Genomic DNA, 72,089 nt, shown 5'->3' with positions numbered 1-72,089 from the left:
CCATAAGCAATGTCTAAGCCCTCTGCCAGCTGTTTGATAGTAAATTTTCTTTCACTTTATTGATGATTTATCAGTTTCGACGTCGACAATCTGCCACTATGTTCGTCATCCTCGATGGACTCACGATCTCTTCTGAAGCGTTCATGACACTCGTAAATGGCTATTTTCTTCAGGATCTCATTACCGAAAAGTTTCCCTTAAGTTTACCTACGGTTTTCGCCCTATTGAATCCATTTTTAACGCAAAATTTAATACAAACTCGTTGTTGAAAGTTCAAATCTATTTTTAAAACTGTAAAAAATCGAAAACACGTGGATAGGTAGATTTATTCAAGAGAGCATAACTTTTACTAATGTGAATCTGTGGCAATAAAATTTGGAAGGATGTGATGTAGCAACCTAACAAAAGAAAACAACAGACCTCAAATCAGTTGGCTTAGAGTGTCTCCTGGCGATTGTTCCGAGAACCTTTTGATCAAGGTGGTGTACCAGAAAGCTTTGGTGGATACTTACTTCAGTAATATATATAGATCACGCCGAGGCTAATTTGGTATCGAAAAACATTTTATGCAGATTTTTGAACTTAAACTCTTCTATTATCTGAACTGATATTTGAAAAAAAAAATGTTTAACACTACTTTAAGTGGACCCGGTGGTCTAGAATTAAAAAAAATATTGTATATTAATTAGATTTTTTGTTATTTCGATATTTCGAAAGTATAGAATCTTAAGAATATGCTGTGAAACTATCATGTGGAAATTTCCAATATTATAGCTTCTACAGCCCATTAACTAGGTAGAGAGCGGTCCGCGCACTTTAAACTCATTTATCTGGGCTGGATAGCGAAGGAAAACTATTTGAGAAACTGATAAAGCATAGGCTTAGCGAAGGCGTAGAGAACAGTAGCGGCCTCTCTGACAGGCAGCATGGTTTTAGAAGTGGCAGATCTACCTTAGGAGCCATCCAAGATATAATAGCTAGCTTAGAACATGCCCAGGCAGGTAATCGATACTCCAAACGCTTAGTATTACTAGCTACACTGGATATTAGAAATGATTTTAACAGTTTAAGTTGGGACGACGTAATTGAAGCCTTAAAGGTAAAATTCAAGATCCCGAATAATCTATTGAAGATTATTCGTAGCTATCTAAGCAATCGCGTGCTCTTATATCGCGAGAAGGGTGTAAGACTAAACAAATAACAGCGGGTGCGGCCCAAGGATCAATACTCGGACTTGAACTCTGGAATATAAGCTACGATGAAATCCTTCGAATAGAGATGCCTGAGGATGTGCATTTAGAGAGATACGCAGATGACATTGCAGCTGTAATAATCGCCCGGAACACTGACGAAGCCAAAAGGAAGTAAAATCAGGTTCAGACGTTCCGAGTTCAGACATGGCTAGAAGATCATGGATTAAAGCTGGCCACAGAGAAAATAGAGCTAATCCTTCTAACGAACAGACATATCCCATTAGAAGTAGACATACAAGTACTCGATGCCACTTTATCGGCAAAAAGAGTCAAGTACCTAGGAGTGCAATTAGACACAAGGCTAACTTACTGGGCGCGTATAAATCATGCTGCCAGAAGAGCTGCCAAAGTAAGTGTCATGTTAAGTAAGCTCATGGCAAACCTTGGAGGTCCAATGCAGAACAAGCGAAAACTTTTAATGGACACGATGAACTCAATTATCTTATAGGGATGGGAAATATGGGCAGATTCGTTAAGGGTGCAATACCGGCGGAAAACTTTGCAATCTGTGCAACGCACCTGCGCTCTCAGAGTGGCTTCGTCAGACAGAACAGTAGCTGAAGCAGCGGTGTTAGTTATCAGCGGAACCATTTCTATCGATATTCTAGCACAAGAGCGCAAACGGCGATGGGAGGCAAAACACACAGGAATCCAAGTACCACGCTTTTCCGATATTAGAGTTCAAACGCTCACACTTTGGCAGGCCAGATGGAACTCTGAACGGTATGGTAGATGGACAGCGAGACTAATACCCGATCTAAAAAAGTGGGTAGAAAGAAAGCATGGTGAGGTTAACTATTACCCCACACAGTTTTTGTCCGGACATGGGTCCTTTCGCAAGTATCTGTGGCGAATGGGAAAAGTGAGCCAACCAAACTGCATATATGGAGATACTGAGTATGAGGATGCGGAGCACACCTTCTTTAAATGCGAGAGGTGGAACGTAGATAGAACAGGTCTGCAACGAGCTATTGGTGTATTTACACCTGAAGAAATTATCGGGAAAATGATGATAGACGAAGAAAAATGGAGTTTTGTGGAGGATATTATCCGAAAAAAGAAGCGCGAAATGGAAAGTTATGCCGAAGAGCACTGACAACTATTCGAATCGTTTGAAATTTTGATATGTTGTTCACAATATCAATTCCTATAGCCCTGATTAGAATCATATTATTATCACAATTATTTCGTTTTTTTTTTATTAGAAAACTGAAACAAAAACCGGTTTTTTAGAGTGTCAAATTCAAAACAGCGCCATTTTGTCATTTTTTTTCTAGTACGAGGTATAGCTATAGACATACTGAATAATAATTTTTTTGGTTTTTGTGTTTCAGATAAATAGAAGAGCCAAAAAGGACAACACCGTCTAGGTTCAATTTTTCGAGTGCGTCAACTTCAGCGCCATTTTTTAAATTATTAAAATTAATTTTTTTTTTTAATTTTTGCATGTAAAATAAGTTAAATAAAAAGCCTAAAAAGTTAAAATATCGTTTTTATTTTTTTTTTACTGTAAAAAAAATTCCTTAAAATACCCTAAACTTTCGAACTCTAGCCCATCGGGATCACTTCAGTTTAAGAAACAACATGATTTTAGAAGCTGCTTTCAAATCAGTCCAGTTCATGTAAATTTTAATAAATATTTTGGGGATGTTCTTAAAGTTAATATATTTTATAATTCTGCTGACAAAACCGCAATAATTTTTTTATTTTGTTTTTTGAGTCACCCTAATGCACATATACAAGTGTGTGTACTCGCATGTTTGCTACAATCACTTGGAATTCATATGAGAAGTCCGACAAGATACTCAAAAGCGCGCATTGTAAGTTCAACACGATGGCATTGTGGTATTTTAGTAATTGTTGCAAATTGTTGTAGCAATAATGACCGACATGAACTTGCCAACAATTATGGGCCGGCGGCCTTTTACCTTCCTGTCACATATTTTGAGCCTCCTGGTCTCATTCACTAGCTGCTCCATCTACCGCCTGCGTACCACTCAGTGGAGTCCTCCTTCATTCAGTTGAGTCCTCATTCTCCCAGCTGAATCCCTCTTCACGTATTTACACGAGTGCGTCTTCAACATTAATAGCTGGTATGCGAAATGTACATTCAGCAGTTAAATGTCTCGGTAGTGGGACCTTTTGCTCAAGGGGCCTAAATGCTGGTTTGCGGTAGCAATTGTTTTGATATTTGTTTGTTGGTGACAAGACACGAAGATGTTAACAACTAAGTGGTGGCATACTCCCAAAATCACTTAGGGACAGCCACAGAAATAGCTGTGTGCATATACGAGGTATAGCTATTAAATAGTGAGACTGACGCTTTGAAAAATTTTAATTTCACTACGTGCGTTTTTTCAGACTGAACTTATGACATTAATTAAGGCCTTCATTATACTGGTATAGCGCAATGCGGTACCTGGAAATGATATCTACATTTTCACTGGCAGCCAAGGGGCAATAAAATACCTCACAAAGCAGCCAGCGAACTCCTAGGTAGCCATGAAATGTGGCAAATATCTTAAAGAGTTTGCTAAGTCACTTCGCGTTAATGTGCAATCGGTTTCTGACCATTGAGACTTCGAAAGGAATTGAAAGGCCGATGAACTAGTCAGAAAGGGCACCAAACTTCTTAGGTATACCCTTGAGCACATGTAAGGTACAAATTTTTGAGAAATTTGTAAGAAAAGTGAGCTTTTCGATCTACGGAACGATGATTCGTGGCTTAATGAATCCACCTACAGAATTGACCGGCAGCTGTGGCCGACTCTCAACACAAAACACAGAATCTCTGTTTATCCAAGGAAAGCATTGCTCTAGAAAACTTATTTCTGTTATAACGAAGCATTGTCTTATAGGGAGAGACGTCCAGAAGCTAGGCACACAGTTAAATGTATTCTGCTGAAGCTATTTCCATGATGAAGAGAAAACGACGCCATTGTTCTCCTCTATCCAGACGAATACTCACCACTCTAGGGAGAGAATTCTTTAATGAGTTTGAAAGCCTCAACACTGTGGAAATCAGAGATCTTCAAAAGTTTGTGAACAGTTCACCTTGCTTTTAGGGAAGATTAGGACAAGCTTCACAAATGGACTATGCCGAGTGAGTGTGTCCCTTAGTAGGCAACCGCAACAACCTAACCTAACCCACATATTTACTTACTTTTATATTCAATATAACTTACTTTTATATTCTTTGTAGCTACGATGCTCTTTTTAGATCTTCCATATGATAGTATTCTTTTGCTAGCTGCTGCCAGACGCGTGCTTCCTTTTCAGTTTTACGATATATCTCCTTTAAAGAAACATTTCAGCTTAGAACATGAATACTAGTCGGATGGCGCACGATCCGCCTAATAAGGTGGATGATGTAACACTCGGAAGCCGTACGTGACTAGAAACCTCTCGTCAGACAACCATTCATGAGCCAGCGCTATGCCTGCTACAGAATCCATGACTTGTCCTTCAACGATTCGTGCATTTGTTTCCTCACTCGTTCACGTAGTTCGTCAAGAAGCTGAAAATAAACTAAAAATCTTATTTTCAGGAACCAAGTGTAGGTGTAAAATTTCAATATTTCACTAATGTTTTCGATGTTGTCATTCATTTTTAACGTGAAAGCGAGACCCCAAACTGATCACCTCCTAATACGATGCTGCTTTGAGTTCTCCATAACTTTTGGTAAAATTGCTATAACTCACTCAATTTTGCGCCGATTAGCCTGAAATTTCGGGAGGTCGTTGCAAAAGCGTCAGGCTATCTAGACATACAAAAATGATAAAAAATTGCTTTTGGAAACGCCTAGCCCATTTAAAAGCAAAATCACATAAGTTACGGTAACGCATTTTCCAAGCTCCATTTGAAATTTACAGTTACAGTTAAAATGTTTCATGTGCTCCAAAAAAGCAACTCTACTGAGAAAGAAAGCTATACTGATTTATTTAAAAAAATGGGAGAGGCAGATCGCGATCGCGCCCATTTGGCGCATGAATATCAACTCCTTCTATAGCAACAACAGACTCCCTATTTCTTAGCCACATTCCATATTCTTTCTACCATAGGGAAAGAGGTTTAAAAGGCATTTTTCGGGGACTAGAAATAAGAATTTTCGCAATCTTCTTTCCCTTTAACTAGCCTTAAGCGATACTGGCTTTTGAGGCATGCAGTCAAGCCTTCCCACGAGTCGGTATGTGAGCCTCTTAGGTATTCAAATCAGTGTCAGAGATTCCCTCAGAAAGTGCTTAATAAACCTGATCTCCTTTTCATTTCTCAGCTCTTACAAACCTGGCTAATATTTATAATATAAATTTCACGTGCACCCTTTGCTAGGTGTTTGACCGAGCTCTTCCTCCAATTAGAGGTGCGCGTCTTGAGGTTGTTCCACAAATGGAGGGGCCTACCGTTTTATGCCGCCACGAAAGTGCAGCCGGCTTTTTATGAGTAACTTTTTCATGACAGAAATACACTCGGCGGTTTGCCATTGTCTGCCGTTAAGCCACCGCTTTTAGAAAATACCTTTACTAGCATTTAATGTTTCATGACTATAGTGGGTTTCGAATCCTACCGAATTGTAGTCACACATTCGATTCTGCTAAAGTGGCTGCATACAAATGTACTATATTCAAGTGCCCCTTTTTTTTAAATTCCTTGTTCACTCCGCTCAGGAGCATAGGGCCTCGTCAAGACTATTCCATCTTACACGGTTCTAGGCTCTTGCTTATGCGCCGTCCCATTTGTTGTCGGCATCTGCTAGTTCGTGCAACATAGACCTTCGCCAAGTGATATTTGCCCGACCGCGACCTCTACTCTCTTGCGGGTTCCAGTCTAGTGCCATTTTCGAGATGCTATCTGGTGATTTTCTAAGCGTGTGACCTATCCATAACCACTTTTCCCGTTTCATTTGCCATAGGATGGGTTCTTCATTCGTTGATCTCCACAGTGCGTCGTTGGTGATGGTGTTCGGCCAGATTATTCTACAGATGATGCGGAGGCATTTGTTGATGAAAGATTGTAGCCTCTGTGTGATGGTGTTAGAGACCAGAAATGTTTCTCTTCGGCACAAAAATATTGACTTCAAACGTAATGTGAATACTCGCAGTTTAGTGCGCCTGGAGATTTGAGAGCTCGCACATAGTGTACACATTCGCCCGAACGCCACCTTTGTTTTATTTAGCCTGCCTGTTGACATTTTCATCTGCTGCGCCGTCTGTTGTGATAGTGCAACCGTGGTAGCAGAAGCTTTCGACACATTCCAAATTCAAGTGCCCCATTAATTTTCTATGAAAGCTCTTGAAAGAGGTAACTAAAGTCCGCGCCTTCATACAATCTTCTTGCTTGTTCTGATCTATGTGAGATCAGTCAAGTTGAGAGATCAGTTGCGTTGATCAGTCAAGTTAATCTAACCCAAGAGCGTCAGTAAATTTTCTATTCTTCTTTCAGGTGTGTGTGTTAGTTCACAGGCAGTCCTTATATATTCTATGCTTTTCCGCGACTTTTGAGTAGAGGAACCCAATTTGTTTTCTTTTTGGTAGATATTTTAAACATCAAGAACGGGTACTACGAAGAAATCAAACGATAAAAAATACTCTTTAGTGTATCATTTTTTCACTATATTACAGTACAATCAGTAAGAGGGTGGCGCTAGTACCCTCAAAGCTGCGCGGCTGCGGATCAGCTCTTTCATGTCCAAGTATTTACATACAAATGTAGGTGTTGTTCAAGAAAAGACTCAAGGGATGTACAAGAGTATACATCCATACATATGTAAATGTGTGTGTGGCTAACACTGTTTCCTTGTGTTCAACAACATATATTTGGTCATTTCTTGCCAGCTCTTCCGGCTGCTCGACAACTCACGCCCATCTTTGAAAAGACGCACTCGCAGGCACACATCCGCATATTCCCTAGTCAAAAATATCATTTTAATTAGATTCTTCTTATCAGCAGTGGAGCATCTGAATGAAACAAAATATATGATTAGAAGCAGAAAAGACTCAGCTGCTTCAAGAGAAAATATTGTTTTCACAAAAAAAAAAAAAAAACAAATTGTAATAATGAAAACCGAAATCGTACATTTTATAATAAGAATTTTATTTTCATTTTTTGAAAAGCAAGAGGAATATTTGTTGAACCACATCTACGCTTTTGTTTTCTAGTTTTTGCTTTTATTAAATTTGATATTTAACAAAAATTTCTCTAACCCGATCTGCTTTTGTTTTTACATACCAACAAAAACATGCACACTTATTATCTATACGCATATGTGGGCTTCCAACACTACTAAATTAAAGGTTAGGTTGCCAGCACAACAAAGCACAAACAAAAGCAATGCTCGTGACAGTCGAATGTATGCAAAATTGGAAAAATTTCTTTGAAACTCAACACAATTTTGCAATTACATTCAAAAGAAATATTCTTAAATCTGTCAGTGCGTATGTATGTATGTATGTGTGTGGTAGGGATGTCGATATTAGGAGCAAATGCAGATTACGACATTGCGGGATATTTTTTTAGTGAAATCTCGAGATCCCTAAATTTTGGTATTCATCCCGTGCTAAAAATTTTGAATAAAATACTTTATATTTCCCAAGAAAAACTTTTTTTGTAATTAAAAAAATGTAAAAAATTTAAAAAGAATTAAAAAAAATTCTGGGGGAAAAAAATGTTTTTTTTTAGACTGAACACAATTATAAACATTCCAAAGAAATATCCTTAAATCTATCAGGGCGTACGGATGTGTGTACTAGGGATGCCAATATTAGTGACAATTGCAGATTACGCCGTTTCGGGATATTTTATATGAAACCTCGAGATTAATTTCGGGATTAATCTAGTACTAAACGTATTAAATAAAATACTTTATTTCCCAGAATTTTTTTTTTTATTAAAAAAAATTAAATAAATAAAATAAATTAAATAAATAAAATAAATTAAATAAATAAAAACATTAAAAAAAATTATATAAAAAAATATTTATTTTTTATTCTTTTTAATTTAATTTTTTGTTTAATTTTTGCTCTTTCATTCAGAAAAAATATTCTTAAATCTATCAGCGCGTATGTATATATGTACTAGGGCTGCCAATATTAGAAGAAACTGCTGATTATGATATTTCGAGATATTCCTAATGTTATTTCGCGATCCCGAAATTTCGGTATTTTGAATAAAAAACTTTATTTTTCCCGAGAATTTTTTTTTAATTAAACAAATGTAAACAAATTTAAAAAGAACTAAAAACGAATTTAAATTGTTTGCCTTGAAACTTGCAATGCAGACAAAGAAAGAGGGAGAGACCCGAGAGAGAATGAGAGAGAGAGAGAGAGAGAGAAAAAGAATATATACCTAAACAAATTCACAACATTTGCAGATAATACAAATAGACAAAATTTACAAAAAACGGAGAAGGGTCGACCTGTGTAGGTAAACGCCGGACACAAACCGTGGCAACAACGCGCACTACTCCAAGCGTTTATCACCCGCACAAACGCAGCGGCAACGGCACAAACTACCGCAAGGCAATACCAATAAATCCGACGCCGGAGCACAAGCACTAGCCAGGAAACGGAAATAAGCGCCAAAAAGTAGGTACCAAAAACAAAAACGCCAAAAAAAATTTGGACCAAAAAACCCCTCAAACAGTAGGTACCAAGTACAAGTTTGTCCCAGCAACCAAACGCCAAAAAGTTTTCTTCTTCTTAATTGGCGCTATAACCGCTTACGCGATTTTGGTCGAGTTTAACAAAGCGCGCCAGTCGTTTCTTTCACGTGATCACCGGCGCCAGTTGGACACACCAAGTGAAGCCAAGTCCTTCTCCACCTGATCTTTCCAACGCACATGAGGCCTTCCTCTTCTCTGCTACCACCCGCTGGTACCGCATCGAATACTTTCAGAGCCGGAGCGTTTGTATCCATTCGGACAACATGATCCAGCCAACGTAGCCGTTGGATCTTTATTCGCTGCGCTATGTCTATGTCGCCGTAAAGCTCAAAAGTAGGCAGTGTTATTTCTCACTTGAAATTAGCAACCACAAGGAAAACCTGAGGAAAAATAGCCTAAAGTGTATCTAATATATATATAAAGTATAGCCTTCTCTCTCTCCTTTTCCTCTTCGTTGCATTTTTTTCTCTCTCGCGGAACGAAAATGCCCAAAACGTTGCATGGCCTTGAAATTTTTACTCTCCATTCTCGCTCGTCCTTCGGCGCCTAAGAAGTTTCATTTGAAAAATTAATAAAAAAAAATGTCGCGTTATTTTTAATGCAATTTCGGGATCTCGAAATTTCGGAACGCGTGCCGTGGCAAAAATTTCGAACAAAAAAAGTCTTTAAACATATTTTATTCTAAAAATTAAAACAGAAAAATTTTAAATAATGAAAAAACTACCAAAGTTTTCAACTTTGAATAAATCTGAAAATTACTAAATGTTTCTAAAAACTTCTCGAGTGTACTCCAGCCCACAAATAAACCAGTTTATGGAAAAATTAACGGCAGTAACTAAAATACTTGGATCACTTGACACACTTTTTCCAGCATTTAATATTTCATGCCACAATGGGAGAACCAATGGAAATCACGCACAACCCCAACCGGCTACGTCAAACAGGCAGCATAAAGCATTTTTCAGTTTTCTATTTCAAAATTCTGCTAATACGCCAAGAGAGGAAGAGCTTTCTGCAGCGGACTATGGCACAGGATGAAAAGTGGATGCATTGAGATAGTCTCAAGGGGAAAAAGTACTCATATAACTTCGGTTAACCGGTGCCATACACACCTCCATCAACTTCCTAGCGAAATATCCATACATCCCAGCACATCCCGGCTACGGTAAGCAGAGAAACATTTAAAACCATTATTAATATTCGTAGGTAATAGAATTATAAAGCTAAAATATTCGAAATTGCTGTTGAACAAAGCAACAAATTCAAAATGAAGTTATTACGTGCACACAATAAAGAGCGCATTTATGCCTGAAAGTTTGTATGTACTATATCGAAATTCACAATCAATTCCATAGATGCTCGTTTGGAGCAACAACAATTCATCGATTGCACTAAGAATATCATTGAGTAGTTGGCCGTCCGCACTGTGTTGCATGCAACATGTACCTACTTCAAATATGCATGCATGCATACATACATATAAGGCGAAAATCCGATTAGAAATTTTTGTGTTTGCGTAATTTCAGCTTACCGGCATACCACCTGAGGGCGTGAAAATCTCGAAGCGGGTCAAAGGCAGGCCAAAGCACAGGCAGCCATACATGCATACTTGCGTGCATACGGATGCGAATGTGTGTGAGTGAGTGTGTGTGTGTATCTAATCAGTAAACGGAAGGCTGTCACTCAATGGGCAATAAGGACATGCCACTTACCACACGTCACAACAGTTGAAATGAGCGTTGGCGCTCGCAACGCAGGGCCTGTTGTACACACCAAGGCTTGGTTTAGGTGAGTGGCTATGTTTTGCGGCGCTGATGCTCACCAATACGATGAAGTATGCCGCTATGCGCCTAAAACCACACAATACAATTGTTTGTCCAGCGCAAGACCACGAGCTGAGGATGCTGCGCCTACAGCTTGTAGCTACCCGCAATGTTCATGTATTCCCCCGTTTAGAGTGTGGCTTATGCAGCGAGACAAGTTAAAATCTGATAGTGCAGCCAATATTTGGAAATCGAAGTGAATACTGATTTTTCACACACCCTTTTTTATATACTTAAGTTTTTTTTTACTCTCCACTTCCACTCACTGTTCATCTTTGTATTGCCTGGCATTGAATCTTGTTGCTAGTGCTGCTGCCGCTGCCGCATATTAGCATATCCTCTTATCACATCAGCTCCCATCACAGCCTGTCAACTCAGCCAATGTGTTTGTGCATAAACATTGCACTGTATGTGTGCTTATGGACGCTTGTTTACTTAAGTTTGTTCCTTATACCACACAAATGCTCTGCTGTCATGCCTCGTGACAACAGCAAATGTCGAACATGTTGCACTGTTTTGTTTCGTTTTATATGGAAATTGCTAAAATTCGACAATGTATGGCCACATGTGCGCCTGGATGCTCATGCAGAAGTACATAGAAGGAGATTTATGTGTGCAACAGTATGGCGAGAAGATATCAGCATATGAGCATAAGGATTTATAGAAAAAAGTATTTATTGTTTTTTTTGTGGGAAGATGATAGATGGAAATTGCATGTAGAATATTTAATAAAACATTAAATCCAATTGGTTGGAATCAAAAGTGGATTATATACCAATTATTTCATTATTTGAATTTAAATTCCGATTTAAATGCGAATACCCTACATAGGGGGCCGTAGGAAATAAGGCCGAGGGGCATACTAGGTAAGCATTTTCTAGCTTTCGTTTTCTAATTTCTGCTTATACGCCAAGAAAGGAAGTGGTTTCTGCACCGGATTGTGACACAGGATGAATAGTGAATGCATTGTGATTTCCCCAAAGGTAAAGTACTCATCTAACTTTGTTCAACTGATGCCACAGACGCCTACATCAACAGCATAGCCAAATATTACAGATTTCGCAGAATCAAAGTGATACTCTTATCACGAACTAGCAGCTACAGAAATCGTGTACCATGAGAACTAGGAGTAAGTACCCATTACAACTAATGTGCTTGAGTTGAGCAATGAATGACAAATGTAAAGAGATCAAGACAAGTTAGCATCTCATGATACCCAATCAAGCCACCTTCGACGTTCTTCATCCAACTAAACTTAGAGTCAAAACTAATACCTAAGCATTAACTTGATGTGGTCAAGAACTTCATATATCCTATGATCAAAACGGACGGCGCACGTTGGAACCAGTCCATATTTTTTTCTTATGTTGGTAGGGCTGTAAGACACACATCTGTCACTATTAATCCGTTGTGAAGCATTTGAGAGATGCTGTACGTCGCAAACGGTCGGAATTGTGGACAAACAACTCTAGCATTTTGCATGATGGTAATGCGCCATCGCACCGAGCCAAAATTGTGCTGGATTATTTGACCAAACACCAAGTAAATACCATCGTGCAAGCACCGTGTTCACCTGATATGGCCCCGTGCGACTTCTTTTTGTTTCCCCAAGTTGAAGTTACCACAATCGATAGAGGAGATCAAAGAGTATGCGGTGGAAGAGCTGAAAGCCATCCCCTCGTCGACCTACCAGGGGAGCATGGAGGACTGGGTTAAAAGTTGGCACATGTGTGTTGCTTCAGACGGGTCATATTTTGAAGGAGATAAAATAAATTTCCCTGAAATTTAACTCTGTTCTGTTTTATTTAAACATTTCCGGTCCTTTCTGATCATAGGGATCTTGCTTCCAGCTTCTATAATATTACCAGCAACAACGATGCCAGTCTTGCACCTTGAAATCAAGCGAAGGCTAACTCTTGCAAACAGGACGAACTCTTTGGGCTAAGTGCGCATTTGAGTAGTAAAAACCTCCCTCGACGAACGAAAAAACATCCTACAGTTTTTTTATTTTTGCATGGACTTTTCAAACGACCGTCAAAGATTGCAGAGCATTATGACCCGATAATACTAATAAGGGTTGCCAATATTCGACGGACCCATCTGGTAACCCTGTATCTTTTGACAGAGACGTCAGATCGCTTAATGGTATACGGCGTTGGAAGCGTCAGTTCAAGCAAATTTTTACCATGGAACAGTACATGCCACGCGAGCGCTCCCAAATTGTTGAAATTTACATTCAACAAAAGAAGTCAATTGTGAAAACTCAACGTGCGTATAAAAAATTAAATAATGTGAAACGTGCGACTTCTAAGAACACCATTTTCGACTGGTGATGCTCTTTCTAATCCAAAGAGGCCAAATCAAAACCGACCAAGGCGATCGGATGAGAATATTGCTCTTGAAAGGGCCAGTGTTGAGACGCCGCCAAGGACATCCCAAAATCGCCGTTCTCAGCAGTTGGGCGTTGCTCGGACCACTTTACAACGAATTATCAGCATTGATTTGCATTTATTCCAGTATAAGATTTAATTGACGCAAAGATTGTTGCCTGCGGGCAAGCCTCGTCGATTGGAATGGGCCCAAAGAGTCATCGAAATCCGTCGGGTCCGTCGAATATGGGCAAAGCTGCACTAATATTTTTTTTTTGTTTAGAGAAAGCTTCAATTGGTACCGTGTCCCCAAAGTTCGAAACGCTCCCACTCGGAGACGCATGTTTGCGTTACATCAAGATGGAGGCGTTATTGTATCTTTTGACCGCAATAGGAACCTCTGCCTGGGAGGTATGAAGGTAATACGGCGAAAATAGTCTCCAATTGCTTTCACAGTAGGTGGGATCAAAAGGATCTTGTCACTCTATGATTTCGTCGTGAGTTTTTAACTCCGGCGCCTATGATTGTCAGTTCGTTTCTATTCGACCTCCACTGGAACTCTGATTCTAAATAAATATAGGCTCAGGTATCATAGATATCAGCCTCTAGCTGCTGCTGTTGAAACAGTTCCCTTCTTCACCTTTCTTCATCGAGCTCACTCAGCGACCGCATCACCAGCTTAGCAAACGCACGCCGCATACCAGCAGTGTTTTCAGCTGCACATCATTTTTATTAGGGCAAACTCACAAGGTTGCATGCCACACTCCAGAGTTAACTCCTCGCGCCTTCATGCGAACCCATGACAGTGGAATAGAACATACATCGCGTCTCGCGTCTCTTCAGGGTAGGTGGGGCAATATGATGAAGCTAACAGTCCAAATATGTGCAAATAATGCTGAAAGCATCCATGCCTAGTCAACAACTGTGTTAGGTAAAAGTCAAGTAATAATAATTATTGTTACAGTAGGATTAACTCTTTACACGCTCACTAAGAAAGTCCCGCTCACTTGTTGCTTCTTTAATGCCACCAATCGTCGACACGAACTCGCCTGAAAGCAGTAAAGCCAAATCGTCAATATAGGCGATAACTTGATTTCTTTTTACCTAGAAAGATTTCATGATGCCATTTATATAGTACATAACTTGAAACTAGAGTAGAAACTCTCGTTGTATTTCCTTCTCTTTATCCCCAATATCTGAGACGTCACTTCTAGGGTCATGAGCCCGTTTTGCTGTTTTAGTATTTGCAGTCTAGTCCGTGTAGTCTAAAAACTGCGTCTCCATACGGTTTTCCATCGATTTCCATAAATACTTCTTATAAGCAGACGACCGATGTATCACTCGGATGTAGCATAAAACAGCAGCTTTATCCATTTTTAGAACCACATCAAGACGCGCCACCCAAATGGGAAGAGAACCTCAGCCAAACCACCTAACAATTGATGTATGCGAAACTTATGAGTGTGTGTATACATGTACATATGTGTGTATAAATACACATAGCAAGAACAAACTACAAATCAAAGCCAACAACAAGAATCAAACATTCCGTCGCATGACCGCATTGTAAGCCAGCTTAAGTGACCGAATTCGTGTACAGAAAAGAAGAGTAGTGACAAAAAACATTGCTAGTGTAAAATTGTTTTTGTTTGTACATATACATATGTATGTACATATGTGTGAGATTTGGGTAGTGTTTTGGCTTCTGCATGAATGCATGCAAATTGAATTTGTTTCCGGTTTTGCACTTAAACTACGAACGAAAATATTATTCAAAAAGTTCAACTACATCTTCGACAGCAGCAGACGCAGAAACACAAAAGACTAGAAAAACAACTAAAACAAAAACTTACTTTCTATATAAGATGTTTGAATTGTATGAACATTCATATGTGCATGTATGTGTGCCTTTTTTCTTGCATCGACAGCTGATCCTGCAAGTGCCGCGTTACTAAAATTCTTGTCTTGCATTAACAAGTAGGAAGGAAAATTTTATAATACCGAACATTTGCCTCTGCTATCATAAACCCTGCGGCATTTTGAACTTTATGTAGATTTCCATAACAAAAAAAAATTAAAAATTAAACTAAAATTAATTCAGTATTAATTAAAAAGAAATTTTCGATAGCATTGCCAAGTATCAAAGAACATGCGAGGGTCGTTTGAAAAGTCCGTGCAAAGTCGGAGAAATAGCACAACTGGCACTTATTGAGGTTATCTTTAGTTAGTAGCATCTCTTCGAAGAACACACGCAGGGTTTCAACTAGATCAATATATTTTCTTGTGCTTGGCATTCGTTTTAATCGAGGGAATTGGCTGATTTTCCTTTCCCATCATCGCAACGCAGCAGGTCAGCAAATGATTAAGCAGTTTTTATTTTTGCACGTACTTTTCAAGCTGCACTCGTGTGGGGGGAACGTGTCTATTATCGTTTAATTATTTCCTATTTATGCAAATAGACTGAGCCATGGCAAGTCGTAGCTGGATTGAGCTAGTTTTAGTAAAATTATTTCGCAAACAACATAAAAAGGGCCTTTTTACTTGGAAGTGAAACTTATATTTATCTCTTGAAATTTTCAAATATTATGGAAAAGGGAATTGAAAAGTTTATTGCATTTCTATGATCAGTAACTTTGCAGATTTCAGTACAGTTGGTGAGAAATAGAGAAGCACCGAAAATCACTTTGAGAGTTTAAAGGAGAAGTGTAGCAAAATTTGTCGATTTTATTAGTGTTCAGTCGAAACTCAACCGAAATGAATATTTCCAAGAGTACAAAAAATATATAAAGAGTTTTTAATATTACAGCGTTCTTTCAGCAGACCTAATTTTAGCTTTCTGGAGGTCCAAAGACCGTTTCAAAGAAATTAAGAAGGTAGAGCAAATTAACACGTTGACTGCCAAGGCCATTTTCAGAAAACTGGCCAAAAATGGCATTTTGATTTTTTCACATTATATTACTAAAAACTCTATTTCTAGATCATTGGTATCATCAAAAATCAAAAATGATGTATTTTCAAGGAGAAAAAGGACCTACGAGTTATCTCGTAGTTGGCGTCTGGGAAAGAACCCGCTACGAATTATCTAGTAGTAGGTAGGTCCTTTTTTCCTAAAAAAACATCATTTTTGCTTTCTATAGTATTTTGTTTTGTAGTTATTATTATTTATTATAATTATCGTAATTTTATTATATTATTATTTTCTTTCTTTTTAGATCTAAAATTACTGTTAGGGGGCGTCCATAAATTACGTGAGATCTTTAAGGGGGGAGGGGGTCGAGTCAAATCTCATCTAATCTTACGTTGGAGAGAGGGGGGTCTCGGCAAATATCACGCAATTTTTTTTCTGATTGAAACAAAAAAAATTATACTAATATAATATATTTTGGTCCATTATCCAGATTGTACATGCTTAAGATTTAATCTCAAGCGTAATCGTAATATGATTAAGATCATTCACTAATTCGTTCGGAAGAAAATAATTTCATTCATACTTCGACGTTATATGTACATTACTATATTAATATATTTTGGTCCATTATCCAGATTGTACATGCTTAAGATTTAATCTCAAGCGTAATCGTAATATGATTAAGATCATTCACTAATTCGTTCGGAAGAAAATAATTTCATTCATACTTCGACGTTATATGTACATTACTACTGTCAAACCACCATATTTGTTTTATACCAAATAGCTCAATTTAATCTGAATTTACGGTACAGTGTAGCCCGTCGTTTGTTTTCGCGCCACTATCAGCCGAACGCGCGACTCAATGAACAAGAGCGTACGAGCTGAGTGGCAGCGACACACGGACAGGTTCCAACCTTCTTTGTTTATTCTTGTAAATGTTTTACTCGACTCAGTTCTTGCTCTTACTAATTTAAAATGAGTTATCAAGATTTTTATAACGCATACGTCAAAAGATGCGTCTATAAGGCGAAGAAGTCCTGCCACGACGATGTGATAAAATTATGAAATGCTGCGAAGCAAAAATTCCCGAAGAAAGAAGAGTTAATACATCACATTAAACATGAGATTAAACGGCTTCTCAGGGAATCCACTGAGAGAAAAGTTCGGTCTACTTTAGCATTCCTTCAAAATGTAGGTTAAATACATATATATTTTTTTAAGAAAATACTTTTTTTTATATAAAGTTTATTGTTACAATTAATAGCATAAAAAAACTGAAACAGAGAAATTCTTGATAAAATATGCTAAAATCATAACTACAAAATATTAGCGCGGTCATTTCCTTCACTGTTTTCACATAATTCAAAATCAGCTTCTTGTGATCAGCGATGATGTGGATGAAGCTATGTCGAACACTACACCATCTAACGTACGTCCCACTCCAGCACAAGATACTATGAAGAAACAGATTGCTAAGCTGCATATGGAGCTTGACCTAAGTGCTGCAGGGCACGCCGGAGTGATCTGCATATGATTCTTCACGACCGTTTTCTGCCATCTCCATACCCTATCACTGAGGTTGATGGACGTTTGACAATTTCGGGCTTTAAAGAACATGACGGAAAGTCATTCGCTACATTTCGAATACGCCTACCGATTCAACCGCTGAATGCCTTTATCAGCACGCCTTATGATCTCTATTGCCCAAGTATACGTGATGATTTAGAGAAAATATGCTGTAGTACATGCAGTATTTACTTCGCATCTATCACAAGAGCTTCAGAGCACAGGCGAGCAGCTCACATTGCACCAGCTAAGCAAGCGCGTATGTTCCGCAAAGTGCGACCCTCACAGATTGTCACAAGACGAGCTAGTGAGTTACTGTGCGCAAGCGTCAGCGGCTTAGAGTGGTTAGATCAGAACGAAGTTGAAGGAGCAGATGATTTTACTGAAAACCATATGGACATGTTGGTCCCAATAGTCTCTCTGGAAACCGCGCATGATTCTCCATGGACTGAATTAGAGTAGATATTCTTTTTTTAATCGCAGTTGCTACGATTTAAGTCTTCTATTGTTAACTTTTTATTACACTTATAACTCTCAGCAATATTATTTACTAGTCTTAACTAATTGTAAATAAAAGCACGAAGCAAATTTTTTTTTTCTCTTTTTACAACAACAATCCAACGCGTTTACATAAGAAACCCACATTTTGAAAAATCTCACGTGAGATTGGGGGGTGGGGGAGGGCGTTGAATAAAATCTCACGACATCTCACCAGGGGGGGAGGGAGGTATAGAAAATTAAAAAAAACACCTCACGTAATTTATGGACGCCCCCTTACAATTATCAAGAACCCAATATGGGTAAGAAAAGGTCACTGAATCAAAGTGAAATTGAGTACAACGCAAATCTAAGTGATTCAGAAGATGATTTCAGCGATGGTAGTAACGACATTTATGAGCCTTCTGAGAATACAAGTGATAGTGAAGATGAAGTTATCTCCGAACCTGAAGACGTCTCCGAATCTGATAATAATGACAATGATTTTCAAGCAACAACGTCAAATGAGAATGATGATTAGTGGACAGAAGTTCAACACAATCCTGAATTATTTCTTTTCGAAGAAAATGTTGGTGTGAAATTAAAAATAAAAAATAAATAATTGGCGCGTACACTTCTGTTAGGTGTTTGGCCGAGCTCCTCCTCCTATTTGTGGTGTGCGTCTTGATGTTGTTCTATAAATGGAGGGACCTACAGTTTCAAGCCGACTCCGAACGGCAGATATTTTGTTATGAGGAGCTTTTTCATGGCAGAAATACACTCGGAGGTTTGCCATTGCCTGCCGAGGGGCGACCGCTATTAGAAAAATGTTTTTATTAATTATGCTTTCACTGAGATTCGAACCAACGACCTCTCTGTGAATTCCGAATGGTAATCACGCACCAACCCATTCGGCTACGGCGGCCGCCGTACATTAGATGCATCAAATTTTACAGTACAAACGCTGGTGGATTTATTTTTTTCGGATGAGTTTCTTGCATTACTGGTAGAACAAACTAATTTATATGCTGTGCAAGAAATTGCAACATTGGAAAATGGGAATCAAAATGCTATAAAAAAATTTAAAAGGATATCAAATTGGCAAGACGTAAGTGCTACAGAGATGAAAGTTTTTATTGCACTTTTATTGCAAATGGGCCTTGTACTTTTCCAACAATAGAACATTACTGAAACATAAACAAGCTTGATACTTCGCTATTTTCATTTGGTTGATAACTCACAACCATCTACCGACAGATTATACAAGGTGGGACCAATCCTAAATCATTTCAACGATGTTATGCGTGAAAACTATGCACCAAGTAAAAATATTTGTATTGACGAATCCATGATGCTATGGCGGGGAAGATTGCTTTTCCGCCAATACATAAAAAATAAAAAACACAAATATGGTGTCAAACTATATGAACTATGTGAGTCCGACGGTCTTGTAATAAAAATAAAAATTTACAGCGGAAAATCTGAGGAAAGTACCCATGATGTAGGTCACACTGCTGACGTTGTTTTACATTTATTCGAGGACTATCTCGATAAAGGCTACGCGCTTTACATGGATAATTTTTATAATTCAGTTAGTCTTACAAAACTGTTATATACACGAAAAGCTTATGTGTGTGGAACCCTACGAAGTAACAGAAAAGGAAACCCCAAAGATGTGGTAAATCGTAAACTAAAAAGAGGGGAGTGTTTTTGGCAGACAAATGGTCCTGTTACTGTATGCAAATGGAAAGACAAACGAGAAGTCCTTTCCATTTCAAACATGCACGCTATTGAAATGGTAGAGGTGCCTAATCGCAATGGAAGAATTTCTATGAAACCGAATATAATTCGAGATTACAATAATGGAATGTCTGGCATTGACCGATCAGATCAAATGATTTCGTACTACTCATCTCTAAGAAAGACTATTAGATGGCACAAAAAGGTTTCACTTCATATTATAGAGATATATATACAAAATGCTTACAGAATTTACCAAAAAGTAGCTTCATCTAAAATAAAACTGATAAAGTTCAGAGAAGAATTCGTCTTGGCGTTCATTGGAGATTTTCAACCAGTTTAAAAAAAAAATAGATCTAAAGAGCTCCATTATTTAGAGTATTTACCACCAACGGAAAAAAACAGCGTCCGACAAAGCCATGTCGTGTATGTACCCAAGAAAAAAAACGCCGAGAAACGCGTTACTTCTGTCCAGCCTGTCCAGAGAAGCCAGCCCTTTGTGTGGGAAATTGTTTTAAAAACTTCCACAAACAATAATATATTACTTTATTTCTTGTATTTGAGTTAATTTTTCCATTATATTGAATGAATTTTTTTTTAATAAAAAAAAGCTCACGGAAGCCAAACCCAAAATTTTTTTCTTTTCCCAGAAGTCATTTATCGATACTAACACTAATACGGTTTTACTCGTAGCTACACAAAAAGTGGTAGTTTTAGGTAGTAGTTGGCTTCCTGGAAGGGAAATCATACTACGACTTATCTCGTAGTTGGCAGTCAACGTGTTAAGGATTTTTAAAAAATTACTTTTGAAGTAGTTCTTTCTTTGGAACCGCGGGCTTATTTCTTCTGATGACAATTTATGTAAGTTTACAGCTGTCTTTTAACACTTTCTGTTAACACTTAATGATAAATGCTTCAGGCCCTGTGGACACTTGTAGACAAATTTTAACTTAATTAAAGCGACTGAGCACAATATTAACTTTTCAGCAATCAAATCATTCAAATAATAGTGAAAAAGCGCGAACATGCTCCAAAATCTTACAAGATCATCTAACCCCTTCTTGGTGAAAAAGCAAGTTTATATACTTGTAGTAGGCAATTCCATGTCAAGTAATCTAAGTAATTTTGACAATTTCATCAAATCTACTGAACATTTATTTATTTATGGATTTGAGCATGATTCAATGATAAAAGGTTTGCTCAGTAACCAGCTTTCTCGTTCTCTCTTGACAAATCGGCTCGCTTAGCAAGACACCCGTTTGCTATCTCTAGAAATTTTGAGTAAAAGTGGAGGAAAAGTAAAATTTCTAAAAAAAACATTCCATTTTCAAAATGGTCTGCTTACGATCAACAACTCGCTCAAGAGTTTTCATCGGTATGTTCAGGACTATGGTAGTATGACGTGGAATACATACCTCTTAGGCCAGGATCGTTGACCCAAGATCGTTGAGTGGAGAATTCACTAAGCTTTATTTCTTGTGATGTGTGATTTAGAAGGATTTCATGTTCTTCAAAGAGGTTACGAATTTCCCAAAGAGTTACGACAAGGAGATTAATTGGATAGTCCCGACGCGACCGATAACATTGCATATCTCTTTATAAAAAAGTTGGGATTGACGGAACTTATTTCCAATAACCCACCTTACCATGTATGGATGAAGTGTCCAGAGGAGGCTTAGCAAAGCACAGTACCAGCATGAAAAAGCTCCTCATAAAAAACCATCTGTCAGACTCGGCTTAAAACTGTAGGTTCTTCGTTGTGGAACAACATCAAGACACGGGCCTCAAATAGGTAGGAGGAGGATCTCGGCTAAACACTGTTAGAATTGTACGTGCCAATTATTTATTTATTTTTAACAAAATAGCTTCATATTGGCGGAGATTCGCAACTTCACGATCGGCTTTAAATTTAAAAATTATTTCACAAAATAAAATCTTGGATTAAATGAAAAAATTTCCTGTTTTAATATTAGACTTGGCAATTTCCGCTAATAACTTCTATGTATTTGAACCATTATTTGCATTCCAATATTAATTCAAATTAATTTTTTAAGCCGTTCGGAGTTTGTTTCCATTTAAGTAAGAAAGTACTTTTTTGCTACCATTTTTACCAAAAAGGATTTAATTTCTTCCACTTTATTCACCTTCTCAAATACAACCTTTTGCAAGGGAGTGTCAAAAATCGAATGTCACTAGTGAGCAAACCTTTAACAATTGAATCATGGGTTTGAACAGAATCAGAACTAAACTGAAAAACTTTTGAAAAAAAACATGTAATAATTTTCCGATATAAGTATGCAGTGTTGAAAATTTTGATATAGAGCTTTTTAAAGCGAAATATCTTCGGTTCGTTTTAATACTTTTATAAACTTTGACGTGATAACGTCTTATAATTCGATTTAACAGGCTGCACGCACGAAAAAATGTGTCGTTACCTTGCTCATTGCCATTACCTTGCTCATTTGTCGTTACCTTGCTCATTGCATTGAATGAACTGCAAGCGAAAGCGCGGAACGAACGACAAAGCAAACAAAGCAAACGAACGGCAACGTTCGACATCTTGCTCTCTCCTACTTAAGTGAGCGTATATGTGTATGTATATGCGCATATGTACATATATAAATTCACGTATTTGTATTTGCATATGCCTTCTTATTGATTATTATTAATTTGATTTACTTGAAGAATTTAAAATAAAACCAAGTTTGTTAATAATACCTGTTGTTTTAATGTTATTATTATTTTTTGTTGTGATAACGTCTTATATATTAATTCTATGTAGCCGGCTGCACGGACCAAAAAATGCGTCGTTATCTTGCTCATGCGTCGTTACCTTGCTTGAACAGCATGTTATGTTATGTTATGTTATGTTATGTTATGTTATGTTATGTTATGTTATGTTATGTTATGTTATGTTATGATATGTTATGTTATGTTATGTTATGTTATGTTATGTTATGTTATGTTATGGTATGCTATGTTATGTTATGTTATGTTATGTTATGTTATGTTATGTTATGTTATGTTAAAGTATATTATGTTATGTTAATGTTAACTCATTCTCTATATCCATACAAAATATCTATCAAACAAATAAAATTAAAATTTTCTTTTGAAAAATGCAACCATTCAATCAGTATTTTCTTATGACGTTATCACGTTAAACTATCGTCAGTAAACCGACTTCACAGACAACCTCTTTTTTTAGTGTAAAATATACTTTAAAAATAAATTTTTGGAAATAAAAAAATAAATTCGTTTTTAAATAAATTCTTGGGAATTTTTTTTTTAATTTTTGGAAAAAACTTTTTTTTTTAATTTTTGGAGAAAATTTTTTTTTACATTTTTGGTTTTTTTTTTCAGTAAACAATTTTTCTGAAACAACCCGTTTTTTTACTTGAAACATCCCCTTCAGAATTTTTTATCATTAATAGCTGAGTCATGTGTTTTATAATTTTTTAATGTAAAATAAGCTTAAAACAATTTTTTTTTAAGTTTTTGGGAAAAAGTTTTGCGCAAAAATTTTTTTATTTTTGAAAAAATTTGGCAGTTTTTTTTTGGTAAAAAAATTTTCTAAAAAAAAATCTGTTTTTTTCTTACTAGAAATATCCCCTTCAGAATTTTTTATTATTTTCTTTCATTAATAGCTAATAATTTGTTTTTTGATTTTTTAGTGTAAAATATATTTATACATTATACCCTATTACTACAGAATTTTTTATTATTTTTTATCTTTTTTTTAATTTTTTAGTGTAAAATAAAGTTTTGTGAAAAAAGTTTTTTATTCTAGGAAAAAAAGTGTATTTTGTTTTTTGATAAAAAATTTTTCTCAAACAAATCTTCTTTTCTTACTAGAAAAATTATTTCTCTCATTAATAGCTACGAATTTCTTTTTTTCTCATTAATAGCTATGAATTTGTTTTTTAATTTTTGAGTGTAAAATATACTTAAAAAAATTTTGTTTGGTAAAACATTTTTCTGAAACCAACAAACCTCAGAAATCTTTCTCTTTTTTTTCAATAATAGCGGATAATTTTTTTTTTTTTAGTGCAAAATATATATAAAAAAATTTTTTTTTTTTAGTAAAAAAATTTTCTGAAACAAATATTTTTTTCATACTTGAAATCCTCCCTCAGATTTGTTTCTTATTTTTTATCATTTTTTTTTTAATTTCATAGTGAAAAATATGCTTAAAACAATTTTTTTAAGGTTTTGGGAAAAAGTTTTGCAAAAAAAATTTTTGGTTTATGGAAAAAATTTGGATTTTTTTTGTTAAAAAATTTTTCTGAAACAAATCTGTTTTTTCTTACTAGAAATATCCTTTTCAGCATTTTTTCTTATTTTTGTCATTAATAGCTGAGAATTTGCTTTTTAATTTTTTTTTTTTTGGTAGAACATGTTTCTGAAACCATATTTTTCATACTAAAACCTCCTCCGGATAATTTTTTATTTCTTTATTTTTTAGTGCAAAATATACTTAAAAAATATATTGAAATTTTTGTTTTAAGTAGTTTTTAGCGCAAAATATACTTTAAAACAAAATTTTTGGAAAAAATTTTTGTATAATATAATTTTTGGTAAACAATATTTCTAAATTTTTTTCATACTTGAATTCCCCCCTCAGATATTTTTCTTATTTTGCTCAGTAATGCCTGCCAATTTTATAATTGAATTCCCATAACTTTTTGAATAAGGCCATTGTCAATAGGGCACGTGATATAAAAGCGGCAATATTGCAGCGCTTGCAAACTTTTGCAGCCCTGTTCCACCTGCTAAGTTGATACCTTTGTGATAGTCGGCACTTATTTTCAGAGATAGGGTACGGTGAATATGTAAATAAAATTAAAAGAGGTTTTCTATAAATATTTTCCTTGATATTTTCGATATTGACGTTAATTTACTATTGGAAATGACAAAGAGAGGAACGAAGCAATCGAGCAAACAAATTTTTTAAAAATACTTTGTGCGCAATAATGGCCGATTTTTTTTTATTCTAATTTTTTCTATTTATTTTTCGTTTTTTTCTTTGTTGCCGTGAAATATGCGTGAAATTTCATGCTTAGCTCACGGCAAAGTAGCACTCAGTTCACGCCATGAAAACTCCGGCAACATGCCAGCGACTTGATGCCAGCAACATTTCTTCAAACTTATATTATTTTAACAAAAAGTAAAGAGAGTAAATAAATCTTCCTTATATGTTTTTGTGTCAATATATATCTTTATTAATTTGCTTAAAAACACTTTTCTTACCAAAATTTGCCAATTACTTTTAAGGCGATGCTCAAAATTCAACATTTCCTTCCATATGACCATCAATGTTGCTAGCATCACGGCAAGCCAAATGGATGTTGCTAGCGAAATTTCACAGCTGAGAAGTTGGTACCAACTTTTACAGGGAAGATACCCGACAACGTCACAAAAAAAAAATTATAAAAATCATGGCAATTTTTGAGCCAAAATTTAATGGGCTAAATAACTGCATATCCGAAATTTTCCTACACATTCTGATTATCGAGATGTAAAATTTGGATAAAAACTATTTTTTTTCATGAAGTTTGAAGCTTGGCTTTATATGGTTTTTGTAGGAAAATGAAGTATATTTTCATATGAAATTATTAAAATGAGAGAAATAAATTATTGAAAGTCTTCAAAAGGTCCTGCGCTTTGCTGGCTGGGCAGGTACATAAAGGGTTGTTAAGTTTCAAGGGCCGGTGCTGATTTTGAATAAAATATAATTTTTTTAGGAAATTATTGTCATTCCTCTTTATTATTATGATAATATTGGTATGGCTCAATTACGTATGTAACAAAATATTGGCCAAATGGCGAGCCGCGGCCTCGGCGGCACACCTTCATCCGATGGTCCAATTTTCCGATTTCGCGGAGTTATAATTGAGGTTCTATGCCGTTAATGTGCCGAATTATCTCATCCTTTAGCTCTTGAATTGTTGCTGGCTTATCAACGTGTACCTTTTCTTTCAAAAAACCCCAAAGAAAGAAGTCCAACGGTGTCAAATCACACGATCTTGGCGGCCAATTGACATCGCCGCGACGTGAGATTATTCGGCCATTAAATTTTTCGCGCAAAAGAGCCATTGTTTCGTAAGCTTGTGTGACAAGTGGCACCGTCCTGTTGAAACTGCATATCGTCCACATCCATATCTTCCAATTCGGGCCATAGAAAGTTCGTTATCATCTCACGATAGCGAACACTATTCACAATAACTGCCTGACCGGCCTCATTTTGGAAAAAATACGGCCCAATGATGCCGCCGGCCCATAAACCGCACCAAACAGTCACTCCTTGTGGGTGCATTGGTTTTCAGCAATCACTTTTGGATTATCATTCGCCCAAATGCGGCAATTTTGCTAATTGACGAATCCACTGAGGTGAAAATGTGCCTCATCACTGAAGATGATTTTCTTCGAAAATTGGTCATTCACTGTTGCCATTTCCTGCCACCATTCTGACCATTGACGACGCCTGAAATGGTCAAGAGGCTTTAGTTCTTGAGTCAATTGCACCTTGTAAGCGTGTAAATGCAAGTATTTATGCATAATGTTCATCAACGCCGAGCGTGAGAGGTGCAATTGTTGGGCACGACGACGAGTTGAGGTGGACGACTCTTCAACCACACTAACGCGAACAGCACCAATATTTTCTGCAGTACGAGCTGTACGAGCATGCACTGGTGTTTTCACATCTCCTACAGACCCGGTTTGCTCAAACTTTTTCACAATTTTTGCGATTGTACGCACATTTGCGAAATGCATTTTGATTTGAACGCCTGTTTTCATAATAAGTCTGAATAACTTTAACGCGTTGCTCGATTGTGTGTCATTTCATGGTTCAAATTGAGTTAGTCTGAAATTGAAAAATGTCAAGTGAAATGCATAAAAAATTTGACGTTTACGTCAACATCGGCCCTTGAAATTTAACCACCCTTTACTTTCGTACCGATGTTCAAGCGTGTAGCCTGAACAAACAATTCAAGCAACTTTGCACCAAAATATTAAATATATTTTCGGCCATTCTTATGACAATGCATAGCCGCAGCCGATACTGAAACCCGGTCGATCTCTACAGAAAATTTAAGTTTTTTTTGCCTGTCTAAAACCTCTCCTGCACTTATAAATGGTTAGAACCACTTTGAAGTAAGTTTTATTTTTTATTTTTAACTTTTTTCTATTCTCATAAACATGCAGATATCTCCATCCAAGCATTAAATTTTATCACTTTGTATGCTTTGAGAAAAATGAAATTTATTTCATATGCACTTTATCATGAATTTTTGTTTATTTTGTATACATATCTGCATAAATATAAAGATACACACCTACAAGCACAATTGCTCGCTTGTGCAGAGAAACTAATACGATTTATATATGAAATATTTTATTAAAGCATTTAGTACAAAAAAAGCGGAAAATTGAAAATATTTTCACTTTTGTTGAGAGCTTAGAGTTTGGTTTTAAGATTTATTCATCTGCAATTTCAAATTTCACTTAGAATAAATATTTATTTTTATTAACACGACTGTTCAGGTTCAGGTGATACACTCGACAAAATACAAAACTAAAAACAAGAAACAAAAACAAACTAGCAAATACAAACTAAATGCCCTACCACTACAAATACATAAGAAATAAAATCTATAATACGCGCTTAGAAAAAGCCAAGTTTAAATTCATGAAATAATTCCGGATACGTGGAACTTAAATTGGAGTTCGCGTCGCAAGAAACTCGACTTTACCACATTTGAGTATACCCCTCAACTACTGCCTTAGAATTAGAAGTACTTCAGAGTTCGCCACGCTCAACCAAACTCATTAGCCGCAGTACGCGATCATAGAGCAAGCCACGTGCATCCACACCCCAAACAAAATCCAAGTGATTGAACTTTGGATAAGCCACTAGAAATTTACCAATCACATTCGGCAGCTGCTTATGCAATTCTTCAACATCGACCGGCGTTGCAAGCCAATCGTTTTGTGCGTAGTGCAGCGCCACTTTGTTGCGCACGCTTCCAATTTGATATTCGGGCGGTACGATGCTGTTGTAGATCCAGTAGTTGCGTATCCAACCGTAATCGAATTGACGGAAAAGTCCGGAATGTTTCAGCTGGCCGTAATGTTGCAGTTGCTTGGTGGCGGCACCGGCGGGCGTATGACCGAGAGCAACAGGCAGCATTGTCTAAACGAAAGATGTGGAAAATTAGTGAATTTTTTTGATCAGAAATTGTATATTAAAGAAATATTTCGTTTAAAAGTCTTGGATTGCATGTAGAAGGCGTTTCAAAAGTGAAAACTGATGTTAGTCGGTTGGCTGGCTTAAGTGGCGATTCACCAAGAATCCATTTGTGCTTTCGCACCATTTTGTTGCCATATCCTCGCTAAGTTATCCGGGTTATTCCTACATGACTATATTCCATCTGTGCGATTGAGAAGCCTTATAAGTTTGTCTATATCTCTACCAGCCAGCTCTTCAAGGTTCTCAAAAAGCGGTTTGCCAAGGCTTAACAACCTCGCCTTCCAAATCGCAAAGCATTCACAGAGGAAGTGGAAGATATTTTCCTTTTCTCTAGTTAGTTACAACTATGAGTATGAATTGTAAGGCTGATGGTGAACCCGGTTCATATAAGATATCAAACTCGTGCATACATATTTCACTCTGGCAACTTGACTGCAATTAAATCTCTGCAAAACGGAGCTCCTCGAACGTAACCATGAGGTCGCCAACCAAATTGCAAGAGGTCCCTCTGCAAACGGTTCTACGTGACTGGGAAACAGTAGGTGAACTGAGACAGGCGAAGGTATTTGGTTACTCCTTTGGTTGCAAGACATAAGTCATAAAAAGACTGAATGGAAAATAAGAAGCCAATTCCGCACATCTTGTGGGCATCCCTTTATCCACAAGCAATCTCTGCATCAGATCGGTCTACAGCGCGCAAGCCAACAATAGATGGACAACGGAGCCGACTTGTGAGATAACTGGAAAGATTTAGCCTAGTTGGAATGAGCTAGGTCGCTCATAAAACTAGATCGGCCTTCCATTAGTACGAAGTTGGCAACAAGACCGGGTCTTACATAATGGGACCACATGTAACTTCTGCCGCAGCTGCAGGAAATAAAAGGAGATGGAGGGCATTGCACAATTCCTCCGCCACTGTACCACTCTTGCCAGAACGCGATAATGCAGTCTACACTCTTACTTGATTGGATGTTTGGCCGATTTGGAATAGGCAGGAATCCAGGGTATTTTATCTTTTACCCAAGAGGCTGTGGCTTGAGTCTAAACTAGTGGTATCACAAGGGACCTTTAGACCTAAGTGGGCTCCTTTGCTCCCTTATGGAGAGTGGCAACTGCCGTAAACTATCCCTAACTGAACTTGCAATGAGGTTCAAGCCGTTAGGTAGGCCTCACAATCATTCACAATACACTGCGTTTTCTCATGCACCGCTCGAGTCTATCCACGAAAACGGTTTGCTGCCTTAATATTGAGAATATTCAGACATCGGAGTATATTTTATGCAAACGTCCTGCTCTTGGATAGGCAGCGCTTGAAACAGTGCATCTATTTATTGAACTCTTGAACTAATAATTGAACTCATAAGCGTTGGAAATTCATCTATCAAGCACTTTTTACGCATTCACTAATATGTCGAGGATCACGGTGACAACCAGGGATGCAGTATCCCTCTCTCTAGCTCTAACTACAGAATTCTAACTATTCAGAATTAGCTTTATTATACACAACATACCCCCTTCATCAAAAAGTTCCCGGACTATATTCAGAAAATTCAAAATACAAGTTTACTCCTCAAAAATGATATTATCGCCTTGAAGGAACTCCCCATCAACTGCAATGCACTAAAGCCAGCATTTGGTCCAGCACTTGAAACATTTCTGGAACTAAATTTTCGGTATAGCTTCCAGAGCCGTCTTCGATTTTTCCATTACCTCCGTTCGGCTGTTAAAACGCGTTGACTACAGCGTCACCTGGCGAGTGATTCTTGATCAAGGTGGTAAGTCCGGCATGTGAAAAAACCCCACATTGCACTAATCACTCCCTCACATGCTCACTTAAATCTGCTTACCACCAGACTCTACTCATTGATTTTTCTATTACTGTGTCAACTACAGAAATGTTAGCCTTACTATACTGAATAATCGGGCTAAAATTTGAAACCCATCTTCATATTATTACTTGGTTTTTATTTTTTTTACCTTCTTTACCCCCTCTAATGCATACCCACCTCATTTGCCTGCGCCTTGTCGAAACCGGTGATCAGAAATATAATATTTGTGCAAATTTCCGTTGAAATTGTATCCTCATCACAGATAAATTGGCTGAACATCACTCGAAATTCACTACTGGGCAAAAATTCATGTGCGCCAATAAGTTTCAATAGTATCTGAGGGAGAAATGAAGAAAATGTTATTCAGCAAATTTCAACTTCTAAAATCTATACACATTTTATTATACCCACACTGATAGGTTCCTGGAAGTAAGCCAAAAAATTTAGCACCGGACTTTTGCCGTGCTTGATGTATGCCACTGGTGCCAACGCTTGCATCAAGATGATCTTCTCACTATACTCCGGGTGCTCACTGCACATTATCCAAAAAGTCATGGTGCCCTGCGAGTGACCAATGTACTGCAATTTCTCACGATCCGTTTGTGCCAAAATGTAATCAATGCTAGCGGGTAGATCATATTTGCCGATTTCATGAAATGTGAAATCCCAGAATTTTGCATGCCGCGTACTGTACTTGGTGTGATTGCGTGAATAGGTGTTGCCGCGCACATTTGGCATCCAGACGTCATAGCCAGTCTCGTAGAGAAGGTAAGCTGGGATGAAAGAATAGAAGAAAAACAAGATTATAAATGTTTAGGCGGGTGGCGAATGAATCAAAATATTATTTGCACACATAGATAATACCAGGTTTTCTGAGCGTAAATAGCGACTGACTTCTGAATTAAACTTTACTTTTTTCAGAAAGTTTAGCAGACATTGCACAACTTATTTCTGAGGAAAGCACAGAAAAGATGAAGATCCACTTCTTCATGTGCTATTTCGAAAACCTTGCGGCCCCAGTACAATGTATGGAGGACTCAGAAAGTCCTGGGAACCCGATTCAATTTCCAAACTCGTAGCTGTGTTTACCGGTCATTGGACGATCGACTCACACACAGAAGCTGTGAAGAGACGACTAACCGCGAGGCGTTTAAGCTCACTGGGTCAACCTAAATCCCATCAATCTACATGAACAGCTCTGCTGGCATAGATATCTCTCTGTTGGAGGTCCATAATGGTATCAAAACGCCGCTTTAGTGATACTTGCGGAATGCCAGAGTGGTAATTCAACCATTTCACCTACCTATCCACCTGACGGAGGTCAGAGGACCCTTATGTAGAAAGAGGGTCTATGTTTCATTCGGGACAAAAGGAATTGATGATGCTGGGAAGGACTCTATAGTTTGAAGCTCCAAAATCCGAATTTATTACAATTTCGTATTATTTATAAATACGCAACATAAATTTCGTGTTAAGGTTTGTCGTCATCAAGGTTTATATAAGCAGACTGTTCGCCGCAGCGTCGAAAAGTTTGAGCCGAAGTATACCCATTTGAATCTTAATCCATGAACCAATTAGAGATAATTGGATAGAAAAAGTCAATTTGCACCGATCAGCATAATTGCGTAACGCCAGAGAGTCAATTCGGCTTATTGTACGGTTGGATTTAGACTCCTTCTATATATATAAGATCTTAAGTAAGAACTAATGCCGGACGACCATAGACAATGCCCAACAGATGACCATAGAAGGAGTTCGTTAATGGGATGTTAGAAATATCAGATGAAGATCGATTCGCGATGTTTTTTGGCTTAGCCGCTATATCAACAACCAAGGTTGCCGTTATTAAAGCAAACACCATACATATATCTATAAGTATTAGACCAAGCATCAATGCATCTACTAAGATTGACAGTTTGGATGGGGTTTATGTCATGGCTGCATCATCAGGATTTTTTGAAATTTAAAAAAAATCGAGCCAAGAGACATAGAGAGATTTGGTGACCCCTAAAAAACTCAGGCTAAAAAGCCCATCGCAATTAAAGCTCTGGAAAGTAAAAGGATAGATAGTCAAGTATGAAATAAGAGAAATAACAGAAAGAAGTAGATAGGATAGAATAAAGACAAAGAGGCAGCTAGACCTGTGAGAATTTTTCAGATTCTTTAGCCAATCTGAAAATATCCTTCAGAGTGAGAGAACGATTTTTATTCATTCTCATGAAAGCCAAAATTCTTAGCTTTGCTCTAGGAAAGCAGGGCATTCACAGAGGAAATGCTCAGTGCTATCCGCCTGCTCTAAGCCAAACCTGGTCATATGCTGACCCCCTGGATTATGTTCAGTAACAATACCGACCATCAACCCAACGTATTTTCTGCCAAGTTTTAGAGGAAAGTTCAACAGTTTTCTGTTCGGGCTTGTTACAAAATACTTTGCAGTTCTGCAGCTTTCTAGACAATCGTTCTTCATGTAAATTCCGTACATAATTGCTGATCCAATTCATGATTCCTGCAGAACTGTTTCCGAGTATTAGCTCAGGCTCCTGTGGTATAACCGCTGATCCACAGTTAGCCAATTCTTTGGCAATTTCATTCCCTTGTGCACAGCACTGTGCTGGAATCCATATAAGTACAAGCTTATTCTGTCTTGTAACAGAATTAAGCTTCTTCTTACATTCTTGAACAATCTTTGAGGTTTGCATTGCGTTCTCCTGACAGTCAAGCTGCACTAAGCAGGCTCCAACCTGTTTCCCGTTCCATTTTCACTCAGTTATCCCATCTGCTACTTTCAGAATGGCAAAAATTTCCATTTGCAAAACAGTTTCCCTTCCTCCCATAGCGTAATGATGCTTCTTACTCTTGTTTAAGTACCATCCGGCTCCAGTACCTATTTCATTCCAGCACCCATGGGTGAAGAAAATATCCGTCAAATTTCTTTGATTAATGAACCTCATTGCTCACGCAATGAGACCTTTTTACTTACGGAGTTAGAGAGGAAAACCCTTTAGCGAGATAGAGTTCGACAACGTCGACATGTCCAAACTGTGGCTGCAACAAGAGGACATTATTGGCCATGTAAACGACGCAACGCTCAAAGTTATGGAGGATGAATTTTATGGCTAGATTATTTGAGACCAAGTGTTCAACTGCTTTGGACGAGCTTGAGACCAGGTTTCGAGACAAATGGCATGTGGTACCATTCTGCTGAAAATAGAATATTTTTGAGCCATATTCACGCGCGATTCGGAACAAAACCTTTATTGGGCATGACTCTGTATCAATTTTCTTTCTTTTTTACATTTGCTTTCCATAACCACGATGCTGATGAGTCACTTGTTGACGAGTCACCTGTGGACTATGCCACAGTGTCCGACATTAGAAGTGTAACCAATTAAAAAGGCCACAAATTTAGTTTGAAAAATTACTTTTATTCAATCCAAAGTAAAAAATATGTGTAAATAATACGAGTACCAAATTAAGAATGCTTTTACTTTTACTCGACAATGGCTTTTCTAAGGGCCTCGAGACTGGTGAATCTTTTTATTTCGGACCTTTCTTTCCAAAATGTCCCAAAGAAAATAATTCATCGGATTCGCGTCTGATGAATTTGAGAGTCATTGTGTGGGCGTTATGAAGTTCGGAACGTTGTTTTTAACCATTCTTGGTTCAGTGGAGCTTTGTGAGACGTTGCCAAGTTCTCTTAAAACGTTTATGGTCTGCCACTGAAATGTTTGTCTGCCTCAAAGTAACCTTCGGAATACTTTCCCGATAATATTTCGCATTTTCCTTGACGCCAGGCTCGATGAAAATGACTGGAGAGCGCCCAGCGGCTACAGCGGTCCAAACATTTACCTGAGGCGGGTGCTGCCTCCGATGACTCAAATTCTCGTATGAACGGTCGGTCAAATGAACCTTATCGTTTTAGGGGTTAACGAATTACTCAATTTGAAAAATTTTCTCGTCAGAAAACAGAATGTTCAGAAATTCATCCATTTCGGCCAAGCGAAACAACTCCTTCGCTCTTTCAAGTCAGACTTGTTGCTGCTTTGGTGTGAGATCATGCGCATTTTAGATCTTGTAAGGCTTGACTTTGAGATCATTTTTCAGTATGCGGCGGATGCTGTGGTCAGATATTTTCAGTTATTTCTCCATTTGATGGGCAATTCGTCGGAGATTTCGCTCAAGTCGCTTCTTCACTTTTTGAACCATTTCACGTGACGTTGCAGTCTTTTGTTGAACACCACTATGACGTTTCGTGATGCTACCAGTATCATTGTAACGAGTAATGGTGCGATAAAAAAGCATTTATTTACTTTAAGGGGCTCGAGCTCACGAATAATCGCTGGTTGTGATTTTCCAGCCAAATATAATGCAATCAGACCATTACGTTTGAAATCCATTACTGATTTTCTTTTTTCGCGTTTAGTCGCGGCAAAATGATTCCTCATGCTTGTAAACAATACTCTGGACTGTCTTTTAGCCAACTTACAGACAGCTGATACCCGCGCATCAGCTGCGCGAGCGGTCTGAAGTTGGTTACACTTCGAGTGCCGAACCCTGTATTCACAAAGCTACTGAATTATAAGTGAGTCTCAACAGAGAACCATAATTTACAGTAAAGCATTTTTTTATGGAGACTTATTTTGAAAACAAACTCTCATTGCTTGGCTTTAAGTCTTCAATGTCAGACAATACTGAATGAACAACAGCAGCCAGTATGACTTGGCAAATTGTAATTAAGTCAGAGCTTCTCGCTAATTATATTTTCGTTTTCAATTCAATGTAGTAACCGTTATTCTGGTGCACAGGTAAAGCTGCCCATGGCGTGAAATACACCACAGCGCATGGTGAAAAAATTCCCTCTGGCATTCGTAACTCTTTCGCATAGTAATGCTGATGTTGCATATTTTGTTTACAGTGCGTCGTTACCTATTGCAGGTGGGGTTTTATAATAAAATTCATATAAAGATTGCGGAACGGTTTTTTGTAACGGAGTGTAGTCTGAGAAATATGAAATTAATAATTGGAAATAAAGGTTTGCACTTTTATGGCCTCTACTCTGCACAACACCTCAAACTCAGCTTCCTCGTATAGCCCTGGTTTGAGCTGAGCGTTTGTGCCTCTACTAAACCGAGATGTTTACTTCTTCCTCTCCCTATGGCTACGCCTTCGAGAAGCAAGTGTGGTGGTTTTTCTGGAGATATGTCGCGGAAAAGATAAGAGTCGTTAAACGGTGACTGGAGTGGCCAGTAAAAATGTCTATGAGCATTTTCAATTTATCTTAGGGAGGCTTCTATCAAATTAAAATCTTTTCCGAATATACCCTCAAAGTGAGAACTTTGTCACACGTAACTTGAGAGTTTGTTGCCAGCTTACGTTTCTTAGTCTTAGCTCTTCAACTCTGAGCTGAGTCGCCTTGACGGTATGTTGTCCCAAAGATGGAAAAGGAGCTCAGTTGGTTTTTAGCCAATACTTTCGCTGCCTCGATATGTATTTGTGTCCCGGAGTCCAAATGAGCTGAATGCGATTGCACACCCTAATAAGCTTAATCTTTATATGGACTTCAGGACTATTGCGGACTTCACCTCAAAGGATGGTAGGATCTTAAGTGGCCTGACTATGGCTCTAATTTGCAATCAGTAGTTTCTTTTTAGACTGATCTCTGGAAGATATTTGGACAACTACTCATTGGCGCTGACAGCTTTATTTAGAAAGTAAATATCCCGGTGTGCATGCCTTCGGGTGTTTTTGTGTCATCTGTGTACCAGAGCAGTGTAAACTATTAGAACTTCATCTGAAGGCAAGGGGTACTCCAGCTTGCTTTACTATCTAGACCAAACTCTTTGTACCAAAATGTTACGCTTTTTCCCTGGTATGCAGTACCAGTTTCTCGAAATATTTTATAGTAGCAGTATAATAAAAGGTGGCGCAAAACTAATCACCCTATCGGAAGATTTATAATTTTGGCAAATGGCGTCGTATGTCAATCATATTTGACACTTTTGAACTACCAGCAAACAAACAGAAAAGCAAGGGGGCGCGTAAAGCTGCGTCTAAATAGAGATTTTCATCACTAAAAATCATTATTTTTGTTTAATTTAGTAAAAAGTTGTACGAAAAAAGTTGGATGATTAATTTTGTGCCATCTTGTATAATACAGGTCAACACAAATTTTAAGTCAAAATATATGCTACACTTTCCCGAAGGTTTTTGACATGCTAAGTCCGAATGCTTCAGCATGCCAGATTTCAAGTTATATTTGGGGTTATGTAAGGTAAGGTTAAAGGCGGCCGCCCTAGCCGAATGGGTTGGGGAGTACCATTTGGAATTCACAAAGAGAACGTACAGGGTTTGATTGAAAAGTAATGAGCCTTATTTTTTTACCCTTGAGCGTCAATACACCGCCGGTAGCGGTCCTTCCACTGCAGGAAACATTTTTTAAACTCATCCGCCGGAATCGCGTTCAATTCGGCTGTCACAGTTTTTTGGATCACCTCGATGGAGTCGAAACGCCTCCCCTTCAGCTTTCTTTTCAGGCGCGGGAACAAGAAGAAGTCCGGAGGAGACCGGTCTGGGCTGTAGGGAGGGTAGGGAAGCACAGGAACCCCCATCTTAGCCAATGCAAAGGCGCAGAGGAAGGCGATGTGCGCCGGTACATTGTCGTGATGAAGGGTCCAATTGTTGACGAGGTCGGGCCGAACCCCTGGCGACGCGGTTTTTCAGCCGAAGGAGCACTTCTTTGTAAAATACCGCGTTTACAGTGCTTCCTGGAGGTACAAACTCCTTGTGAACGATGCCTCGAGAGTCGAAAAAGATGATCAGCATGGTTTTGACCTTGGATTTCGACATGCGCGCCTTCTTGGGTCGTGGCGACTGGCCTAACACACTTTTAAAACAGCTTTCACGCGCGGAGCGATGTTGACTGCACTGCTGTTGCCAGCGAACTGGGACCGGTTTCTAGTGGAAGGGGAAGATCCAACGATCATTTTGCCTCACCAGCCGATTCGGTTGATCACTTGGCAGACGCTCCGCGACGGATGGCTCATTACTTCTCAACCAAACCCTGTAGGTTCGAATCTCGGTGAAACTCCAAAATTAGGAAAAAACATTTTTCTAATAGCGGTCGCCCCCCGGCAGGAAATGACAAACCTCCGAGTGTATTTCTGCTATGAAAAAGCTCCTCATAAAACATCTGCCGTTCGGAGTCGACTTGAAACTGTAGGACCCTCCATTTGTGGAACAATAGCAATGAGATCGAAGAACTTATAAAAGAACAAAACATAGTGCGCTTCCGGAAGGCGCAGCGTCTTCGAATGAATGCCAACAGAATTGCAAAGAAGGATTTGAACTCTCGCATTCTTGGCAGCAGAAAGCGCGGACGGCCAACAAGAAGGTGGACAAATGATTTAGAAGATAACCTGCGTGGCATTAACAATCGAAAAAGCCATACAATGAACCGAGGCGTATGGAGCGTAATAGTAAAAGAAAGCATTGACTTATTTCGAGCTGTAAATGCTATGATGATGATGATGATGTATATGAAACATTAATTTATTTGATTAATTTTTCTTTTCCATCACCACCAGCTCACGCCTCAGCAGTTGTGGATTCAAAATTAATAAAAATAGACATCCAATTCATTTCACATTCCCCCTATTCTTCAGACTTGGCTCCCTCGAATCTATCGGACTACTACTTGTTTCCCAATTTGAAAAATGGCTGGCGGGAAAAGGATTTTATTCAAACGAGGAAATGATTGCAGAAACGAATGCCTATTTTTCAGACATGGACATATCCTGTTATTCGGAAGGGATCAAAACAATTAAGTAGTTTTTGTTTTGCGCGGAATTTTCAAACGACCCTCGTATTTGGAGATAATTTTTTTAAAAGCAAATGTTTACTTTAATGGCAGCATTCAAGAATGTAGCCACAACAATCTATTTATTTATGCAACTTTTGAGCTCCTTTGGAAAGGGTTTTTAAGGAGTTCACCACAGCCATTATTGTCATCTGCAATAGCTGTTGGGAGTATTATTTTGTGCGCTTGTGATGCCATTTTTTCTGTTACTTCAGCCTCTTCTGTAGTTTGTAGTTTTGTGTTCTTTGTATTATTCGTATTCATGTTGTATGGGCCCCAACTTCTAAGCCGTTATCCATATTCCGATGCGTAGTCACCATTGACGATTCCATGGCTATCTTTGCATGCAAGGAGGCCATGCTAGGGTTGACAAAGGCTCCTTATGGGAGCTTAAGTTCAGAGCCGAATCAGTGTTAACTAGGAATATTACATCTAGACCTACGCCGACACTTAATGGCGACGGAATATGGAGCGTTCCTAGAGATTTGCCATCATTTTAACGGGGCGGCTGCAACTGCACCATTAGCCTGAATGCCGTTTCTGCTGGATACCACTCCGCATACTAAGAAAACAGAATGTGCAGAGTGCAGAGTGCAGTCGTCAGCTCGAGGTAGTATGTCTAAACATTTTCCAGTATATCATAATTAATACCTTACTGGGCTCAGTCTTAAGGTCGTTGTTGACGGTTTGACAGCCGCACCTAACATGGTGAACAGACGCTGATCAGGAAGCCGTCCATTATGGAGCCGTCGTGCCTGGTTTTTTGCACATGATGAGGGGGACACTTATATCTAAGAGGCGGTGTCTTCTCGCCACTGTCACAAGAACTTCATCAGTTTTAGGCTGGCTTCTCCGCTCCTGATCGCTCAATTGTCGGGGGTTACTTATTCGTTTAAACTTCTTACACAACTGGCCTGCTACTACAGGCTTTCCGGCTATCCGCAACCTGCCGGCCCCTACGGTCGCTTAGAGCTACGGTAGGTAGCAGTCCGATCCCGTGAAAAATATCAAATAAATATTCGGCCATATGTATAACAGAGCGTAGCCGAAGCGGAGGATGAAACCGGGTCAAACTCTAGAGAAAACTAATGAGAGTCCCATGTAAATCAATTCTCTCCACCGTTCCGTTCCGTAGTATAGTAGATCGTTGCTTCATTGTGTTAGCTGATACGGGCGTACGGGCGTACGTTTACGTTGGTGAGTGTGAGCACCATAACACCTCTCTTGTTTTTATAAATGGTGACAACCACATTGAAGTAAGTTTTATGCTCTAATATTTTTTATTTTCAACTTTTTTCTATTTGCTATTTTGATATTTTGATATTTATAAAAATTGAACATCACTTTGTCTTCCCATATTCTCAGTTTTCTCTCCGTTTTGCGTGCCAAATTCTACGCCTATTTCAACGAAGTACTTTTTTGTTTACGCCTTTAAGTATGTATGTATATGTGTACTTTTGCTGACCTCATGCCCAGCTATTATTGTGTAGGGTTATCATTTTAAAGTGAATTTTGCCAAAACAAGAGTAAAATGTATAAATTAAACTTAACACTTTTCTCACTGTGAAATGGCATTGCTTAGTTTTATATTTTTAGTTATTAAGTTGCAGTGGCTAATTTGATTTTGTAAAATCCATTACCAATGATAATTCAAATAATAAATTACGCTCACGCCTACTCTAAATTGTGCAATTAGTTTTTACAAAAAAAAAATTACAAGCGTCCACCTGCAATAATTAATGTAGGCAAATGACTGTGAAATTTGTATCGTTCATGAAATTTTAGTTTCGTTGTCATTTTCGTAATGCGTGGGAGCAAGTCGCACAATGGAGCGCATTAGTTAGCTAACGCTCCAGAAAAATAGTCAAAAAGTATGAGGAAAAAATTTGAATTTCCCGCCGTTTCATCACTGATCCCACTTGTGTTGATGTTACTGCGAAATTATTTCCAAATTGAAGCGTTAAGAAGCGGACAGTTGGCAAGCAGGTGCTCAGGTAGGTTGCTACTTAAGCTTTCAAATAGGTATCGCAGCACCAGTATGAGAAGGACAAATCTGGCATTCGTCTCTCAGTATGGGCCGATTGTATAGCTTACAAGTACTCGAAACATTCCTTTTGGATGATTCCTAATCGTTATCGTTTTCCTCTGATGATTTGCTACGATTTTCGACGAGTTTGCCTATCCACCAACTGCAACAGCCTTAATTCGCTGGTTACTTCTTTAGATTACGAGTTTCGGAAGAGAGAGGCTTATGTCAATTGATGCAAAGAAATGTTGAAACGCATGCAAAACTTATTGATCCTCATACACAATATTTTGGGGTACAAAAATGGATTATAAAAATCGACTTCAAAATCATATCAAGTGATCCCAAAAAGTCCCTGGTAAGGGATTTCAAGCAAAATCGATAGATTTTTTTGAAAATTTTCCGCCTATAAGATCCGCTATTTTGTTCTTTTTTTGTGTTTTCAAATTGAGGCCACATAACTTTCTGGATTCTGCAACTCAACGTAGAAGAAAGTTACCCGTCCTAGAACTCGACCAGCGACATTAAATGCAATGTTTCGAAGAGGTCAAGATAAACAAATGGTAAATTTACAATATTGGGCAAGAAGATGGAAGCGAGAAAGAAGAATCTGCTAATTAAGTGTTTGATATACAAAAGCAGACAGCGACATTTATATGGAGGAGTCGGTTCAGTAAAATTTTAAAGGCGTAGAGCAAATTTTACGAAGATTTTCTGTACTCATTCTGTGCGGTTATTTTGTGGATGGTTATAATCCAGTTTGTTTTTGAATAAATTTTTTTTCCTAAATAAAAAAAATGATTTTCTATAATATGCAAAAAAAAAAAAATATTTTGAGTGGCGCAAAATTAATCATCCAATTTATTTAATAACTTTTTTACTTAATAAAAAACAAATGTTTTGTTCTTAAACTATAAAATTCTATGAGCCATAAATTGCATGATAGATGTTCTTTTTTGATTTCTGCTTAAAAAATGTAAAATTTTAACGAAAATTTATGGAATTTTTTAAATTTGCAGAAAGTTTGAGATTTAAAATTAAATGGCTTTGGTATAAGTTGGTGCAAAATTAATATCCATTTTCGTTTTTTAATAACTTTTGTATTATATACAGAAAAACATTTTTGAGAGAGTGGCGCAAAATTAATCATCCATTTTTTTCATAACTTTATTACTTAATAAAAAAGTGCTTTTGAGTGAGTGACGCAAAATTAATCTTCCATTTTGTTTTTTTCATACCTTTTTTACTTAACAAAAAAACAATTTTTAATTCTTAAGCTATAAAATTCTATGAGCTATAAATTGCACAATCGGGGCTCTTTTTTAATTTCTGCTTAGAAAAATGTTTTTCTTAAAATTGATCGAATTTTTTAAATTTACATAAAGTTTGAATTTTAGAACCAAATGGTTTTCATACAAGGTGGCGCAAAGTTAATCATCCATTTTTGTTTTTTTAATAACTTTCTTACTCTATAGAAAAAATGATTTTAAGTGAGTGGCGCAAAATTATTCATCCAAATTTGGTTTTTTATTAACTTTTTTATTATATAAAAAAATATTTTGAGTTAGTGGCGCAAAATTAATCATCCACTTTTGATTTTTAATAACTTTCTTACTCAATGAAAAAATTGTTTTTGAAGGAGGGGCGCAAAATTAGTCACCCCTTTCTGTTTTTTAATAAATTTCTTACAAAATAAAAAAAATATTTAGAGTGATGGAAATCTCTATTTTGACGGGACTTTATGCGCCCCATTGCTTTTCTGTTTGTATGCTGCAGCTGTCTAGTTCACAAGTGTCCAATACGATTGTCGTACGACACAATTTGCAAAAATTGAAAATCTTCCGATAGGGTGATTAATTTTGCGCCCCCTTGTATATGTATGTATGTATAGCTGGTGTATATGTATATTCTCTATTAGGTGTTTGGGCGATGTTTTTTTAAGAGAAAGCTTTTTTCACGTAAGAAAAGCACTCGGAGCCTTGGCAATACCTTTTGAGGCGCAACCAAAAAATTTTGTCCATAGTAGGCAAAGTGCCTGAGGCTGATCAATTGGTAGACACTCATAAGCACATTCGACTCAGAGGGCCGCCAATCTTTAGAGGGTGTCGTTCTGCCTCATGCTATACGGTAGTGAAACGTGGACACTCAGAGGTGCGGATAGACAAAAGCTGCTGATTTTTGAGAGGAGGGTTCTGCGAAAAATTTTTGGAGCGATATGTGATAAAGGCGAGTGGCGGAAACATGAACTCGAAAAACTATATGAGCACCCATCTGTGATAACCACAATCATGAGCAACAGATTGAGATGGGCAGGTCACATATTGCGGCCCAACACGAATTACCCCCTTCAACAAATACTCTTCGGTAAATGTTTAGATGGATGGACGGTGTAGAAGAAGACGCGGGCTTATTGGGATTTTGGGCGTGAAACCGAGGCATGAAACCGAGATATTTGGAAGCATATACTACAGCAGGCGATCAGGTTTGTCCAGCCAACAATGATGATGATGGTATTTTGAAAGTACACTCCTCTGGTAAAAGAAAAAAACTCGAGTGTTGGACCGTTGTTACCCGAAACTTTTTAATGGCAGAAAGGCATTCGCAGTGTTGACGGTGCCTGCTGAATAGAGCTCGCTTTCCGAAGATTGATGTTTCCATCATTTTCATAGAGATCGTATCCAGAACTGCTAGTATAGGGTGGTCCATATACTGTTTTTTTTAATCATTTGTAATTTTGACAATGACAGCTCTCTCCTGTTGGGAATCTTGACAGAAAGTCGAAACGAAATGATTCGCTTTACGCTCGAACAAAGTTGTGAAATATTGCAAACTTATTAGGTTGGGAGAAAAAAGAAATACATTATTTTCTTGGTAGATGGCTGAAGTGATCCATATCTCTTCACACTAAATAAATTCCTTTGCTGTTGTTTGTTTGATCCATTCAGTGGTGAGGTACAGGGTGTTAACAATGGAAGTCAACAAAGCCAAAATTCTTTACATTTTGCAGTTTTTCTTTGATAAAGACGAAAAGGCGAAAATGTAAGCCTTGCCTCCGCAATCGTGAATGGTGTTTATGGTTCCGATACTGAAAAAGTTATTGCGAACAATTTTGGTTTCGTCAATTCCGTTCAGGCATTTTTGTTTTTAAAGAAAATTTTCATAATGCAAAAATTTCGATAAAATCACAGAAATAATCGAAGTTGACTGGCATGTTAATAGAGGTAGCATCCCCAGGAGCTGAAGATCGACCATAAAACAATCCTAAACCTTTTTCGCAAACATGTTACGCAATACTAATATTGCCCAAGCCAATGTTGTGTAGCCCTAAAACGTGAATTTATTGAAATTAATTCAAATTCTTCTGGGGAAGCGGATTTTCAACTTGGGGGCTATATTAGCAAGCAAATCTGGCGCATCTGGGGATAGCAAAGCCCAAACGTGAACATCGGGAAGACAATGCATCCTCATAGAGTGCCTTTTGGGGGGGAATTTTGGAATACAGTTCCATTAATAATGGGAATGTTTGCTCTTGCGAATAAACTAATAAAAAAAAGAGATTTCTTCTTCTTTTTGAAGTGAAAACTTCTTTAGAATCGTTGGGAGTGATTTGAGACTCGATGAAACGAAAAAGCGACACTAAAACGACACTAAAACGACACTATGCTTATATACGTATATGTGTGTGGCTGCGTACTGCTCATGATGGAAAGAATAATGAGATGGCGCCTATCGTGGTCCCGTTACTTTGCGCTCAGCGAATTTGACAACTAGTTACGTGATTTTAGCTCCAGTATGGCCAGATTACCATTTTCGTAACTTGATTTAGCATTTTTTTTTGTTATTTTTATTATTTTTTGTCTCGGAGTTTTAGTTCTTTCTTCATGACATTTTTCTAGCTGTTCTAATTAAAATGTCATATTTATAATTTTGTAAAATATACATTTTTTAATTATTATTTAAATAATTCACTCAGTTTTATTTAGCTTTACTTTTTTTAACATCTGGTGGCATTGCCCGCGATTGCAGGTGTTGTTGGTGTTCTTCTGCCTTCAGCAGTCAAATCTCTCTCTCGCTACTGCAGTGTTGCCTAGCTTTAGATATAAAAACGCACTAAAATGCCCATTCAAAGAAAATAACCCAACAAATTTTTATTGAATCACTTAAAGAACTTTGTATGCCTGACAAATTGTCTTTAAAATGTGCGTTTTTTTAAATAAATGTGTTATGCTTATGTACAATTTCATTTATGAGGTTTTTTTGCTAAGCGAGACTCCTTTGTTAAGGGAACGACTCTTTTGCTATATTTGAAGTTATGTAACAAGATAAGGTACTATTTTTGTAAAAATGTCAGTATGGTTTCTTTAGTATTTTCTGGTATTTTCTTGTTTATTTTTACAATGAATATAACTCTTAATGTCCTATGTCTCACTAAGGATTGATGACCGGAAGAAACGATTACACCTCTATGGTTTTAATTCGCATTGAATAAATTCAAAGGCTTTTTAAAATGTGTAAAAAGGTTTTCAATCTTAAGAAGAGTTGAGAGAGGGCCATTTAATATTTTTGCATAACTTTAAATGGAGCCAAAAATTAAATTTGCACTTTCAAATTATCAAATTTTATAAGAGTAAAAAAATTTTCATTAGCACTAAAATCTTTTCAGAGTGACCTTTTTTAACCCTTTTTTTGTTCAATAATATAGTTTGTTTTTTATCTTAAAGTTTCGGTAGCTTTAAATTAAAAAAAAAGGAACAAACAGGAAACTTAAAAATTTTTGCATTTTGGGTATAAAAAAGCACTAAATTTATTGCGAAAAGCAAATAGTTGGCAATACTGCACAACTCAGCAAACGTGACGTCACGTACGCTCTGATGGGCGCAATCTTCTTTCTATCATTCTTGCGTACTGCTGAGCCACGCTAGTATAGTGAGTATTGTAGTATGTATACTACACTGCCTATTACTTGCTTTGGTGTTTAGTTCAAGCGTCATATGTATGTATGTTTGTATGTATTACGGAGCCACGGTGAGCGAGAAGGCATTATGTATACCTATACTACACTACCTAATACTTGCTTAGACCAAGCGTTCTACGAATGTTTGTGTGTATGTTAGTACGTCTGTGTAATATACGCGTTACGACGCTCATAATAGCAACCGCGTGTGCTATATTGCGTCCGTATTTTTATATTCGTAAATATTTTCATTTTTAAATATTTACCGCAATTATGCCGAAAAATAATGCAGAAAAGTGTCGTGGATATCGACAGAAAAAAAAATCAATAAATAGCATCACGGAATTCATTCACGAAAATTTAATAAAGTATACACCAGAAGTATCGCGGATACTTAGAAAAGATTACAATAAAGTTCCAAAGATTTTAAGTGGCGATTTTAACGTAAATTTTGTATTGGACACAGCGGTTCCTTTAATTGACTTTCTCAATACAAAATTTAATTTAAAAATGTGTAACAATCGCACTGAATCGACAACACGATCAAAAACAACAATTGTCGCGGTATTTCAAAGATATGTTGACAACATCGAAACCAAAGCATTTGTATCATATTTTAGCTATCTTAAGCCACTAGTATCATTTGTTGAAATTGAAGACATTGAGGATGAATAATAATAAAATGAAGAAAATAAAATATGAACTTTATAGCAATATTATAATGAACCTATAATTATCCCGCTCCTAATGCTGCTTTCGTCTCATTCTCTCTCAGTTTGTTTTACGGAAGGTTTCACTTCTATCGCGTCTAACCGTTAGACTGGTATTTTTTTTTTTAATTGTATGTACCACCCTGTATATCACGTGCACACACACTATGCTACAGCTGCCTGCGCACATGTAAATACAGACAATAACAAAGTATCGCGCATCACTTACCCAACCCCTTATCGGGCCCCATCATCACCCAAGTCGCTGACGAGTCCAGTAATCCATGCATTAATAGCACCGGCATGGCGCCTTTTCGCGGAATGCGATGAATTTCCAAAATGTAGCCATCATCGGTGACCGTATGATGTACTTCAGCGGGAAACCCATACTTGCGTATCAACTCCGGCTACATGAAAGACACGAAAAGAGCGCGCACAATTTGTATTTAAAATTTTTGAAATTTATTCCTGCATAAAAAATTCTTTACCGTCTTCAAATGTGAGTCTTCAAGCACATTTGGATCCAAATTTACGGCGTTGCCAACACTTTCCAAAATGGAACGACCGAATTGCGGTATGTTGAATAGTGAATAACGACCGAAATTGAAGGAAAACAGACTCGGTTCATCTGCTGCGCTGGGTGTGGAACAGATGCAGAGCAAAAGAAGTGAAAACGTCACGAAACAATTTTCGCGCGACATGTTGTGGCCAGTGCGACGGGCAAATGTAAACTGAACGCGTTGCACGAGATCAGGGCTGGAGATGTTTGTTTTTATGTTTTCTTTTTCCTGTTCTTTTTTGTTTTTGTTTTTCTTTTCGTTTATCGGTGTGAAAATTTTGTGTACTCACAAAAGGGGGCTCGACGCGTTTTTGTGTTTTTTTTGTTTGTTTATGCCACTGAATGCGTACTCACTTATGGCAGGGCGTGTTTTTCGCTATTAATCAATGTTAAAATTTATTTATTTTTACTTCAGTAAATTAAAATCAGACAAAACACATTATTTCTTCATTCTGTTTGTTTTTTTGTGAGCACAACCTCATTGTTTGGCGATTAAGCGTTGAATGCGATTAGTATTTGGCCACATGGTGCGCGCAACTGACCAATATTGAAGGGATTGATAAGTATTATTGAGTTTGATTATATTTTATTAATATGCACATATATGTATGTATGTATGCATGCGAATTCACGCTACTGATAAAAACCACTGTAATTGACGCTTATCAGCGGTTGAGTTGACGCACAAAGGCAAATGCCCGCGCTAGTTCCGATCGTTAATAAAGCGCGGCTGATGATCTGCGTAAAAATATAAATGCGCGTATGTGTGGAATTGTGCCCGTATCCGCATCTGCATTTACTTGCGTACGCGTGCGCTTGTATATGTGCGTAACTCGTATTCACAAGTCTGACTTCACAAGCGCTGGATTAATCAAAATAATATTTCAGCCCCGTCGTACGTTATTTGCAGCCACCAACTGCAGACTGTCTTCGAGTCAGCGTTACTTGATAGCAACTACTCAAGCCCACTTAGTTTGAGATGAAGATTTGCGCGCTCTCGCCTTCAAAGTCACTGAAGCGTATTAAATATTGCGGCAACATGTTGCTAGCAACATTAAGCGTGCAACTTTTTTGCTTGAAAATGTTTACATGCTTTTTTTCATTTTTTATGTAAGCAGTAATTTAGCACTTTTTATTGCTTCAAATGATCGCGCACATTTTCGCTACACTATTCGTACTTATGAAACAATTTTTTTTGGAATTTACTTCACCCCAGTAGAATCCAACACATTGCGGTTGGCGAAGATTATCGGTAGTTTCACTTTTTCACAAATTTTGTTGTTGTGTTGCTGCATATTCTAATATTTATTTTTTTATTTTTTGCTTGGAATGCTTGTAATCATACACCTTTGGCCGCGCGAGATAAGTGGCCGACCAAAGGACAGTTTATGCAAGCTGCTGCTCGTTACTCAAGTTCAAGCTTAGTAGCTGTAAAATGATCATGCGAGTGTGCATGTATATGAGTATGCAAATGTTGCTACACCTGCGCTCAAAATAATAAGAGCGGAAGGATTTCTAGGTTTAAAAAAAGTTTCTTTGTATTAAATTTTTTTTAATTCATCATGATTCATAACACTGTGCCACAGTGATATTATACTTTTATGGAGACCTAGCACAACTTGTAGATATAGTAAAACTAAGAAAAATGGTATGGGAGAAATTTCCAATACACCCCCAAAATCTCGTTTTATGGCCATAAAACCGTTTTTCAGAAGGTTGATGTGAACAATCACTCCTAACTTCGCCAATTTCCATTTCTAATTTTTTTTAGTTCGAAAGAACAAAAACAAGCCTTTTTGACAGTGTATTCATAATTTTTTTTTAATTGAAAACTGTCGAGACTGTAGTTGTAAGTTTTTGGAATTTTTTGTTTTTCTCCATTTTTTTAACTTTGACATCATTTTTACGATATTATCCGATATTGAGGATTTTTTTTAGTACACTATTATTATGGTAAATTTAATTTTGCATCGAAAAAGCTATATTTCATTGTAATTGGATGAAAATTCATAGAGTTGTGTAAGTTTTCGCGTTTCGAAGCATGAAAATGATAACAAGTGCCATTATAAATACATAATATTTAGTGGAGTATAGATATACAGTACAGTGCAGCACTGTACCCATTACTTCGATGTTTTGGGTGCTCAAAAATGCAGTTGTTTCAGCCGATGTTTGAGAGCTCGCATTGTCCGGGTGAAGAGTGATCCGTCTTTGGCGATTGGTTTTCCTAATTTCTTGGAAGACAACTGGCAAACAAATAGTTGTATACCACTCAGAATTTACTGTTCTGCGTTGTTCTAGTGGTACGGTTGCGACATGTCCAGTTTTTCCGAAAAAACAGGCGACCATTTGCTTGGAAGTGCTTCGTGCGCGAACAACTTTTGTTGGATTTGGTTCATCTTGAAACACCCATACAGTCGACTGCTGTTTACTTTCGGGCTCATACGCGCAAAGCCATGATTCATCACCTGTCACGATGTCATAGACGTGTTTCGAAGCCCCGCGATCGTATTTTTTGAGCATTTCCTTCGACCAATCGACACGAGCCGTTTTTTGGGCGATTGACCAATTGTGTGGGATCCAACGCGAACAAATTTTTTTGACATTGAAATGTGTATGCAATATTGAATGTATGCTGGTCACACTAATGCCTAAGATTGTCTCAATCTCACGATAGGTCACATGACGATCTTGCAATATCAGTTCGCGCACAGCATCAATGGTTTTCGGAACAACAACTGATTTTGGACGACCTTCACGAAATTCGTCTTGGAGTGAACTACGACCACGATTGAATTCACCATACCATCGATAAACACTGGTCCTTGATGGAGCTTCATCGCCAAAAAATGAATTAAGTTCATCCATGCAATGTTGCTGAGTTAATCCACGTCGAAAGTTGTAAAAAATAATCGCACGAAAATGTTTACGATTTAATTCCGTTTTTGGACCGAGATGAATCTTTTAAGTTACTGTAAACAACACAAATGGCGCTGGTATTTCAAAACGTTCTGAGTACGTAAAAGCCAAAAAATGTCAAACTTTGCGATACAGCTGTCAGTTGATAGATTGCAATACCAGGATTGCCAAATCCGGACATATAAAAGGCACCCCTCGTATAGTACGGTACAGTACAGTACAGTACTGTGTAGTACAGTATAGTAAAGTACAGTACAGTACAGTACTCATGCATGATCCAGCAATGAAAAGTCGCCACTCATTTGATTCCTGATAATAGTCCAAGAGGTAGAATAATTCGTTTACATTCGAGCAATAAACAAGTTTGTCATTCTCTTCATCAGTTTTAAGTACTACTCTGTAAGAAATTCGATCATCATCTTTCTGGGAATACATAACTCTGAAGTCGTCATCAACTAAATTCCATTGTTTAAATCGAGAAGCGAGCGTTTCGGATTGTCTTCCCGATAGAAGTAAGTCACGAGAAAGATCCTAATAATCTGAATTTGATACAATGTGTCGTTCTGAACACTTAGAACCAGACGTTCATTGTTATCAGTTTGATCATCATCAGCAATGAGTTGAACTTCCTTCAATTCGTGACCTGCAGTTGAGTCAATCATATCGTCCAAGACTACGGCTTTCATAACTGTTGCAACATCAGCATCATTATAATGATGACCGTTTACGTCCGTTTTACAAAAATAACAATCATCTGGTTTATGATAAGGCTGATGATGCCATATCATCGGAGAATATAAGGAAATTCCACTTTTCTGGCAACATTTTTATTTATACCTCTTGAATTTCAATGAGCACTCAGTACAAGCAAATTCCGGTTCATACCAGCGATCAGAAGTAGTATATGTAAGCTTAAAGAAATGTTTGTAGCCATCAACCAGAGCTTTATTATTCAGTAACTTCAAACGATGCTTTTGATCCACCAACAAACCACATATGAAACAAAACTTATTGCGATTATCGCGCATTTCTTTTTCACAAATTGAAGCAAAACAATAAAACTTTGACGTTTTAATAAGGTTAAATTATAATAACTTAGGTACACTTGGGAGCTTTTTCATATTTTTATTGAAAAAGAAATGCGTGATAATAATCGCAATCAATTTTCTTTTATCTGCGGCTTATTGGCATAAATTTAATTTTTTTACCATATATCATAAAAAAATTCGAACCCTTCCAGGAAAAGAGATCAATGGACGCATTTCAATGACCGCTTGAACAGAATTGCAACGGACAGCGGGTAACGGGTTGACGGGTAGGCGTAAATTTCGCACTCCATTTAATAGCATGAAATTGCATAGAATTGCGGCGGGGAAAGATTTCTTGCTGTCGGTTATTTTTACGGCAGCGAAATAATTAGATTCATTTCTATTTTCTCCGACGGGTTGAAGGCTGTTGCTTTTCTAATTCCTTGATGGCAATTTATTTCTTTACAAACAGAAGCAACAGCAGAGAAAAAACAAGCAAATTTTTTTGTAGTGGTTTTTTTTTTTTTTTGTAGCAGTTCTCCAAGTTGTTTTTTTTTTTTAATGAGCTTCAACGAGTTGCTTCACAAAGATAGCAAACGAAAACGAAAAACGATTTCACTACAAAAGTAGTTTTATTGTAACCACAAAATGTCAGCTGAAAAGCGGCCCGTCCCAATAGTATTTTTCTGAATGTGATCAGAGCAAATATATTCAAAATGCAAAAATTACAGTTACGGCACCGTACTCGATAAAAAATGCGCATATATGGTTGCCAGCGCATTGTTCGTGAGTATTTTTCAACAAAAACCATATAAGTCAAAGATCCAAGCTTTGTATAAAATTTACAAAAATTTAATAATTCTCAAAAAAAAAACGCTATACTTTTTTTAATAAGAGGTGTTATTTTGATATTCAAAGCAAAATGCTATTTTTTAATATAAATGATCGGTTGTTTATTTCATTATAAAGAGGTAGGTATACCGGTAATAGTGGAAAATACGCTTACAGGACAATATACCTTTCACGAAATTTTCCATAACCGAATTGTAAAGTGGCTGCCCTATGTCCTCGATAGCCTCTCGAATTCCATCTTGAAAGTCTTGAATCGACCCTGGGCTGTTGGCATAGACCTTCTCTTTGATGTGGCTCCAAAGAAAAGAGTCACAAGGTGTTAAATCACAAGATCTCGGTGGCCATTGTGATCACCTATTCAAGAGATAACACGGTCTGGAAACTTTTCCCGTAAAAGATCAATGGTTTCGTTGCTTGTGGGGCACGTAGCGCCGTCGTGTTGAAAATAAACGTTGTCCAGATCAATACCGTCCAATTCCGGCCATAAAAAATCTTTAATCATCTCTCGATAGCGCAATCCATTCACCTGTAACACTTGTTATTCGAAAACCCTTTACAAGTATTCACCCCGTTGCTAAATTATAAAAGCGCGACATATTGGCAAGTATTGACAATTTATTTTCATAAAAACAATAATCTATGAATATGCATTTATGCAGAACAAACGGCATCGTCTATCGGTATAGGCTAAACTAATTGCTCATTAAGCATACTGAATTGCAGAACAGAAATATATAATATTTTTAGCCACTTTTTAATGATAAGCCTTGAGTTTGATGGCCAATACTAAAGACTGGTGCATTAACTAAAATTTTGAACAAAAAAATGCTGCCAAATCTCCGCCATTTCGAATAAAATCTGAATCAAACTTTGGTGGTCGAGTTTCGCCAAAGACAGAGTTGAGGTTTGGAAAAATTCGAATAATAACCCCATTGAGATAGATGATCTTAAATCAAATAAAATCGCGTATTAATACATTTTTTTTTTTTTTTATTGTGAAAAAAAAATTAACAACCATTCAGATTATTCTATTATTTGACAGCAAGCATTACACAAAATAAGGAACAAATATTAACGTTTCTCTGAGTGCTTCTTTACTCACTGATGCGCTTCGACTTGTACGCAATTGATGGCTCACTTATTTACGCACTTACCGTTAGCGCATAACTTTTTCAACCGAATGTAAAACTTTGAGTAAAATATCAACCGTATGACTATGAGATGCTTGCGGTATTCGAGGTGCGCCAAAATATATCCCACCAAACATGAGGAACTCAGCAAAAGGTGTAGCATTTTGTAAGCTATCTAACGAAAACGATTTGTATAACGATTATATAAATTCTATATATAAATAAAGTTCAAACAATGGGTAGAAATGAGCCTCAACGCTACAGATCATCTCACGAAAAAATCCGATTCAACCGTCAGAAGATTTTCAGCCCATCCACAGAACGCAAATGAAAGTTAAATGGCCTTAATTCTTGTAGGAGCTAAATCTTATACGGGTGTGGCTGTCGATCAACCCAAACAAAACCACAATTACCCCCTTCGCAAGAAAAAGAAAGTTGGAGTTTCCTATATTGACAATAAATGAAACAGTTATAGAACTAAAGGAAGAGGTCAAGTATCTAGGTTTAACCTTAGATAAAAAACTCACTTTGGAATCACATATAAATAATATATATTAACAAAAAAAGCCACAAAATCTTTGTGGAAACCAAACAATTATCAGAGAGATCCTGGGGCCTCAGTCCTAGTATGTCCCTCTGGATATACACCCAAATGGTTAGACCAATCATACTGTATGGGGCATTAGTATGGTGGAGCAAATCTATTCAAAAAACAACGATAACCAAACTGGGAAAACTACAAAGGCTTGTTGCCTATGCATCACAGGGGCTATGAGAACTATATCCCAACACCTGGCATGGAAGCACTCCTTAATCTCCCACCACTTCATATAGCAATCCAGGAGGAAGCAGCTACGCAAGCACTCATGCTACACATGAAAGAAAATTTCAAATTAGGCAACCTCACCGGTCACCTAAGTATCCTAAATAAAATCAAAAACACTATAAGCATGGCTCAAGTTTCTGACTACATTGACCCAACCCTCTGTTTCACAAAAGGATACACAGTTACCCTTCCTGAGAGGAACGAGTGGAAAACAAACCCAAAATGGATGAATGATGATTCACAAAAATGGTACACTGATGGATCAAAAACACCTTATGGTGTAGGAGCAGGAATAGTGGGGCCCAGAATCCACAAATCATTCACTCTCACCAAGGACACCACCATCTTCCAAGCGGAATTATACGCAATAATGGAAGCAGCAAACATCATGCAATGTAGAAGCCACAAGAGAGTAAAGATTAGAATACTCTCGGGCAGCCAATCAGTTCTAAAAGCTTTAGCCTACAACTCAAAAACTTTCTTAGAATGCCAAAAGGCACTCAATAACCTGGCATCCAAAAACAATCTCTTATTAATTTGGGTACCACGACATGACGGATATGAAGGCAATGAAAAGGCAGACTTTCAAGCCAAAAACGGGGCAGATGTAAATTTCATCGGACCTAGTCCCATGTTTGCATTTAACAAAGACAGCCTAAAAGAAAAAGTAAAATACTGGGACAAAACTCTAATAAATCAGCATTGGAACAACGTAGAGGGTCTTAGACACTCCAAAAAGTTCTTAAGTTTCAATGCTAAAAGAGCTAACATGGCCCTCACGTTAAACAAAAAGAGCATTCGCACTCTCACAGGCGCCCTCACGGGTCACTTCACCTGCAACAAACACCTACATAAATTAGGCACAACTAACACCAGCACCTGCAGATTTTGCTGCGAAGATAAGGAGTCTATAGAACATCTCATCATCGAATGTCCGGGGCTGATGCATAGAAGGAAAAAGTTTTTAAACAAGTTCATGCTTATGGATGAAGACCTTCAATCACTCCCTCAGAAGGAGCTGGTACAATTCATAAGCATACTTAACAGTCAATAGACAGCATAGGGTGCACAATAGATCAATATGGTCGCAGTGCTAAAGACCCATACCTTAACCCTTTACTACCATTAACCATTAACCATTAACCATTATACGGATGGCAACTACGACCTTCGTCAAAATCATTTAATCACCATTCACAATTATGTACATAGGTATGTAAAGAAAACTCTTCTAACCTTGTCGGCGAAGCTTTTGGGGGCCACTCGTTAAAAGTGTGAAATACATTAATTCCCATTAATATGTGAAAGCTTGAATTTCACGATCTACTTGATTGAATACCCGATTTGCCTGTGCTGCTTAGAGGAGGCAGATAGTACTGAGCATTTTCCATGTGAGTGTCAGGCCATTGCTAGAGCAAGACTAAGAGAATTGGGTTCCGTTGCCATGAGAATGAATAAAATTCGTTCTCTCAAACTGAAGGATATTTTCTGATTTGCCGAAGCATATGGAAAATTCTCACAGGTCTAGCTACCTCTATGTCTCTTTTCTATCCTATCTCTTTCTTTTTGTTATTACTCTCATTTCCTTTTTGACTATCTACCCTTTTACTTCCAAGCGCTTCGAATACAATGGGCTTTTTAGCCTAAACCAAACCATCTACTTACTTCCTGAAATTGGCCTGAGACTTAGTGATCCAGCAGTTGAGTTGAATGTCGCCTAGAACGAGAGATGCTCCGTACAAGTTGATGAGATTAAATGTAGAACTACTTGTCTTCCAGCTGGCATTCTTAAAAACTTCAGCTCGCCCAGTATGGGAATAAATCATTCGAATCGGTTAAGCTACTTTTTCATCAGCTGGGCACTCAATGTACACCTATGTATCACTTTACTTTTGCGCATACACTTATAAATATCAATGTTCTCAGGAAGAAATAAATCGCATAATATTTCTAGCTGATTCAGTAAAAACATTTTCCTGCCTCGCCAAGAAAATAAACAAATAAATTTGTAAATTTATTTACTACAGTTATTCATGATGCATAAAAATATTAGCAATGAATGTAAACGATCGTTAGCACTAAACACCTCATTATTAATTCATAAGCATTAGGGTGGCTAACTTTTTTCCAAAAGGAAAACTCTAATCACAGGGAAAGTCGTGCTAAGGATTATTATTTTGGTAATTTCTGATTAATTTGGTTATATGACATGAATTAAACTTTAGAACTTAATAGTTTCCGAGATATTCGATTTTAGAGATTATTTGAAAAAAATATTTTTTTTTCTGTGCATCCACTTATTATAAATGTTAGTTTAAAATTTACCTTTTTTTAGTTTTAGTTAAAACTATGCCAAATTAGAGGCATATTTTTTTCCTCAATAAAATTTTAATCAATTTCTGGCAGCTAAAAATTGCTGCTTGATAGGGTTTGGAATTAATGACTCTTAACGAAGTCTTTCTTTCTTGACATTATTAAAAAAAAATTCTATGGGCATTATTCGGCAAAGTATTTTAAAAACTGAAGGGTTTTCCAAAAAGAGGTGTTATTTTGATAAAAGATCAATGGTGACCGTTGCTTGTGTGGCAAGTAGCGTCGGTTTGTTGAAAATAAACGTTGTCCATATCAATTCCATCCAATTCCGACCATAAAAAATCATTATTTGTCTCTCGGTAGCGCAAACCATTCACCGTAACTGTTGCTCCAGCTTCATTTTCGAAAAAGTAAGGTCCAATGACTTCGCCGCAAAAACACGACGTTGTTGATGATCGGCTGGCTTGAGTTCTTGTGTTAAGTGGACTTTATAAGCCTTAAGACCCAAATCTTTATGCAAAATACGGTGTAATGACGTTTGTGGAATGCCAAATTCCAAAGAACGACGAGGAATGGAGATGCACGGGTTTTCTTCAACACTTTCGGCTACAACAGCAATATTTTCGGCTGTTCTTGAGCGACGTGCACGGGTTTTATTCTTCACATCACTAACTTGTCCCAACAGCTCGAATTTTTTCACCAATTTCTGTAGTGCGGTCCGACAAGGTGCTTCACGATGGCCCAAAAATGTTCGAGTTTTACGAATCGTCTCTGCCAATTTTCACCATTTTTATAGTGAACTTTAATAATTTCAATGCGTTGTTTAAGCCATTTTTATTAATGGCGTAGTTTCTACTTGTCAAATATCAAAAGATGACAGCTTCAAAAGTGACATCTACCGAAATAGAGGGCTATTCAAAATAACACCTGCTAGTAAGTGTTTTTACCTATCCAAAAAGGTGGAGAGTGAAATTACATAAGAAAAAAAATGTATTTATAGTTTCAAGTGGTTAAAAAATTACCTTGATTTTTCAAAATTGTTTCTCCTGACTGTGTTGAGTGTTTTCTTCCATATAAAGAAATGTACAGTAGGCATTAAATGGAGAAAATGTACAAGACAGCGTCCGAAAAAATTCTCAAAAATCAGGGTGATTTTTGATCTATTTGAAACATTCGCTTTAGTGTAACAAAATTCAATTATCTATTAATCTGCATACCTGAAATTTTCTAAAAACTCAGAGTGAAAAGTTTGAAATATTGATGAAAATTTGCTGAATTTTTACAAATTTTATACAAAGTTCGAAACTTTACTTTATATGCTTCTTGTTGTAGTATGAATTATATTTTTATAAAAAAAATTAGTTGAAATTATACTATATTACAAAATGAATAAATAAATAGGGTCAAAACTCATCAATATGTGGTGAATTTTTAATATTTCTATGCTTCAGAAAAAATAATTACTTCATTTTGAAATCGAAAAAAAAATGTGTTCAACCAAGATTAACCCTAATGTGCTTATGATCTTGCATGCACACAAATAAATAGCAAATTAGTAGTATGGTATGACTAATATTTTGAAGACAAACGCGGACCGGTTTATCGCTCAACTGCTCACCACACACACACACACACACTTGTATAAATATAACAGCTTACTGTCGAAATTGCTTTTTTCCGCCAGCACCAGCTGACTTGATTGGCCAAGTATCACAGATTCAAAAAATGCTTCATTAATTTTTTATCAGCTGAGTAATAAAATGCAACAATAGCAGACTTTAAATAAAGAAGCGTGAAATTATTTTGAACTTTGTGCGCAAATTACTAACTGCAGTACTTTAATACCTTATCGAGTAGGAAAACGCAAAAAGAGAAAAACAATAACAAAAAGTACGAAAGTCTAAAACATTTGAAATTAAATTGTAGGTACCTATAATTAAAAATAAGTAGACTTGTCATTGACTATTCATTTATGGAAATCGAACCTTGTCATGCAGATATAGTATACGCTTGTTAATGATAACTAATTCAAATGCAAATAGTTTTTCTAAGAAGTGACTTGTAAAATATTCGAATTTTTTTCTTATAAAATTATATTCATTGTACTTATATATACAATAGTTCGCAGATTTTCTTTAAAAAATAAAAATTTTATACAAAAAAAACAGTGTATAAAAAATAAAACTAAATTTTATAAACAAATTTTTACATAAAGGGTGGTTAAATTTCAAGGGCCGATGTTGAACGTCAACCACACCTAAACGTCAAACTTTTTCTGTATTTCATTCACAATTTTTCAGTTCCAGACTAACTCAATTGGAATCATGGAAAGATACAATACAATCGAGCAACGCATTAAAGCTATTCAGGCTTATTATGAAAACGGGTCTTCAAATCAAAATGCATATCGCAGTGGATTCGTCAATAAGCAGAATTGCCGCATTTGGGCGAATGATAATCCAAGAGTGATTGCCGAAAAACCAATGCACCCACAAAGAGTGACTGTTTGGTGCGGTTTATGGGCCGGCGGCATCATTGGGCCGTATTTTTTCCAAAATGAGGCCGGCCAGGCAGTTACTGTGAATAGTGTTCGCTATCGTGAGATGATAACGAACTTTTTATGGCCCGAATTGGAAGATATGGATGTGGACGATATGTGGTTTCAACAGGACGGTGCCACTTGTCACACAGCTAATGAAACAATGGCTCTTTTGCCGAATAATCTCACGTCGCGGCGATGTCAATTGTCCGCCAAGGTCATGGGATTTTACACCGTAGGGCTTCTTTCTTTGGGGTTATTTGAAAGAAAATATGTACGTCAATAAGCCAGCAACAATTCAAGAGCTAAAGGATGAAATAATTCGGCACATTAATGGCATAGAACCTCAATTCTGCCTCAGCGTCATCGAAAATTTGGACCATCGGATGGAGGTGTGCCGCCGAGGCCGCGCTGGCCAATTGGCCAACATTTTGTTCCATACGTAATTGAGCCATACTAATATTATCATAATAAAGAGAAGTGACAATAATTTCCTAAAATAATTGTATTTTATTCAAAATCAACACCGGCCCTTGAAACTTAACCACCCCTTATATTTTTTCTAATATAATAAAATTCGAACTAAGCATTTTTAGCAATTCGAACTGTCATTATACTTATTCATGTAATTGAGACATTTTCTTGATTATTATTTTATTATTTACTTCATTATTTGCATTGCGTTTTTTTATTTTTATTTTAAACAATTAGTTTTACGTAAATGCCAGCACTTTTTCAATTGTAAAATGCATTCAAGCGTTACATATTTGCCTTTCGACTGTCTGCTATATTAGAAATTTATTTTGTTTGAGAATTAGTAGGAAAACAGCTCACACGCGCAAATAAGCTTACGTACATACATACAAATCAAGTAATTTAAGACATTATCGCGTTACTGAGTGGAATTAGTTGTAGTTATTCTAAAATTAAAACCTGGTTTGAAACCTAATAATTTTTTGCCATTAAAAGTTTTTTTTTTTAAGTGCCAAATTATCTTCGAAAATAGATAAAACTGGGCGGTATGTTAATTCAATACATAAGACGGCTTAGGTTAGGTGTAGGTTGACCTGGCTGGCTGAAAGCCATCACGTAGGCCTATTGGACATAAGACGGCTTCTTCAAGGGTGATTAAAAACCGAGTGGACGCAAAAATTCTCAGTAACTAACTTTCTGTCTCTTAATGTCAATACGCCCACTCAGCATAATAGCCTCGGATTATTTCTTACTCTTTTTTTCTATTTTTTTAAGTAAATCAAACTCATACCTTTTAGCTACCAAATGTGCCTGGAAAGAAGATGAAACGCATGTTTATAATATTGCACATTGGGAGATATTACATTAACATATATATGTAAATAAAAATATAGGGTCCGCCATATAACTTTTCGGAATTAAAAATGCTATAAAAAAGAAACTTCTCAATATTTTTCCAAACTGTTTTTTTTTATTTTGAAGTACAATCCTTCCGGTTAATGATAGAACTCAACTTCATTCATATGGCTGCCTCGGCTAGCCATGCACCATCCCATCAAACGATATCAGAATTTCGGCTGATAATGCGATCTTCGAAGACAGTGCGCAAAAGATTGATCGTAGCATTCGCTGTGTGGCAAGTAGGCCCATAAATAAATATTCCATGATAATAAAATATAATAAATGGTAATAACCCAAGAACCATTTCTGATTTGAAAATAGGGGTAGGAACTTTTTAACGAAAAATTTGTTTGCGTTCAATCGATGTTTTTCATTGAAGTTGTGAGGCGTATAGAAAAACTTAGTTCAAAGCCCAGTCTTTTCGGTTTGGCAAAAAGTAAACAGCAGAGAAAGAAAGACTAAATTTAAAAGCAAAAATGTATGACGATGCCAACTTAAAGGTGAAGATGAAAACAATTTATAAGTACAGTGGACTCTCGTTAATTCAAGCCCGCGATATTTCATTAATTCAAAGTTATCACGAATCCCCTACTAAATTTCTCTATATTTCGAATTATGCACATTTTTATGCACTCAGTAACTCAAACGAAAAAATCATTGCTACGATGCGGTAATTCGAACTGGTCAATCACCTTGATCAATTTTTATACTATAACGATCACATTAACCTCCAAGTCGAGAAGACCGCAAGAGCTTTCCATATCTATAAAAAAATGTTTTCATCGAAACTACTGCACAAGAAAGTCAAAATATTAATGTAGCAAACCCTGGTAAGACCGATACTCACATATAGTTGCTCAATTTGGTACAACATTTCACCCTCATATATGGAACGACTAAGGGAGCTTAAGAGAAGAATACTACGATCATGTACTTCCTTATACAGATGACAAAATAGTAATTATACCAAATACATCTCGAACTCAAAGCTTTATAACACAGCGAAAGTGCCCGGAATTGATTGTCATATTATAAATTTAATAAGAAAACATATCCGGTGTTGCCTATACAATACCAATAACATATAATTAAGAGCGTTTTACTACGAAAGCGACGATTATTTCTCACTAGCTATTTCTAATGGATTTCCATCTCCCGAATCCTTCTTATACCTCGACAAAAAAGGCTTTATACAAAACGAAAACCACACGCCAATCACATATTCAGAAGAGCGAACAATAAAATAATCACATCAAAAACACTTAATGCAAATAATAAACGTTTTGATACATATATTTCAAGCTGCGACAAAATCGAATCCACCCTTACCATTAAAAACTGCTGGTGGTTACCAAATGACACGCAACACTAACTCATACCACCTTTCTAGTCTGACTACCTTCTTTTACTACTTTTAAGCCTTTTATTATAAACAATAATCTATCGTTTTTGTTCCCTTTTTCCCTGTTTCAAAGATATAAAATATTTTAATAACTTCAAGGTTAAAACAAAATTAATTTCAATATTTACTCGTCATTAGATAATATACATACTTGAGAGCTCGTCTAGAGACATTGTACGACACATCATTACTATACTAATACTATTGTTTATTGTGGCACTTAATATTATTAGTAGAAAATAAATAAACAAATATAAAAAAAAAAATCGAACTGGTCAAACACTCGACAATTCGAATTTGCAAAGTTTCTTGGTGTGTTATATTAGTAAGAACTTTAAATTTTGGGACCCCTCTAAAAATATCTTTACTGTGCGTGGTTGCATGTTACGCATAAAACATAAGCACATTTTGACGCACATTCCGCACGAATCACTTCGTTGGTATACAGATTAAAAATTTGTAAATTAAATATGAGTACTATGTTTGACGATTGCTGAAAAACCCTTGCTGGGCTTCGTAAAAGAAGATCAAGACAGTTCGCACATAATTAATGGATGATGAAGACCCATCAATGGCACCAATAGTTGGCATCAGCGGTGTGAGTTTTTCTGACTACGTTCAAGTGGATGAAGATGTTGCTGTATCAAGATCACTAACCGATGGCGAAATTTGATCTGCGACGGATACGAATGAAAAGAACAACAATGAAGATGAAGACGATACATCAGAACCTTTGGCAGAGGTATCATTTAAGGTAGCAAGAGCCGCATTTGATAACTTACAACGCTTTTGTCTATAAAACGAAACTGATGAACCAGCTAATCGACACTTTTTCTCCTTAAAAAATTATTGAAAAGTCTGAGCAGCAGCAGTGGGCTTCGAAGCAAACCCGTATAAATGAGTTCTTTTCAAAGATTAATTAATTCACATTATGAATATGTAAGACATTAGCAGTTAAATAGAAACACTCGATAACCCGAAGTTTTATTTATTTTCTCTCAAAAATTTTGAATCATTTAATATTTCAAACACTCGATAATTCGTAAGCATAACAACCTCGGATTGTTTCTTTATCTCAAGCAAAATTAGCGTGTAAGTAAAGACAGCTAAGAAAAAATCTATGCCGAGGGATGATAACGCGTGGGCCACCTTCCTCATTTTTAATATTTTATATACGAGTACCTTTCCACCAATCTCCCCACTGATGTTTTTATTGAATAAATAATTAGTTTTACTTTCAGCATTTTTAGAATAGTACTTTGCATTTTTCTTCTAGAGATATTATTCCATCAATGTAAAACTTTTTTGGTTTCTCGGCGAAAAACTGCGACGAGTAATTTTCACAGGCTTCTCTTGAAGCCAACTTTACTCTCTTAAGGGAGCTCTGCATTGACCGAAACAAATCGTAGTCCGATGGTGCAAGGTCAGGGCCATATGGTGGATGCATCAAAACTTCCCAGCCAAGCTCTCCCAGTTTTTGCCGAGTCATCAAAGATGTGTGTGGCCTAGCGCTGTCCTGATGGAAGACGACGCGCTTTCTGCCGATCAGTTCTGGCCGTTTTTTTTTAGATTGCTTTCTTCAATCTCATCAGTTATTGACAGTAAAGTGTAGAATCAATCGTTCGTGCAGGCTGGAGCAGCTCATAGTGGATGATTCCTTTCCAATCTCATCAAACAAACAGCACAACCTTTCGAGGCGTCAATCCTGGCTTTGCGACCATTTGTTGAGCTTCACCACCCTTGCACCATGATCTTTTTCGCACATTACTGTCGTATTTGATCCACTTTTCGTCTCCTGTTACCATTCGCTTCAAAAATGGTTCGATTTCATTTCGTTTCAGCAAAGAATCGCAGTTGTTAATATAATTCGGTCCATTAAATTTTTCACAGACAATTCATGTGGTACCCAAACATCGAGCTTCTTTTTGTAACCGGCCTTTTTTAAATGGTTCAAAACCGTTTGATGATGAATGTTTAGTGCCTTTGCGAGGCATTCTTCCCTTTTTTATACAAAAATTTCAAAATATAGCGAATTTCTTCATTATTTTCACTCATTTTTTGAACAACTATAACTTTTTTTCAACTTTTCCGAATTAAATTTTTTTTTTTGGTTAAATGAAGCTTAAACTGTCAGCTTTCTAACACCATATGATATGGTACAATGTGATTGGTAGCACTGGAGATAGATGACTCCAACGACACCTATTGACAAAATACGAAAAGACTTTTTCGACTACCAATAAAAATCAAAAAAAAATGTCGGTCGTTGAAAAAGTACTTTTTATCGCTTTACTTGATTGATTTCTCCTTAAATTTCAACGACATCACAAATTTTAATTCCAAGTACGAAGTATCATAGTTAGCCCTAAGGCTCTACTTGGTGCCAAGAAACATCGGCTCTATAAGGAATGTAAATTTTTCTTTGAGTGTTTCTGTCTAAATGGACACTCTGCGCTCTAACATGGCCACACTTAGGAGCTGGACTGGGAGTAGGGGACTCGCTATTAACCCCGCAAAAACTGAAATAATTCTCTTCACAAAGAAACATAGGCTTCCTATAATCTCCCCGCTGGTTTTCAAGGGTGTGGAGATTCCTTGGAGAGAGAATGTCAAGTACTTAGGACTCATATTGGATAGGAAACTCACATGGAAACCTAATATTGGGGAAAGAGTAAAAAAGGCGCAACGTTGCATTATATACTTGCAAAAGAGCGGTCGGTATTAAATGGGGGTTATCACCTCGCGTTACTCATTGGCTATATACTTCGGTAGTTAGACCAATCTTAATATATGGAATACTTTTACGATGGCCATCTACTCTAAAGGCGTGTTACGCTAAAATCATGAGTAAGGTCAAAAGAACAGCTCTTTTATGCATCTCTGGTGCTTTAAGGACTAACCCAAACAAAGCGCTAGAAGGGCTAATCAATTTGCCTGCACTAAATCTCGTAGGGAAAAACGTGGCTGCCGCCTCGGCGCTTAAGTATGGCGCTATGGAAAAAACGGCGGTTTGGCCACGCCTGTATTTTGCACACTCTGAACAGTCACAAACAAGAAATAGACTATTCTACTCCTAGACTTACTTTGGGCAAGCTCTTCAAGACAAGTATACCGTCAAGAAGGGAGTGGCAGACACCAAGGCCATGGAGAAGGGGGGAATTAAGTTTTTATACAGATGGTTCCAAGCTAGACGATAAAGTTGACTATAGAGTATTTTCGAAAGAATTAGGACTGGAACTATCCGTTCGACTACCAGACTTTGAAGCAGCGTCTATCCGGCAGCGGTTTCAGCCATAAAAGAAGTGGCTACATACCTAAATATGCATGCCGTAACGAAAACGACTATAAGTATATTCTCGGATAGCCAAGCGGCCATTTAATCAATGAATGCGGCTATTCTAAGATCAAAAGTTGCACAGGAATGCCGAGCAGCCCTAAATGATATTAGCGACGTATTCAAGGTCGGCCTTATTTGGGTACCGGTACACAGATATATTGAGGGAAATTGTAGACCTGATGAGCTAGCCAGAAAAGGTACTGGTCTTCAACTGTTCCGTGATAAAAGTACCATTGCAATACCTTTGGCCATGAGTAAATTAATAATAAAAAACAACATTACCCAAGAGGCCAATAGGTCATGGGAAGATAAAGATGCATACGTAAAAGCCAAGCTACTATGGCCGCAAATAAACAAGAAAAGGTCAAAAAAATTGCTTAGCCTCTCAAGAGAAGATATCTCGAAGGTCGTGGCTTGTGTCACTGGCCACTAACTATTTGGAAGGCATTCCTTGAGACTAGGAGTATTCTCCCATGAATATTTTAGAAGCTGCAGAGATGAGGAGGAGGAGGAAACAGTACAGCACTTCCTTTGCAATTGTCCAGCCTTAGCCAAAATCAGAGCAGGTTGTCTAGGTAAACACTTTTTCAATTCTCTTACTGAACTATCTGGCGCGGGGATTAGACCAATCCTGCGCTTCATAAGAGCCTCAAAATGGTTTCGTGAAAGTACATGAAGAAGGTTCCCGTGTCGCACAGTGGTATCACAACGGACCTGTGAGATCTAAGTGAGTTGGTCATACGGACCGACTACCATCATAACCTAACCCAACCTTCTGTCTAAATGGAAAAAGAGCATCCCGTTGAACTACTTTAATGGAGAGTTAATAGGAATATGAATAAGTTCGTGCGGTTTTTTTTCGAAATTTGAAACTTTATTGACGTAAAATGGTTACAAATTTAATATTCAAAATATTGTCCATCGCTTACTACTACTTTTTCCCATCTTTCTGGCAATTCACGGATTCCCTTTGTGAAAAATTCGGTCGGTTTTGCCGCAATCCACGAATCGATCCATTTTTTGACTTCATCGTAATTACGGAAGTGCTGGTCAGCCAGGCCATGTTGCATCGATCGGAAGAGATAGTAATCGGATGGCGCAAGGTCTGGACTATACGGCGGGTGGGGTAGGACATCCCATTTGAGCGTTTCTAAGTATGTTTTGACCACTTGTGCAACATGTGGCCGAGCATTGTCATGTTGCAAAATAACTTTGTCGTGTCTATCGGCGTATTGCGGCCGTTTTTCTCGCAGTGCTCGGCTCAAACGCATCAATTGTCGTCGGTAGACATCCCCCGTAATCGTTTCATTCGGTTTCAGTAGCTCATAATACACAACACCCAGCTGGTCCCACCAGATACACAGCATAACCTTCAGGCCATGAATATTCTGCGCCGACGTCGATGTTGAAGCATGGCCAGGGTATCCATACGTTGCCCGACGTTTTGGATTGTCGTAATGGACCCACTTTTCATCGCCAGTCACAATTCGATGCAAAAAACCCTTTCTTTTGTGCCGTTGAAGCAGTTGTTCGCATGCCATAAAACGGCGTTCAACGTCTCTTGGCTTCAATTCATACGGCACCCAATGGCCTACCTTTCGGATCATTCCCATGGCTTTTAAACGTTTGGAAATGGTTGATTGATCAACTCCCAAAGTTTTTGCAACCTCTTCTTGCGTTTGAGCCGGATCTTGATCGAGCAATTCCTCCAATTCGGTATCCATGAACTTTGGCGGCGCACCCTCGCGTTCTTCGTCTTCCAAGCCAAAATCACCACTTTTAAAGCGTGCAAACCACTTCTGGCACGTTCGCTCAGATAGAGCATGCTCACCATAAACTTCCACCAAGATACGATGACTTTCGGCTGCTTTTTTCTTCATATTAAAATAATGAAGAAGAATTCCCCGCAAAAACACATTATTTGGCACGAAATTCGACATTTTCAAGTGTGGTAAAAATATTGTTGTTTACGCTTCAAATAAAAAACTTATACTGACGTTTGTGCCTTACGACAGTAGCTCTCCAATGAATGTTTGGAAATGTGGATCGATGGAATAATAATCAAGTTACGCCATCTGTTGTAAAACCGAAACGAACTTATTCATAGTCCTATTATTATAAATCGATTTTAAGCTAATCATCTGGAAATAATACAGGCTCTTAAGGGGAGTACACGGAGCGACAATTTTATCGCAATTCAAATCAGCCGGCGGACTTTATTAATATTTTCGGAAAGTATACCTATCAAACACTCAATAGATTCGCAAAGTTAGCGCGTTTTTTTTGTAATATACCTCCCAAAGTTTTTTTGTTTCCAGTCCTACTAAGTTATTTTCAAAAACGTGGAAAAATGATTCAAATGCATAACCAAACACAATAGCTGGATTGTTTATTACCCTGCTATGCAGGTTTTTATTTCTCCTGCTATGCTTGTTTCGAGTAATCATATTATTGCTGCTAAAATTTCAAGTCCGCTATTTTTAATTTTTTTTGAGACTTCAAACCATCGCGGATAAGTCTACTTTTTACTAATAACTAAAATAAAGTAAGATAAAATTTAAAACTTTATCACTGATCCCTTAAGGGGGTATTCTAGTCTAAAGTTACGAACTTCGAGCATTTTTTGATGGTGAATAAAAAAAAACAATTGATATTTTTACTATCAATTTTTTTATCATTTATTTATTTATATATTAAGAGCACACAAAATGAATTTAAAAAAAAATGGAATTATGCGTCCTTGAAGTGAAAGGAGAAAACAAAAGGCAGTGTCCTTGTCGTCACGATTTCTACCCTTGTGGCCATCTTAAAAAAAAACGATGACAAATTCTTAATTAATATGAATATCATAATCGTATGGCGCAGAAGAAAAGGGGAACAAAATTTTTTCATAAAATGGCGGCTTCTCAAAAATTGAGCTCGATTTTTCCCTAATTTTTAAGCTTTCTCGAATTGTTTATATTTGGAGAATATTCATGATAAACTTCAAGCAAATTGGTTGATTAGAACTTGAGATATCGTGCCGACTATATCGAATCAAAAAGTTTCGAGAAAAACACGTTTAAAGTTTGCCGTCCGCTCAAACCAGTCTTGCTGTCGCGTCACTAAAATAGTTGTAACTTCGAAAATAATTCGAATTTTAAAAAATCCTTTTAGGGAGATATTTTTAAATACTTAAGCTATCGAATTTTTCAAATTTCTAGACTAGAATACCCTCTTAAGCTTTGCTTAGCCAGCGGCTTTAACGGCTTGCGAACTCTTCCCATTTAAGGGAAATGGTGTTTCAGGGTGTTTCTTTAAAAGCGTGTAAAACGGAAACAAAAAATGACTTTTCATTTTCGTTTTCAGTCTTTTATTTTCTAAACCATTGTTAAAAATATAGCCGGTTCAATTGACCCATTTTTTTTAAATAAAATTTAAATGACGGGGAATTGATGTCATTATCGTGCGAACTATGATTATTTGGAAAAAAAATTTTAGTATATTCTTCGGACCCTAAAGTCAAAAGAAAGGATGAAAAACGGGGTTTCTTCTTTAAACGTCCGCCATTTTCTCTTTTTTTTTTAAGATCGTTGTTCACACGATAAATACATTCATAGTGAACAAGAACATTTTTGTAATTTTGATTTCATGTGCCCGGAATACGTGTCACCAGCGACATACCTGTTTTTGGAAGAACATTTTTTGAAGGCTGACAACTTTTTGAATGAACCTCGAATGGCTAAAAAAAATTTTATTTTTTAACAGTAGATCAAGAAATAAAATACCGAAAACAAAAATAAAAAAACGTTTTTTGGTTCCATTTTACACTCAATAAAAAAAACACCAAAAAACACCATTTCAAATTATTACATTTTACAAAAGCTATAAGAAATCCGGATATTAAACTACTTTCTTCATATACCTATCCTTATGTTAGTTCATATATGTATTTATAACGATTATTTTATTTCTATAACACTTCATAGTTGTAATTTATTTAACGTATTCGTAATATTGTCAACGACAGATGCAACAGCAGCAGCAGCAGCAGCAAACATTTCCGCACCAAAATTACACTCAGCCAGTATTTAAATGAACGAGTGGTTAGCTGCTAGGCAACCTTGCCGGTGTGAAGGGCAAAAGGATTAATGCTTCCATGGGCACTCAAGATGTGCCGAGTGACTTCTTTGCAGCTCCGCACAAGCGAACGTGCAAACCCCCTTCTACATACACCTGCCTTGTGCCACCATTTCCTTTAGAAATTACTCTTATTTTGCTGCCAAATTGACTGTGGCGAGAAGTTGTCGTTGGCAGCTGCTTGTCGCCTGGGTGGCTGCCTCTCGAGTGGAAGAACGAAAATAGGGAGATGTGCACACTGCATAAGCGTCTATGTATGCTTTGTAAATGCGCATGTGTGTGCATGTGCGTTTATGTCGGGCGTTAATTTTGACATTATGAATGTCAAGCAATTTGTAATTGTAAAGTCATATAGGCCGGTGGTAGTAATTGGTGCGAAGTGTGAAATCTTCAAGAGGAGCAGCTGACTGCATAGCGACAAAGTGCTAAATACTGGATGCTGAATGCTGGCGGGAACAATGAGTGTGCGTGTGGGTGTGTGTACGTATTTATGTTTATATGCTCCAATGCCTTAATCGCATATTTTTATACTTATCTGGTTTTAATGCGTCATATTTTACAAATGTGCATGTGTATGGATGTATTTATATGTATCGGTGAATACGAATTCATGTGAAAAAAGTCATTTATTTTTCGTGCATTGAAATTACTTCAGGTAAGCTCGGCCTCAAGTTAGTGGGCGGTAGCCAAATACGAGTTAAACTCTGCTTGTGAGCACAAATTCACTAATAATTCCGACCATTTCTTTCATAAACAGGTATAGATGTACACTTGTGCTCAAAATAATGGAAGCGTGACGAATTTTCAGACTTTAACCGACTTTTTTTTTGTTTTTAATTTTCTTTTTTTTGTCGAAAAGTGTAGTGCATTTTACAACAAAAACAATGTAACTCAAAGTTGCAAACTTTGTGGGAAATTCATAAAAATTTAACAAATTCCAAGAAAATATACAAAAATTTTTAACATTCAAAATTAATTTTTTTTTTTAATTTTTTCTAAAATTCTAAGTATACAGTTTTATAGTTCATTCAAGGTAAGTATAAGTATAAGAAAGTGCAACTCTCAAGTGGCTTGTATTCCCTTTATAATTTGCTTTAAATCTACCCGGCCTCCGAAGAAATCTGAGTAGATCTTGTGGTGCCAAGGAGCTAAGGTGATCGCTTCTTAACACATCAGTGCCAAAGATCTCAAGCCTGATTCGAGCGAAGGCCGGACAGACGCACAGAATACGGTCCGCCGTCTCGTCCTCCTCTCCACATGCTGGGCAGAGTGCACTGTCTGAGATGCATACCTTTTCCATGTGCTTCGCCTATAAAAAGTGGCCCGTCATCAGTAAAACCAGCTGAGTACAGTTAATTCAAAACGACTGCGACAATCGGTCGGATATGGCAGGTAACATCAGTTTTGTCCATCTGCAGTCTCTCTCAGCCTGCTAAGCTCGCTTGTGAGTTGAAGTAACTGTTTGCAAGCCCTAGCTTTGATGGCGGCAGAAGAGAGTGGCAGAACGGTTTCCGATCCAAAGAAGTTGGCCTCAGAGCACATCCTAGCTAAAGAGTCAGAGATCTTGTTACACCCGATACCCACTAGTCCCGGAAAGTATTATAGCATCAGATATTTTGTCCACCGACATAGTTCAACCTAGATTTGCAGGAGTCGACTACCCTTGAAGGGGTTGGAGAGCTGTCTAAGGCCATGAGCGCAGATTTGCTGTTGCTGCAGACTCATACAAGTGCCTTAAAACTCTCGTTCATTTTTTTTCGCTGAGGTGTTGAGCATTTGCTTCCATGCCGGAGGAAAATTTGCAACATTCTTGGCCGGCATCAAACTTCCACTTTATTATATTAAAATCGAGTGGGCTATAAAATTGCCTGCCCTGAAGTTTCCTAAAAATTCTAAATTAAAAGTTTAAAATATTCGGAGCGATTTTTTTTTCATTTGTTATATTTTTATGACTTTCACTTTTTATTGTAAAGGGTGGTTAAATTTCAAGGGCCGATGTTGAATGTGAACCACACCTAAACGACAGCGACACCGTTGGACTTCTTTCTTTGGGGTTATTTGAAAGAAAAAGTGTACGTCGATAAGCCAGCAACAATTCAAGAGCTAAAGGATGAGATAATTCGGCGTCAGCGTCATCGAAAATTTGGACCATCGGATGGGGGTGTGCCGCCGAGACCGTGGCGGCCATTGGCCAATATTTTGTTTCATACGTAATTGAGCTATAACAATATTATCATAATAAAGAGAAATGCCATCAACTTCTTAAAAAAAATTTATTTTATTCAAAACCAACACCGGCCCTTAAAACTTAACCACCTTTTAGAATCCACTATACTTTTATATAATAATAAAATTATAAAAAAATACGCACAAAAAAAATGTAGTTAAAACTTGGTAGTTCATCGCATTCTTATTATTCTGAACTCAGGTGTACATATACATATATTAAATCAAACATTTGTGTATGTGTAATTTTTTATGATTTTTCATGCCATTACTTTTGCAGGGGTGGGTATGTGCTCCCATGTAAAGATGTTCAGTTGCACTTGAGTTTTTTCTTTGCGTTCCTTAATTTCCTTATACCCATTTGCCGCTCGCGGAACAATTTTATGCTTTAAATTATCTCTGTTTATATGTAAGTGCGTCAAAGGTAATTGAGCGTTAAATTTTTAATGTCTTAACTGTGTGCGTTTGGTTTTGTCTCTTCAAAGAATTTTTAATTCTTGGGTTTGATTTTTGAGCAAAAATAAAAAATTCTCATTTTTATGGGAGATACAAAAACGGAGCATGAAAATGAGTGAAATAATTGCTATAAATTTCAAAAGGGGGGAATTAAACATTTTAATTACACAGGTTTACAAATAAGGCAGGATGTTTTCAACCCAGAATAAAATCATCCAATTTCTATACAAAATCGAGCGCAGTAACTTTTTTAGTAATGTAGTTTTTGAGATATCGCCAACTAACCAGATTAAAGGTAACTCAATTTATTATCGTTCACTACCTATTCCTAATTTTTAAATAAAATTAAACCTTTTCAAAGTATTTACAAAGTTAAAAAAAATTCTTTAAAAAAAAATGTAACTTTTCAATTTATATTATAAGAAATATGAACACATTTTTGTAATTTTTTTATTCGGTTACGAGTTCGCCATATATTAGAAATTTTTTCCTTCGAGAGCACGCAGCCAAATTGGGTATCCCCTATAATTCATACTTTCACAGTTGTAATCAACCGCGAAGAAAGGAACCTCTCTTCCACTTTCTCTGCGAAGGCCCTGCCGCTTTTTGAGAAGCTCGAAGAGCTGGCTGGTTGAGACATAAACAACCTTATAAGGCTTCTCAATCGTACAGATTGGTTCTAATCAAGTAGGAATAACTCGCATAACTTATTGGTAGCGAGGATGTGGTGGAAGCGCTAATTGGACTCCAGGTAAATAACCACTTCAACCAACCAACCCTCTAACCTGAATTTCATGTAAAACCGCCAAAGACATGATTTCCAAGGCTGAATCCGACCCAAAATTTATCAAACACATCTGTATTGGAGACGAGACGTGGATTTATGAGTATGGCCCGCAATCCAGATATCAGAGGAGTGAGTTTTCAGTGAAAAAAGAAAGGATAATGGGGACTATGATATGGGCGTTTAGGTGAAATAATTCACCACAAAAGTAAGGATTTGTGGGAAAACAACTCGTGGTTTTTGCACCATGAAAACGCACCGTCGCACCGTGCCATCATTATCCGTGAATTTTGGACCAAGAACGAAACGAAAACCATCTTGGTTCGAAGGCAATTGGCCTCCGAATACACCTGATGTGGCTCCCTGAGATTGTTTTCTGTTTGATCTAGTCAAAGGCTGCAGGAAACGCGTTTTACGGGTCGAAAAGATGTAATGAAACAAGCGAAGACGTCTCTGGTACCCATACCAAATATAGTTTCAGAAATATTTCGAGAGCTGGATCAAACACGGGTATAAGTGCGATGTAGCTGATGGGGAGCACTTTGAAGGCGATAATATCAGTTTTGAAGTGTAAACTTATAGATTGAATTTTCTGAAAATATTCCGGGATCAAGATGGTAAGTCTTCTCTATCCAGGTTTAAGAGCCTACTGGATGTTCTTCTAGAAAAAATGATAAACTGCTTCACCTGACTCCGTCCATCCATCGTATGGAATTAGATACAAAACTAACATAGGGAAACCAATGAAGAGAAATGTACCAAAGAGCCATTTCTCACGAGATATAAACTGCATCGGGTCATATA

The 72,089-nt window shown here is 37.2% G+C and overlaps 1 protein-coding gene across 1 annotated transcript; it reads right to left on the bottom strand.

Annotated features, from left to right (window-relative positions):
• Positions 1–27,289: 27,289 nt before the first annotated feature.
• LOC128863849 (lipase 3-like) lies at positions 27,290–47,332 on the bottom strand. Its single transcript, XM_054103220.1, has 5 exons — positions 45,910–47,332; positions 45,651–45,828; positions 30,288–30,649; positions 30,054–30,212; positions 27,290–27,990 (listed from the first exon to the last, which is right to left on the bottom strand). The coding sequence occupies exons 1-5, from the start codon at positions 46,120–46,122 to the stop codon at positions 27,598–27,600; spliced, it is 1,305 nt and encodes a 434-aa protein (XP_053959195.1). The 5' UTR covers positions 46,123–47,332; the 3' UTR covers positions 27,290–27,597.
• Positions 47,333–72,089: the final 24,757 nt, after the last annotated feature.

This window comes from Anastrepha ludens, chromosome 5 (genome assembly GCF_028408465.1).
Source record: "Anastrepha ludens isolate Willacy chromosome 5, idAnaLude1.1, whole genome shotgun sequence".
NCBI classification, from domain to species: Eukaryota; Metazoa; Arthropoda; class Insecta; order Diptera; family Tephritidae; genus Anastrepha; species Anastrepha ludens.
The sequence above is the reverse complement of the archived record's forward strand: the minus strand, read 5'-3'. Positions and strand labels throughout refer to the sequence as shown.

Coding starts and splice junctions, on each gene's coding strand:
- LOC128863849 (XM_054103220.1), bottom strand. CDS start 46,122: ATGTCGCGCGAAAATTGTTTCGTGACGTTTTCACTTCTTTTGCTCTGC. Junction 45,829..45,909: donor AAGACTCACATTTGAAGACG/GTAAAGAATTTT, acceptor TCTTTCATGTAG/CCGGAGTTGATACGCAAGTA. Junction 30,213..30,287: donor ACTTCCAGGAACCTATCAGT/GTGGGTATAATA, acceptor TTTCTCCCTCAG/ATACTATTGAAACTTATTGG.